The 66275-nt window shown below is 42.4% G+C and overlaps 1 protein-coding gene across 2 annotated transcripts; it reads left to right on the top strand.

Annotated features, from left to right (window-relative positions):
• Nucleotides 1–42050: 42050 nt before the first annotated feature.
• LOC135244473 (leucine-rich repeat transmembrane protein FLRT3-like) lies at nucleotides 42051–57897 on the top strand. 2 transcript variants are annotated; one of them, XM_064316778.1, is made up of 3 exons: nucleotides 42051–42335; nucleotides 50337–51251; nucleotides 54607–57897. In XM_064316778.1, exon 3 carries the CDS (start codon nucleotides 54654–54656, stop codon nucleotides 56601–56603), a length of 1950 nt encoding a protein of 649 aa, XP_064172848.1. In that variant the 5' UTR covers nucleotides 42051–42335; nucleotides 50337–51251; nucleotides 54607–54653; the 3' UTR covers nucleotides 56604–57897. The 2 variants fall into 2 exon arrangements, with proteins under 2 accessions (XP_064172848.1, XP_064172859.1); XM_064316789.1 differs by having other exon boundaries at nucleotides 50337–50933.
• The last annotated feature ends 8378 nt before the right edge of the window (nucleotides 57898–66275 follow it).

Consider the following 66275-nt stretch of genomic DNA (forward strand, 5'->3'; position numbering starts at 1 on the left):
ATTAAAGCAGCTCAGTCTAATTACCTCACATTATGGATATGCACTTTAAATAGCAGTTAATTTATTTCGCATTTCTTCCCGGGGTAATCATGAAAGAAAAGGACTGGGAGGTAATCAATTTGACATCATTAACATATCTTGAGCGACGCAGCGGGTTCAGAATGGATGGGCAGCGATGATCCTGCATAGGGTGTCTCGATAAGGCCACCCCAGCGAGTGAGAAGGGGGAGAAGGACGGGGCAGTGATGGTTCTGCACAGGGTGTCTCTATAACCCCCCCCCAGCGAGAGAGAAGGGGGAGGGACTGGGCAACTGCCTCTCATTGGGGCACAAAACTTCTTAAATTGTTTCTTACTTTCGTTCCCATGTGCAGTCCTTTGTTTTAGTGCATGTCCCAGGTGTATGGGCATAAGGAAACAAATACAGATAAGAAAAAAAAAATATGAATGGCGAATTGTTTGTGCAAATTTTTTTTATGCACAGTTTATGATCAAATATGATTGTATGCATGTAATACTAATAATAAGAAGAAAATATGTAACTGAGCCAGTAAGTAAAAGCTAAGGGTTTGGTACATGTTATCACAGGGGTGAAAGACACTCCAAAACTGAGGTTTGACCCTATGACCCGTGTAGATGAGTGAGTGAACATGAGAACGGGCTGCAGCCGCAGACGAGGGAAGAGCGTAGCTGCTTCGCGGCGGTGAAGAGCGCTACACGAGGCAGGTGCTCCAAATCCATATTCAAGAGGATCGAAAGTGCCAGGGACACTCAAAGAGTCAGGGGGGAGCGCTCGCTCTCGAATTTACCCATCAGCCCTCTCTGCACACAGCGCCCACCGCGCACGTTTTCAGAGCACGGGGTTTTATTGTTTATGCATGCGCAGCGGCGGGAACAAAGGGGGAAACCGCGGCGTGCGGACGCCCGTCTGATTGCGGCGTGTTCGCTACGACGCGTGTTCGTTAAGAGAACCCGCCCGCGTCGTCGGATCTCCCGCTTCGTTCGCGGCCCCTTCGGGCGCGGGGTCCCCGTTCTTCATTAGCGCCGCCCGCTTCCTCGCGCTGAAAACCGGCGCGTTAGCATCTGAATAAATCGACTGTGATTTTTTTTTTTTTTTTTTTTCCCCAGACTGGGGGGAAAACCTCCGTGGGGCGTAGCGTCAGGAAAGCAGCGATCAATTCTGCAACCGGCAGTCTGTGGCACCGGCCCCGCTGTCGGGAAAATCAATGAGTCAGTCTAATCCCATTTGTTTTACATTTATAATGTGCGAAGCGTCTGCAGTTTCACACCGAGTAAAATATATTCCAGAGGCTCTCTACCCTGGGTCCAGGAGGGCTACGGGGGTCTGCTGTTTTTTTAATTTTTACCCAGCATTCGATCGCTCAGTACAGGCGATTACACAGTTAATTCTCCTCGCCTGGTTTTTGCAGGTGCCTGACCAGCTGGCGGTTTTAGGGTGGAAACTGAATCCTGCAGACTCAGTGGTTCTGCAGCACCAGGGATCAGGGGCGTGTGTGTTTCTCCGATGCCCAGTGGACTGCTCTGCACCGCAGGAGAGCCAGGTCAGCTCCGTGCTCCATCTGGCGTATGGGTCTGCACTTCGGCGCTGGGGACTGACTAACGGCAAGTTCAGCACAAACCCCAGTTTTCATAGCGGTGACCCCCCACTCCTGCTTAACCTGGATCTACCTGTTGGCACCTGGCATGTCATTTTTCCATGGAGAGGAACTGATGAAAAGGTAACACAATGATCACAGTTCAACATGCATCCAACTCCACTGGTAGGACATGGTCAGTGGTGTTCTGCCACAGTGGATTCCTCGTCATGCTATTAGTTGGCTACTGGCTTCGACTTGGCACCGAGGCTACATTCCGGTCGTAGGCGTAGGTGTAAACACAGTGACCTTTATGATCTTGACACGTATTCTGGTTAAATCAAATATTCACAAATTGCACAGTTCAGAAGCTCGGCCGACTGGAAATGTTCAGCACGTTAAGCCACCAGGCTTTGGCATTCGCTGAACTTTGCTCTCCACACATGACAGGAATGGCGAGGAAGAAGACGGCTGATAATATGCACGGCATGCGTCTGTGAAAATCAATGGATGCCGTGGTTTGTGCATGTGAAGTATGAAAAGTATGAAAGCCCTGCCAGGTTCAGGAAATGCTCGTCTGTCCAGACTGGTGGTAGGTGTAATAATGTGTTTCAGGAGACGGCACGAGCCTTTTACTCTAAAGTGTTGTGGAGGCCTCATGTTGGTGCATGCCTGATAAAATAAATAATTAAATAAATAAAGTATAAAAGAAAGTACAAAAAATGAATATATAAAAACTGTTTTTTTCTTATCTTCACTGCATTAAATATACATGTGGTCCTTTCTGAATAAGTCACATTAGATTTATTTTTCTTATTTTATTTTTTGTTCTTTAAGGTGAAGCGCGGTCCTTGGTGGGAGCTCTTTTGTGTAGGTGACCAGGGAAACGCAAAACGCGGTGGCAGAATCCGTCGAGCGCCACCCGTGTTCCCCGCTCACTTTGGGCGCTCCTGCTGCACCGCGTTGGCAGCACATTTCCAGGTCAAGAGCTTCACTTACCATACCCCAGCATCATATATTTATATTTCATATGTATGATTGATATGGGTCTCGCCCGAGAGGGCGCTGACTTGTTTTTTTGTATTCTCCTCAGCTACTGAGAGGGAGGGGGGGGCGGGGGGGGGGGATGGGATGCATCCCACTCACAACCCAAATTTAACGTCCCGCTGATACCCTCCCCTCTTCTCAAGGCTGGGCACTGTTCAGCACACACAGGGGGGGGGGGGGTTCCCTGCTGGAAATTCAAGCTGGGATTCTTGAGCTAGTTTAAGCTGTGTTTTCAGCACTTCTAGCAGGTCATAGCTGGTCTGTGGTTGGTTAAAGCTGGCACTACAGGTAGGTCAGCTGGTGAACAGCTGGCCAACCACCTAAAAGCTTCAAACACGCAGCTTAAACCAGCTTGACCAGCTTATCATTTAGAGGTAAAGAAAATAATAAATCATCACTTCCAGGGAATTGCAAAGTAAAGACGTTTTAGTTATTTTTCATGCTATTGTATTTGATATGCAGGACATATGAAAGTATCATAAATGTATTAAAGACAGTCTTATGAATTATATAAATTGGGATCTAATGCTACCCTCAAGAGATTCAAACAAGCACAGCCATGAGCTGCACTTTGGCCATCCATTAAAAGCATCAATAATATAAAACAAAACAATGTTTGTCCCCAATTGTTTTTATTTTATTATTTTATTCTGTATCCTTGTCATAAAATTAGGAGCCGGCCAAGAATTCATGCTCATTGGTTTTAAACTAGCCAGATAACAGACATTCATCTGATTAGTAATCAATACAGATTATTTATATGTCTGTTGATCTTTAACAGTAAATGTTGAATGACCAATAGGGGGCGATTCTTAAATGTACCACATTATATTGATGTAATTATGCTTGCTAAATTGTGTACCTTCAGTAAAATCTATATAAGGATCTTATGAAGGCTTACTGTTTGCATTTATTTATTTATTTTTCATTTCTCAGCCATGCTGAACTGTGTTAGCTGGATACCGATCATTTGCCGTAATTGGCATTCGTGCAAATAAACAGATCAAAAAGTGTTGAATGCCTGGCTCTACCATTATGGATAAGAGGCATAATTTCAAACTTACTTTTCCAGCAACTAAGCTCTCTCAGTCATTTATGTATATATGAATTCTAAATCAGGGTTCTAGAGCTCCATTGCTTTCAGTTACCAGTAGTGATTGTTACATCAGCATTAGAATGCTTGCGACCTCACACATTGGAGAGTTTACAGTTTGCAATCTTATTTATAGGACTCGCCATATTGACTCATCACATGGACTAATTCCTGCCATTTCTCCTTATGCAAGACAGCTTGCATGACAGAGACTTCTCCCATCAGCAAGATCTTTACAGCCCACTGGTCTCCTGGCATGCAAGTGAGGTTTGTAGTGTCTTGGATTATGACATTGCAGCAAGAATATATTTTCAAAAATCATTATTTATTTTATTTTTATTGAATGTCCCTGGTGGTGCAGGCAGCATAATAGAATATGTGGTTGTTGAGATTAAAACGACAGATTTATGGTTCCCTTCCAGCAAACAAAAATGAAATGCTGGACTTTATAGGAGGCTATCAACTCATAACACAGACTAATTCCTGTCATTTCTCTTGATGTGAGCCAGCTCGCATGGCAAAGACTCCTTCCATCAGCAAGATCATTACTGCCCACTGGGCAGGCTAGTCAGCTGGCATGAAAGGAGTCTCAAACCACATTAGAAATAACATGGATGACACTTGGAGATGTGGAAAACTGGCACATCATTAAATCAGGCCCTTCGCACTGTTACGCTCATCGTGCACTGTGCTTACAATTCAAATATATTTAATTTATTTTTATTTATTTTTTGTTAATCAAATGTATTAATTGTCCATGTGAACTTTAACTCGAATGTGTATTCATTTGACAAGCAGTTCAACATCGATTGACTTATTTGCATCTGAACGGTCTTTTTAAAATTCCACTCTGAGCCTAATCTCTTTTCATTTCAGTTTCAGTTAATGTCCAGTTCATTATTCAACACAAAACAATTATGTTCTAATTCCAAATCCTGAGCTGCACCTTGGCAATTCCTCAGAAAATCGTGGGCATAAATTAAGGCAAAATTGGATTCTGTCTTTTCTGAAAACCCCTTTTCTGTTCATTTAAATTAATTTCCATTCATCGGAATAAGGTTCCCAATTCAAATGATCCTAAATGGAGTTTCCCCATTCCAAACAGAAAGTCAATCCCATGAATTGGGCATGTGATAACGTCTACTTCCAGCTTTGTTCTTTGTGCTCAATAAATCAACATAGCAGGCTAGGCTCGAGGATATTGCCTGGGGGTGGTCCTGTTTACAGTGGGATATGTAACTGCCTTACTACTTCCATTCAAGCAACATGCCAAATCTCTAAGACACTGACACAATAGCTTGCAGGCACTGTCTCCATCAATAATACTGTGGCGACTATATGACATCAAGAGTGCAGTGTCGATTCTTTATGACATCAACAGTGAAGTGGTGACTCTCGATGACTCCCATTGGACTGAACTGTCACTTTTCCCTCAACCGCATGCATACTCTGGCTGATGTATAGTGAGTGTGGTGACACAACATGGCTGCTGCAGATCAGCCAGTAGGTACTGCATGTGGGTACTGTTTGGGGTGTGATTTTTCTCCTTTTCACTGAAAGGTCCTTTTGATCTTGGGATGAAAGGCAATGAATGTAAATGCAAAATAAAATGAAGTAGTTCTAATAACCACCACCATTAGCATCATCATAATCATCATCATCAACTTTGCCTATGATTAGTCCTCCCCCACACACCAACCTCAGCCCTTTGTCTGTTTGACTTTTTTGTTTGGTTTGTTTTTTCTGTCCTCCTTTATTTTATGTCATTATTCCTCTCTCGTCTGTCTCTCAGTTTTCTTGCTTGTCCAGTGGTGTAAAAACAGAAAAGCATATTCAGGTCCTTGAAACATGCAGTAAAATTCCAATATATTAGTATAGTCATTATGCGTTACCCAGGCAATGCAAGTTGCACCAATGATTCATTATTTTTTTTTTTTTAAACTAACATTGAAACAAACATAATGATTCTGACTATTTTTACAGTAGTTTGACGAGAGGACTGTGGAGTGGTTGTGTGTAGTCCTGGTGTTACTCACGTATGTAATCCTCCTTTGTAAATCACAGGGACTTCAAATTTAGTCTTATCAGAACATGGCAGTCTCTAGGTTAAACCCTGGCCTAACGCTGATCTGAAGGCCTAGGCAAGCAGGCATTTACCAGATGTTTTGTATCCAGAGCAACTTACAGATCTTTACATGCAGTACCTACCATTCATTACATACAGCTAGATATTTACTGAAGCAACTCAGATCTAGTTTCTTGGTCAAGGGTAAAATAGCAATGCATCACCTGGCATTTGACCCTGCAACCTAAGTTCCAGTACAAAGATCTAACCTAACCATCTGAACCTTATAAATAAATTTGAGAATTTGCAATTACTTTTATTTCTTCATAAACAGTCTGGTGAGTTTAGTAATCACCAAAATTGACTCTGTAAACGTTTTAAAGGTAATACGCTAACACTTGGATGCATTATGTCCATGTTAAGAACAACTATTTATTGAATCCAGGCCAATAACTTTTCTCTGGGATGAGGAACATGATACAGGGCCCCAGCACACCATACATGAGGGTAGTATTCCGAAAGAAAGTGCTTCAGCACAGGTCATACACGCTGACTTTTTTCCTCACCTGGTCTTAAATTCTGAGTCATCCCAAGATTTCACTTTCATCATCTTTAATCAGATGCAGCTAACTGAAACCAGACTACGAACACATTCAGCTTAGATGTAATCAGTTTAGATCCGTCTAGATTATTTTGAGTCTAACGATCCTCTAATGCAAACTAGGCACTAGTAACTGAAAATGCAATACGCTGACACGATGAGTTTTTCTAAAATATCATATTGCAAAATATGATATACTGTATTCTGTAAAGTCTCGGTTATTGGACCACGTGTCTTGGGGGAGGGATATGTTCTTAAAGCAGGTAAGTGTTCCAGTCTCGTAAAGAGATACAGCCCAAATCCTGTGCTTAGTCCTGGAGTTTTGGCACAAAGGCCACAAATCCCCCTGCTAGACAAAGCATTTTCCACGTGGTAGTACAAAAAAAAAAAAAAAAAAAAAACAGAACAGAGAACCTTTAGCTGCTTTCAGGTAAATTCAAATTCAGTGAATTCAAGTCAAATGAGATGGATGTTCAATAATAGGGACTACAGATGAAAATTTGCCTGTATGGCTACATCTCGCACATTTACATGGTGCATCTAAGTTCTCATGTTTATTAATGTGCACTGTCCCTTTCTGAAGGGGAGGCACCACCGTCAAAAACGATGATGTTGGTTCCATATGTCAATTTTGATATTTTGCTCCTATAACTTCTATAGTTATATAAAATAAACCTTAAACCGTAATACCCTTTTGTTAGGCAAACTTTTGTATGTCCTTAAATTGATATTTATTTGACAATATAAATAATACTGCATATAGAATTTGTTCCATACTTTTTGAAGGTGCAGTTTTAGAAGGAAAAGAAGAAAAAAAAAATGGCACATGTATTTCATGTTATGGCCAGAATTGTCCCATTGGGGAGTCTAGTCCCATGAGTCCCTGTACAAACACAGTGATCTCTCATTTACAATCATTTATCTTACTGTCAATACAGTATCTGTCGACCATGTGACAGGGGTTATCCAAATAGGATCTGTTGGCCACATGTAGCTTGTACTGCTCAACACAAACCCGGGCCACGAACAGCCTTTTTTCATGTTAATATAAGGACTCCATGAATATAAAAGAGGAATCCATCTCGAAAGGTTTTGCTTTATGCTCAGTCTATTCAATTATAGCTGTACTGTCAAGGGCCACAGGAGAAGGAAGCCAGAATTAGCAACCGCACGCTTACAAAAGTGCCTCATATCCGGTGCTATTAATACTAATGTAGTACCTCAAGACAAATGTTAAATGTGATCTATGAATCTGGAGAGATGCATATTCACAAGAGTATTGTGTTTGTTGTCAACTTAAAAAAAATAAATAAAAAAGGTGCAGAGTGCTCCTAAAAATAATTAAAGTCCTTCCAGGCACAAAGAATTAATAGTTGTACTTTGAGGATCTCGTGGGATACCAGTTATGATTGTTGATGAAGCAGCAGACACATTTGGATGAAATTATTCTCTTATTCTTTTGTTATTATTATTACCTAGCATGTGTATACAGGTTGAATAATTGACTGGTGAGATCTGACCATCAAATTGTGCTGTATTCACACATTCTTGTCATCAGCACAGCATTGATTTAATTGATTCAATCTGGCGTTTTAGCGCCGTGCGTATTCTTTCATTTTATTCCACCCTAATTTGTTGGTTAACATCTGAATGCACTTCTAATTACAGCTTTGAAAGGCAAATGCGCATTAAGCAGTCCTTTGTTGGAATAAATCACCCAACATGCACGATTCAAAAAGTTCACAATGGGAGTCCAGCCTGCTTTAAAAAAGGGGTGTATTTATACACACCGGTGTGGGCATTAAAATTAAATGTGATTTCTCAGACTCTGAGGCCTGCTTTTTTCCTCCTTCTTTCACTGCAAGACTGAAACAAAGCAATTTAGCATCTCAAAGAAACTGCCCCACTGTGTGTCTCCCATAATGTTGCAGCAGCTGATGGGTTTTCACAGTCTAAGTTTTACAATTTGACTACCAGGCTTCAACATATTGCCTTTTCGCCATTGTCTGATGAATGGGCTAAATGTCAGGTGAATGAGCCACAGTGGTCAGAGTTTGATACAGTTTTGAAAGGTCCCCCACCTTCCCTGCACATTGTGTTTGCACAATATAATAAGTTATCAATATAATAAATCAGAAACCAATGAAGAATTTCCAAACCCAAATGAATCCCACCAGATACTTTGAGCAATATTGTGTACAAAACACATCGAGTCCAGGACTCTTAAACCCTGTCGTGAAAATGATTTTACGGTTCTTTGTGGGAATCCGTCGCTTGTAATGGTTCTCCTGAAGAATGTCTTTTTTTTTTTTTTGTGAAGTTAAAGCCTTGTAAGATGAATGCAAGTCATACCAGTGACAACAGTCGTCAGATGAGAGTTTGGAAGGCTTCTGAGGCAGCCACCCGACAGCCCAACAACAAGGACGTTCGTGTAATGTTCCCATTGCAATTTAAGCCGTATTCAAATGTGGGGGGGGGGGGGGGGGAAAGCTGCACAAAAAAATACGGCAAAGAGAGACAGATCACCATTTAGGCAGGAGTGCACATTTGCATGTTGATGCTAAAGTGATCACTAGAAGTGCTCTTTTTTACCATTTCAGAACGATCTGCGTTTGATCTGTGCAAATGAGGAGAGTTTAATGTGGCGCGGTAAAGAATGATGCGTTTACCGTTTCCTGGTGGCACGCAGATGTATTTAATTTATGCTAACACATTCAGGAGCTCATTTGGCTTTTATACATTATTTATCGTTCGCTATCAGTGTGTTTTATAAGCTGCGAGGTCCGGCTTTGTTTTCACCAACTGTAATTGAGTGTATTTGTTCATTTTATTTATTTTTTCCCCCCTTTGTAAAACTAAGTTTGAGTTTTTCCCAGTTACAACAGAAAGTTGTATACATGTTTATTTATTTTAAAATAGGAGCATGATGTAAAATGAACACAATGTAAAATGTGCCAAATTTAGCCATTAGGGCTCATTTGTAGTCATCTGTAGTCCTTGGGCAGGTTGATGGAACATAGGTCAGGACATAATAGCACAAACAGCAACGAGTAAACAACATTAAGTCCTCAGCAAGCGCATAGCATCGTGCAGTACATAGCAACAGACTGAGCACACATAGCACCACATAAAGCACAAGCAGCGAGCAACACCCATAGCATACACACATCCTTCAACAGAACCCAACCCACTCTCCCACTCAACCACCCCAACCCTCTATCCCCCTTTCCAGAGTGACCCAGAAAGGTCCACAATGCAGCTGGCCTCCTGGTCATCTTCAAACTGCCACACATCACGCCACTTTTGAATGCCCTTCGCTGGCTTCCATTGGCTGTCCACATTCAATTCAAATGACTCACACCAGCAAATCACTCACACCAGCACACTAAACTGCAAACACTGCTGCCTGATCATCTTCAGGCAGGGATTTCACCCCACAGCCAGACCTCTGTGTTCAGCATCGTTCCCGCCAGCTGGCTGCCCCGTCTTGCGGGATGGCTGTTCTCCGCCCCTTTGCCCCCCCATGGTGGAACGATGTTCCCCAATCAGCCAGGAAAGCAGCTTCGCTGGCTGTCTTCTGCAAACAGACAAAAAAACCAAGTTTCGCAGACTACATTCTAAAGACATGCCTTGATGGCTTCAGTTATGGGATTGTCATTTTGCCCCTCTTCGGCACAGTCTCTTTTAATTTTTGAAAATTGTAACTGACCCCTCTCTCCCCCCCCCTGCTCCAACTCCCCTCCCCCCAGCCTCTATCAGCCCAACTCCCCACCCTCCCAAATCTTATAATTGGCCTGAAGGGGAGAAAACGGGGATAAATGAATACATAACAGGTAAAAAATATAAGAAAGGGATATTAAAAAAAATACACAAGAAGAAAAGCTCTCCTAGTTTAGACTTTGGTCCACATGTCAAGATCTTTCTACAGACCCTAAATAAAAGGACAAAGAAAGAGAGAGAAAAAGAAAAACAGTTTGCTGTATGGAACATAGCGAGCACACGGATCGTCTCTAACCGAGTCCTGTGATTAAGTTTTCGTCCGTAACCGAGCCACGGCCCGCCTGCCTCTCAACAGTCTCTCTCGCAGACGCCGCAGACTGTACTTCAGGCGAAACAAGGCCCTGCTGCCGGCGCAGTACCCCACCGGCTCGCACAAAGAAAATCTCCTTTCCCCCGTGACAGGTTAGCGGCAGGTTTCTTTCTCCTCCGCCCGCCCGCCCCCTCCCCCCCCCCCAGCGCGAGTCCCCAAACAGCTCCGCTGGATTTCCCCGACGCGATTCGCCGTAGCGAACTCCGCTACGGGGTGTTTTTTTTTTTGGGACGGTGCGTGCCGAATTCCCCGCGTGCTTCTGAGCAATAAGGAGGAGCACCACCGCACCTCAACCCAGCTGAGAAAACAGGAGGGAACCGAGAAGCACTCTGACATACTCAAATAACTGAATAACTAAAAACAAAAATGAACAAATAAATAATAATACGGAAGACACAGAATAGCTGGAGGGGCGGTGGATGGGGGTGGGGGGTTAATTAATGAAGGGGAAAAGGGTGGTGATACAGAAACGCAAAATTTATCTAACCAGAGACCCCCCCTGCTGAGGTGTGAAATAACTCTGGGTAATTATCTCATGATGCATGTTTCTTTCAGGTTCCTCTGTTCTTCTTCTCCCCCCACCCCTGGAAAGCCAGCCAGAATGCCGCTGCGTTCAGCACTTGACAGCGAAGCCTGGCCCCCGCCTCTGCACAGACTTCCTGTAAATCACCGCTCATTCAGATCAACAGACACTGTGCAAGATGCTACACACACACACGGCCAGGGGTGCCACAAGGGATTTTTGGGCCCCATAAAAAAAAAAAAAAATTTTTTAAGTCTCACAATGGGCCCCACCACCCCAGAAAACCCATGGTCCTGCCCCTGTCTGTCAATCAGGGGCCTTGGAATCATCTTAGTCCCACCCCCACCCCCCCTTACAGCACCCGTGCATATTGCTAAAGCTAGACCTCAACCTTGTTTCCTGTGAAGGTTCTCGACTGCATCATTAGCCCTGTCTGCGTGTTGTACAAATCGCGACCCCCACAAGCGAACAACGCAGCCTCTTTCTTTTTTTTTCGGTGGTATTTGATCAGTTTGGTTCTGTATCAAAGCGGCGGTCGGTGCAGCCGTCATCCGGCCCGGTCCGTCCTGCGTCGGCCGTGACTGGCAGCCCCGCAGGGCAGCGCGTAATTAGCCTTAGCACCGCCGCGGCGCCGAGGAATCAATGGGCTGCCACCCACTGCCTGTCTGCATCAGCCGCGCGCAAAAGTGTCCTCCTTCGAACCCGCGTCTGCGTGGGCTTACCTGGGGGGGGATGGCGAAATGAAGGGAGGCAGGAGGATCTTTTTTCTGCCTTCTCTGGGTTGGACAGAGGAGGGTGGGGCAGGGGAGGAGGGGGGGGTGTATGTGAGCATCTTAAAATATGTTTTTTCCCCCTCTTCATCAGCATATGTTTTCATTACACGACAAACAAGTACCATTTGGACTTAATGCTCGAATGAGAAAAAAACAAAAAAATATATATATATTTTGATTTTCGGCAAGACTGATATAGGGGTCTCTGCACTCAGCCAAAGAAACAGAAATTTTAATTTAAAAAAGAAAGGAATAAAAACACACTTGTGTCGCACAGTAGCACAAGCGAGATGGCACATATCGACTGAGCTCAGGGGTGCAAAGTGAATGGACGCATTAAAGGATTTTTACAGATTGAAAACGTGTAGAGACAGAGCCGGACTGTCAAGTCCTCCGCATTTCCATGATTACACAGCGCCGTTCGCAGAGGGAACGGGCGAATAAAATTCGGCGAGACAAGTGCTCCCTCGCAAATTAACTCTGAGGACAAATAACACGATTTCAAACGGTAAGGTAAGCAAAAAGGCGTACAATGCCAATCCGCGCCTGTGAAATAGTTTTCTGAAACAGATTAACTGTGAATAAGCATAATAACAGGTTAACAAAGAAGAAAAAAACAACTATACCCCCTTCTCGCCTCCCGCAGCACAATGGTGAAGATTAAGGATCGCGGCTGAACATTCGCCTTCATTCCGGCAATCAAAAGGCAGAGCAGCCACGCCGCCAGAGAAGGGTCCTGCTTCCTGACTGAAGCGTGACACGAGATTGGCCAGCTCGTCTGAGCCAGGTGCATTTCAATAAAATGGGCTGCAATCTCAGCCCAATTCTACCCCACAGACCCTTTTTTTTTTGTTTTTACAACATAAGCAGCCCCATCCCTGGAGCCGCTCACCCTGATTTACCTCACCCTCCGCCCCTCTGTCGCCGACACGTTGCCCCCGTGCCGCCGCGGAAGTCGACAGGCCTCGGCGGCATACGGACAGGGCAAGGCCTTCTGGGAGCCTCTTCCTCCTCCTCCGCCTTCTGGTCTTTGACGTTAGAATCGTGGAGACCACAGCCGTAAACGTTTACCAGGGGGACGCAAGATAACTTGCCGCGTCGGTTTCGAACCCGAACCCAGTCCATCGAACGCACTTCTAATCCACGATGGAAGAATAGATTTGACCGACATTTAAACCTGATGGAAAGGTGAGGGCTTTCCGCTGGTAGGAGTGCTAAAAATATCGATGGGGTTATCGATGGGGCGGTTTGGTCAAAAGAAAATGTTTAAAATATTAAATAAAAGTTCTTTGTGAAATCAGGTTGATATAACACAGGTTAAAAAAAAAAATTAAATCAAGTTTTGAAATCGTGTTGCATATGTGTTCTATAAAACCAGAGTTCTTTGTTGACTGCATGGTAGGATGTTGTTGACAACTGTCTTGAAGCATGCATGCAGGGAAATCCAATGCAAAACTAACACAGACAATTTGCACTTCAGTTGTGAGCTGAACAGCATTTTGATTTGGGCCAAGGAATGGTAGTGTCGAGCCTGAGGACTGATATTTTTTCTATGAAATCCATGAAGACTGACCTTAAATCCCCATAGTCCAAAAACAAAGACTTTTGCTGGTTTTACAACTCCCTGTTTCGGGTAAGTTTTTTTTTTTTTTTTTCTCCCGACCTCAATAGAAGGTAGGCTCTACACTATAAGAAAAAAAGAACAAAATAGTCAAACAAAAAAAAGCACTAGGTTGGCACATCTATCCAACTGTTATATATCAAAAGAAAACCTGTCTTTTTGACTGCAGAGGTCCTGTATAAGGCTTAAGAAGCATCAATACTTTGACAGACAAAGCCATATCAAACCTGCGTTTGTGTGTGTGTGTGTGTGTGTGTGTGTGTGTGTGTGCATGCACCTGCATGTGTGCATATGTGGTGCCAGTAATCTGGCTGTACTGTAAATCAGGCTGACACAAATCTGTACTTGATTAGACTAAAAGAATAGCTGAACAATACAAATTGACGTTGGGGGACAAAAAAAAAAAAGAAAAAAAAAAAACTTTGTGGTCGCCAATTACAAGTTGCAAAATGTATTTAGCATTTACAAGTACCTCACGCATGCCACAATAACACACAACTCAGAGAAGAGAGTGCACTGTGCATTGTTAGTAGAACATGAAATAAGCTAAATTTAGCAGTCGGATAGCAGACGATTAAGTTTTGCTACATTTCGTAACTCGGCACATTCTGAGTTTCATTAAAGGCGTATTTGACCGAAGCAAGTAAAAACAGCTGGCAGACGATAGACAGGAAGCCCCAGCATTAGTCTTAGATTAACCCCTCTAAGCCCAAAAGGATTCACAGACAGACCCTCCAGTCATCGGTGACGTTCATGTAATTTGGTCCTCTGTGACGGAATCAGGCTAATGAAAATGAACCGGATTACCACAAAGGAGACAGCCACAGCCCTTTTGAATTTCATACACCATAACCTATTATTTGTTTTTTTTTTTTTGTTGTAATTTTATTATTAAATAAATAAAGCAGCTTGTACCACACCCTAGTTACAAATAGTCTCCGAAACGTCATAGTAAATGGATGTGTCACTCACTCTACTGCTGATGGTAGATGGTGTTGAGATGTGATCTAATTCTACGGCCTTCCTTATGGTTGAAGCATTCCTCTTTCTGACAAATGTGTCCCCGTGCCCATCAACTGCCCCCCCCCCCCCCCAGCACCACCCCCTTATGGCCAAAGAGGAAACCCATTCTTCAATTTTGACCTAATCACGTCTGAATCAGGCAGCCGTCTTGTGTCAATCTGGCCAGGGGTCTCAGGTTGCACACGCCTAATCTCAAAGCCCTCTGGGGAATATTTAAACTCGTATATCAATAAAGGAATTGTCTCCGGGAAATATACGTCTTGTCACTGCCGGCCAGATGTCAGGGAGAAGGTATCCCACAGACAGTCTAGACAGTAAACACACAGGCTTGGAGCAGGGGTTGGATTTCTTCCACTGGTATGTGGAAGCTATTTGTGGTTTTTTTTTTTAATTTTTTTTTTTTTTTTTAAAAAGGTGATCACACTTCATCCAGCAATATTTTTTTTTTCCCCTTCCTTTAAACATCTGCGTTTTCTTTTCTTAACCCTCCTGTTCTGTTCATTTTTTAGGTACAGCAAAAATGTTCTCGGGTCAAATCCTCATAAAGGATTGTTGCAAATACATGAATGAACCATTTTCATGAAATGTTGATTACACTAATTAAGGCCAGTTTGAAGTAGTTTCTACTGATAACTATTTTAGGTATTTTTCTAGATTTTCAAATTTAAAAGGGTCACTTGACCGCAACCTACAAGACGGTTAATTCCTCACTAGATTTCAGGCTATTATACAAATTACAGTATTAACTTTGATTTATTTTTTACAGCATTAACTTTAATAGCTGCAGTGCGTCTATTATGAGTTTTTGAAAAATTCATATAAAAAATTACTGTAGACTAAATGTAATAAAAGGGAAAAATATTACAGACACACAAGCACGCACGCACAGGCCATAACAGAACCACAGAGAACACCAGATAGGGCTCCATCCCTGGCTCTTGGATAGACATGGTCTCTGTGGGGCAGTTAACACTGAGCCTTAAATGTTCACTCAGGTGATCGATGACTTTGAATTGAGTTTGAACTTGTCTCTCGAGACCAAGCATCCCCTCGGTGGGGAAGTACCGTCCTGAACCTTGCACTTGTGTTAGCATTGTAAGTCGCTCCGGATGAAAGCATTGACAAAATGGCTGTAAAGTTAAACTCACTGTGTGTGGGATTTTTTTTTTTTCCCCTTTCCCCCAGTGTTTTTTTTTTCCAAATGGCAGTGCTCAGTGGTAGGTGTGAATCCTACAGCACATACCTGACAAACGTAAAAATACTCAACACCTCAACGCTTTCACCTCAACATACTAATGCCGCTGCAACAATCACTGATAAACTAGTAATTCAAAACAGTTTTGGAAAAAAAAAAGCTCTACTAAATCACTTGAGTCAAGTAGGTACATGCTGAACAGAACGATCCACAGCCAATGACAATGTTTCAGAGAAGCAGAAAATGTAAGTTTTTTTTATTTTTTTTTTATGGAACCACTGACCATCGGAATTAGCAAGACAGCCATTGAAGACCAACACTGAAATGCCAAAAGACTTGATCCTTGAGCCAAAGGCACTCATTTAAAAGACAAGGGACGTACAGAGCCTAAGCGACAGCAGGAGGCTTTTGGACGCTCCCGCTGACGCCTTCCGTGACACGTAACAGATGTCTGCAGCGCCGCTTGCTAATAATATTCCTCAAGCCCTAATGTGAACGCCGGGCCTAAATCGAGCAGAGGGAGCCGGATGCCAGCCGAACACCATTCGTATGAATGCAGTCATACGGAAACGTGCGGAAGCCGATGGTACCTTCGTGAAAGATGTGTTAAGCGAAAGGCTTAGACACTTGCAATTCCGGCAGGGCTGTGAAGCCAAACACACACATGCACACACACACACACACACGCGCGCACACACACACACACACGCACACACGCACCATTTGGCCCCGGGTGTCTAGCGCTTTACTTTACAATCCGTAATCTTTTCCATTTCCAATTTTAAAGAGGGGCGCATGAAAAGGCATCCCAAACTGTCGCGGAGTGCCAGCGTGGAGGAGAGCACGTGAACCCCCCCCCCCTTTTTTTAATGTCAGGAATCTAATTTAGCGGCAGCATCTGTCTGAATCGCGGCAGGGCGGTCTGTGTACAAATGGGGAGCGTGCACCCAAGCCATCTGGAGCAGCCGAGCACAGATACCCCTACACTGGCCAACCTAACCGATCCTTATTTACAGGCCACCCCGTAACATTGCGCTCACTGGGGAGAGAAGAGCCTTCAGCAATAATTTTTAACGCGGCAGCTTTTATGCATCAACCCAAATAATCACACCAAACATTATTACGAAATACATGTTTTGGCATAGTCTAACAGTGGAGACAGCACATACCTGAGAGAATCTGACTACCTTCAAACGACTCATCTCTTCAGGCTGCACCTCTCCCCACCCCTCCCTAGCCTATAGTTTAGCTCAATGTACCTAGTTAGGCTAATAGGATCACGTTAGTTTTTATTTGGCAGGATTGTTTTTGTCTGATTCTGATTAGGCAAATGTGATTTCAGTGCTAGATTGTACTTGGCAGGATTGTTTGTTTGTTTGCTGAACAGGTTACTTTACAGGGTTGGAGTCCTGATCTATGTGGTCACTTCTGGCACTACGATCTTTACTTCACTCTAGTGTGTTTCTTTTGCACCTCTGCACCTTGAACTAATGCACTTGTTGTACGTCGCTCTGGATAAGAGCGTCTGCTAAATGCCTGTAATGTAATGTAATACCTGGGTGCTTAAAAAGGTGCGCTCCACTCCACGGTACGGGGCTGAGACCGGGAGGACATACCCGAGGAAGAGAGAGTCGTTTGTTCACCACAGCACTAAAGGCAAAGTGTAAGACAGCAAAGCTGAAAAGTGGAGGACCTGGCAGCTGAAAAGTTGGCCCAGCTGAGACGAGCGAAGAGCTGAAAAAGCCTCCGCTGGGATCAGTTCTGCTTCCTTTTGCCTTTGTCATTTTAGTGTGTTATTTTTTGCCGGGGACCTGTGCAGGGGGGACGGGCAAAGACTTTTCCTTGTTTGTTTTCAAGTCTGTGTGGGTGCACTCTCTCACTCTCTCTTTCCCTCTCTTTCTCCAAGTGGCAAATTGGCGTGAAAACCCAGAACTGCCCCATCTTGCTCCCAGGGGGGATACATATATATCCTCTCCTAAGACCCAGAAATTCATTTTTGTTCCCTGTAGTTTTAATCTCTAGAGCCACTATGCTTAAACTTATACTCCAAGGGACGTTCAAATGGAAGTAAAATTAATTAGAGATCTGCACGGGCTGTACAAGATGAGTTTTTCGTTTTGTACAGTTTTACATATTGTTGTAAATATATTTTTTGTTGTTATTGTTGGTGTTCTCATTAGTAATCTTCTTAAGTTATTTGATTACGTTCTTTAAATTATTTAGCTGTGGTGTAAATAACGTTAGCATTAGTGTTAGCTAAATAATTATATCGTTTGGAAAGTGGCATCGGAATTCAGTGGATCCAGAGCCTTTTAAGACATAAATGTGTCCAGATGAGCCTGAAGTTGTATGTGAGAGAAAAAAAATAAAAAATGAATAACAAAAAAACAGTCCAAACCCAGCTCAAAACCAGATATTTTGTAAGGTCCCGTCGAGCTTACAAAAATAAAAGTTGATTGGTTGCTATGGATCCACCCAGTGTTGAACCTCTGGATGTTAGTGTTCCGTCTACACGGCTTTTAATGTGTTCAGATTGTGGTGAGTGCACCAGCACGACCATTATCGTCCTTGTTTTCTACTTGCTGTTGCTTGCCACAAGGTTAATTGCAACTTTTAGAACTGACATAAAGCAAAAAAAGAAAAAAAAACAAGTGTTGATAATGAGTAGAAGATAAAAGGTTGGACTGTGGTTAAATAGAGAGCGAATCACAGTAAACCGCATTATTGGTAAGATTGCATGAGTGGTTTGCTTGATAATCGCCATTTCAAAGCTCCCCTTGAAATGAAAGTTTGCCTACTTAATGTATCGCTAATGCCATGCATTGTGTCCAGCACTCTCAGAAACAAAAGGCATGGCGGAGGTTCATTTTTGTTCTTTAAGGAACACATTTCCCAGATGCACACTGAACGTACAACAATTCTCTGTTTGGGTACTTTTTATGAGCAAAAAATGTATTTCTGGCTTGGGGTACAATATGTATGTGCATATAGGGTGCCACCCCAGTGACAAGCATTTATACCAGTTTAAGCACTTTTCTGAAGGATATTAAAGCAGTTGACAGATGATAGTGATGGCAGTTGGAAGACACATGACACTTACATGCCTTTGTCTGTGGAGAAACAAGCCTTCAGCCATTTTTGCAGGCAGATTTCTTGATGGCTACGAAAGAGTGAAATTGGGAAATTTTGACAGTAAACCAGCGTTATCACCCTGGGTCTTTGCATTAAGTGCCGTGAAGTGTGAAATGACTACAGAGAGTCTGGATCCTTTGTGGGAACATCTCTTTGGAAAGATTCCATCTACGGGGGCACAATTAGGAATAGTAAAACAGGCAAAGCAAATGATTTGGATGAAAAATCATACCTCTCTTTTATTTTAATTCTGTGCCCTCGGGCTACCCGGCTTCCGTCTGACTTCGTTCAAATGCTTTGTGGATGTTGAACATTCACGGCGCACGCAGGCAGTCTGTCCCTCAGAGTCATTAAAAGGGTTTGATATGAAGTGAGACGTTTGGCGAATAGCCAGCGATGCTAGCCGCTGACTGTCAGCACGTCGTGGGTCCCCGTGGGGTCGGGGGAGGTGACCTGCTGCTCCGAACCGAGACCCTGTGTGAGCAGTGCTAACAGAGAGGCCTCAGCCCAGAGCTCCTGGGCCCCTGTGGGCCTCATGCGGGGCCCGTGCAGATGACCTGCTGCTCGTAAACGAGACTCAGTGTGAGCCAAGCGAAAACCGAGGCCTGAGGTCTGCCCTGTGTTTGGCCAGTACCGCCCCAAGACCAATATCTTTGTGTTTTCTACATCTCTCTCTCTCTCCCCCCCCCTCTCCTGTGTGTGTGTGTGTGTGTGTGTATGTCTGTGTGTATATATGCCCATTCTGTCAGTTTTTTTTTTCTTCCCTCCTCTGCTGTAAAAAAGAACCCGCAGCACCAGCCAGTTTAAATAAATCTATGAAAGAGAAAATGTGTCCCCCGTTTCCTTTTCTCTCGGTCAAGAGCTTTGTCAGAGCCTTCTTTCACAGGCAGAGTAGTGAGGAGCTCACATTTATAAGAGCAACGCTTGAAGCTACAGCGAGGTTCTCCTGGTAACAATAGCCTAAAAACCGCAAAAAAAAGGTTTGGGTGTGGAACGGAAAATTAGACCAGTGCCTAGCCCACGGTGCCTTATTTAAATAATCCAACCGTCCCAACAGATTTCAGGAGCCCCTGTTAACTTCTGCGCTGTTACCACACACACACACACACACACAGTATGTAAATCACGGCGTAGCGACTACAGTGAATACAGTTTCAATTGCCATGTTACTTGAGTTGTTGACACTAAGTTGCTTACCAGTACAAAGGGGGAGAAAAGCGAAAAGCTCTAAAGAAAAAAGCCTCTTTGAAACAGTCTGAAAAAAAAGAGAAAAGAAATAGCTGAGAATTCACGGAAAGAGACGCAATCTCCCCGGCACCTGAGGCAAGGGCTGCTTAAAGTAATTACACCATGATTCCTACACCATTTGCCCCCTCTTTCTAACAGCCTCAGTCTTCTCACATGTTTTATATATTTATTATTTTTCTGCTTCCAGAGACATGGGCAAATATTCAACAAATTAAAGTACAAAAAGGTGTTTGAAATTATTGCTTTTTTTATATAAATGAAGTGAAGGCATGTTGAGTATTACCAGAGGCACTGTCGGTGAATGAAAGCTACATAACAAATACACGGCCTCAAAGAAATAGCCTTTCCTCATTCCTGCTTTTTGACTGGAATATCGTTTTTTATTTTTATTTTTTTTATTTTATGTGTACAGGTCCGGTTTGTGGGTCCCGACGGGTCAGTATAATGTACGGTTTGTTATTTGCCTAAACCAGGCATCCATGATACATTCAAATAGCCCCACCAAATCTCTATATTTGGAAAATACCTATTCAAATTTTATAATAATAAATGTATAAAAAAAACAGGAAGATAAATTAACATGTACAAGAAGGCAGCTTATATAGGTGACTACCGGAAGCACCGGAAGTACTCAGTCATCATGTGATCTATTTCTCCAACCGTGATCATGTGACCGTGACATCAGTCTGACCTGTTGAACCAAAATGGTGCCCAGTCCTTGCATATGTATATATATATATATATAAATTTGTGATAGACACAGATGGACTTCATTGCCTTTGTATTAAAACATGGTGCTGATTTTTTTAAGTTCCCTCTTTATGTACAGAGAGGTAGAACTGTTGAGAAGAGCCATTTCTTTTAAAATAACAACTGCTGAAACATTTTCTTTTAATCTTCATATGCTCCACTTCCCTTTCTTCTTTGGCTTCAGTTTAAAGGAACTGTGTTTAACACAGTTTCAACTCGCTCATGAAATGTGCAACATAACAATGTAAAAATGAATAAAATAGACCATGCTAAAGCGTTACTGCCAAAGAACTGTACTTAAATCTGCCAATAAGCAATTGTGCAAATGCCTATTGTGAGCTAGCAATGCACTTGCTTCACTTGTAAATATTAATATTGTTACTGCGATTATATGTGATTACACTGAGTGACAGATCTTCACTGGACCTGCAACTCAAAGGAACTCATTGGTGCTGCTAGCTCACAGCGTTGTTCTATGTGACAAACTGAATCAATCCTAGCCTGTCTTTAATCCTTGTATTTTGACAGACAGAGAACATTTTTTCTTTCCGATGGACATCAATATAATGATACGCAGACACAAAGCCTTATAAAATAGAACACTGTTTTCAGGCATACACATATCGGTACTTGACCATGCTATGCATCATTGCATATTTGCTGCATTTCTGATATAATCATAAACAAGCAATAAAAAAGTAAGAAGGATGGAAGATTCTGAGGCCGATGAAACCCAGAAATGTTGGACAAATAAGTCATAAAAGTTTTAGTAACAAAGTAACTTTTTTTTTTTTTCCTCTCTCAATTATGCACAGACAGTATGCTCCGTTTGAAGAAAAAAAAAGTGTGTTAGCTCGATGCTTCCTGGGGTACGTCAACACACATTCAAAAGCAAAAAATGCGCTCACAGAGTGTCATTGAAACCAAGGAGAAACGATTTAAGAGTGTTCTTGTACGGAGGTTAAAAAAGCAGCAATAATGATTATGTTAAGTCAAGAGTGGCTTAGTAACTGCAGAGAGCAGTGCAACAGGGCTGAAGGAATACTTGATCTGTAAATAGCCAACACCCAAAAGGGATCTTTAAAAAACCCACAAATAATTTATTACTTATTTGGCAGGGTCAAGGCAAAAAAATAACATTTCAGTAAACCTTTCCGGAGTTGGCCAGGGAGGCCATTTTTTTTTTTAAATCCGCAGAGCCCTGGACTACAGGGTCTTTGGACTGTGGGAAGAAACCCACGCAAACATGGGGAGAACGCGCTAAACTCCACACAGGGAGAATCCGGGCTGGCCAGGGCTCAAACCCAGAACCTGCTTTCCCGGGAGGCTGCAGTGCTAAGCATTGCACCAACATGCAGATGGTGTCACCAGTTTCATCCTCTGAACTGCAAGTTAAATGCTTACTGATATGCGTCCATCAGACCCATGGTATGCTAAATAAGTTGGCATGTAAAGGCCAACTTCCTGTTTTCCTTATTTTCCTATTTTTATTCCACATCAGTTTTCCGTACGCTGCTCCACCTACAGCTTTTCAGCCAGTCCCACCAAATTTTGCCATTAGCTTCAGCAAGTATGCGATTGTGTTGCTTATGCTTTTTGTGTCAACAGCTCACATATTTGTTTGAGATATTTACAATTTTATATATTTTTAAAAAGCAAAGCTTCAAAGGGATGAAATCTCTGGCCAAGTGAGTAACATTAGCAATATCAATGAGAGACCAACCTGAACTAATATTTATTTTAGCATAAAATAACTCAACTACCAAAACATCTACTACTAGTAATCAAATAACTACAACTACTAAACAATTATGACTAGTACCACAATTAGAACTATAGGAAGGCCAGTGTGCAATAATACTACTACCTTTAGTCCTTTTTTTTTACTCTACTTTTATTTATACTTGTACTTTTACAAGCCAACTAAAAGTTTTTCCTCAAACTTTTCTTTCTAGTTTTAGTTCTTTTAGTTCTTCTGTTGCAGGAACTCTCCTTGTATTTTATCCTGCCTGTCCTGGGGGGGAGGGATGTTTCAACAACTTCTAAAAGGCAGAAAAAAGGCCTACCAGTTGTTTAAATGGACTCCGATAAGGCAAGCGTCAAAGGAAACCTCACTGGTCTAGTGTCAAAATCATTCTGTGTCGTTCTGGAAGCCAATTCATATTTATACGCACTTCTCAAAGCACTGCTGGGTACCTCATCCAGGGCTTCAGTGCATGATCTATTATTGAATACAGACTGTACCAGTCCTGACTGTGGCCAGCCGCCCCACAGGGTGACAGACAGTCGGGCTCTAGTGTCACCCAGGGATGGTGGGGTTTCAATCCACTGAGTGACAGTTCCTCTTTGAACATCAGCGACCCCTACAGGTCGACGGGATGCCTGCAAGATTGCCTGTTCGGCTGCAGATGAAGGGTCTCTCATATATGCATTAATGCCCGTCTGATGTCAGAACTCAAAGATAAAAATGAGATATTTATTTATTTTGCTTAGAAACATTGACACTCAGACATTCAAAGTTGCGTCACATGAATTTGGCATGATGTAGGCTTCACAGAAGGAAAAAAGTAGCAGATGGTACATGAGCTGTGTTGATCGGTCCTTGATTGTCTGTAGAAGTGTCACCGTCAGATATCGTGCATGTGACAGAAGGCCTACGTGTCGACATCTCAACACAAGGTGAAAGAAAAACATCCGATCTCAAAGTTTTGAACCCGACACCAGGTTCTGTCAATTCTGCATGGCAGCAGTGCATTGTCTTCTCTGTGTGTTTCTTCACACTACTGTGTCCAACCAAGCACAGTCTCGAATCACAGGAGGTCCAACAGCCCTCAAACCCCATTCTGGGGTGGCAGACAGAGGAAAATAAAAAAGAAAAGAAGAAAAGGACACCCGGTGAAGGGAGCAGGGAGGGCAGAAGGGAGCAGACAAAAACTTGGATTAAAAGGGGTTTAAGTCTCTAGCTATTGAAGAAGGCACACCTAAGTCACCCCTGCCTTTGTTTCTACCTACGCCTGTCCCTAAAAATGGCAGCCTATATCCAGAAGATTCTTTGTATAATCCTATGCTAAATGCCAGTATTCGGTTACTGAGCCAGAGATTTGTATCTTCCTGTCTCGCCAAAACTAATAGCCGTTTATAAAAATGCTATCACTAAAAGGCTTTTGAACAACAGCCAGCCACGATTTATTGCTGGAAAATGCAGCTCATCAAGGCCGTTGCATAATTTCAGTCCGTGTGATCAGGAAATGAAGCCGAAGGTAAACGGTTCAAATTAGCTAAAGTATTTCATACACCTTTCGCTTTTAACTCTGCAAGTGCACGCAGTGTATTCTGCAAGTGTATTCAATATTACAACTAAACCCCTTGTGTTTTATGTGGGCTGCTCCCCGTAGACCCACAAAAAAAAAATACAATATTTACCACACTAAGCACAGAAGGTTTTCCTTCAAGTCAGTGGTCTAGAACACTATTGCTTTCAGTTACCAGCAGTGGTTATTACATCAGCATTAAAATATTCAGCTGAGAACATTCTAATCACAGATCTACCTCGCGGTGGTTAAGAATAGTGTGGCTGAGGTTTGGAAAAACATGTTTGACCCAAGCAGGATTCAGAAGATAGAGAGCTGGGTCGACTCATACAGTGTGACAGGTGCGCTTGAAGTGTATTCGCCTACGGTTCTCTCTCTCTCAAAAAAAAAAAAAAAAAAAAAAACTGTTTATATGCTTCAAGCTATCAACAGACAAGGGAGGAACTCACAGCGCACATGCATTTGTAGCACGGGTCACGCATGGCCAACAACAGGCAGATAGTAGCATGAGATACGACTGCTTTTACAGCAGACGGATGAATGACTGCCAGTGACATCAGTCAGTTGTCTGATCAAATAAATGCACAAGGATCGTTTTTTTTACTTTGTGAAATAAGTCAATATGAATGAATAAAAATCATAAGCATTGTCTCCTTAAGATGAGATTGACTTCCTTCCGATATGCCAATAACTTACTAATGGGGAAATAAAAAAGTTTGTTATGCAGTGACTTTCTCTAGATCAAGACTTTAATCAAGACTTTCTGTCTTGTCCTGTTTTCCAAATGATTGCAGCATATTCAGAGCAGCACTGAGGTACATGAAGTCCTTAAAGAAATACATGGGAGATAAGCAAAGAAATTGATGGCGTTTGATGAAAACGATTCAAAAATAAACGGAAGCATGTGTGCGGAAAATGAATCATGTCGTTCCCTAACCTGAATGCATTAGTTCAATAATTTATGCGGCGCCTCCTGCATATCTTTCTCCGGGGGTTAACGGCTGTGCCACAAACACACGGCCTCCTGCTCAGCGCCGTCGAAGTTCGCCCGTGTGGCACGCAGTCAGAAGTGGTGCATCTATCGAGCGACGCAACGCAAACAGACAGAAAAATAATAATATTTTGCCATTTCCACCTGAAACTATCTGCAGACCTCGTGTTACTATTTTCATCATTTTCTTTGAAGTTTCAATTTAAAAGATGTGACAGGAAGTTGGACTAGTCAAGATTGTTTGTTTATTTTGTATGTACTTTTTATTACTGGTGGCACTGGTTAAAGCAAAGAAATGAAATTGCCTGCTCAACAGCAGACATGCCTTTGGCCAGCTCCCTGCATTTTAATGGAAACCTGAATGTAAATAGTAACGAGGGCATCTGCCATATTGTAGGTTGCTCACAGATGCCAGTATAGCAGAATTTCATATACACAACATGCTTCAAGCTTATAACAAAGTGATTGCTGATTATATTTTATATGTTTTACAGACCTTCCGTGTCCTCTGAAGGCTACATGATGCCAATCATTGTGTTTAAGAAGAGTATAACACCACAGTACAAAGAACAGTCACAGGGGCTCAACAATCACAAACACTTCTACTAAAAAAAAACGCACTGGAAAAAGTGTAACACGAGAACACATATGGGAAATTATATACTACAGTCTGACAACGTTTCTCAGTAAAACTTAATTAAAATTTAATAAATAATAGGCATCTCCAATCCCAGCCATATTTGAAATGTCCAAATCAAACTATGCACAAGAGTGCTCATGTACGCCCCCTGCTGCCGGTTCAGGAGAGTGAAGACAACTCCCAGTTCTCCTCTGAAACGTGAGGCACCAGCCAGCTGCTTCTTTTCACACCGCAGCCGCAAGCTGCGCACACGCAGAACATGGGCGGAGGAGACCCAATCATACGTGTGCACAGAGAGCAAGCCACTGTCACCCGTACGGCCGACAGGGGCCATCTGAGCAATGAACACAGCTATCCATATATCCCTTGGGTGATGTGAAGACAATTGTGTACCGTCCCTGGCCATAGTTGGCACTGGACGGATTCATATCCAAAAAGCATGATGCTCAGTCATGCGCCACAAGCACTGCTTTTACCAAGTGAGCAACCCAGCAGCAGACGACAGCTGCATAAATAAAGATCAAATGACCCCTATCTTCTTCCAATTCGAACCCCTCCGCTTATTCTGTGTTGCACCCATCAGCATAACCGCCTCTGTCAGTTTGGTAAGCGGCAGGAAGCATTGCGTTCTCCCCCAGAGAGTTACGATGCCAGCCACCGCTTAAATCTCACTCTGCAGTCCGCCAATTAGGCTCGGACAGACACTGAGTGGGAGGAGGACACCTCGCGTTCACCTTGCGCAGGCAAACTGTAAGCAAATGGCTGCCTGTAAGTGCCTGCCTGACTGGAGGTGGCTTGTTGTGCGTGATGGGACATAGACGTCCCCTTCCACTGAACTCTCCTCTCATTGGTGACCCTGCAGCCAATTATTCACTGCCCGTGGACAGGGTGCAAATTGTGTAGAAAACACAATCACTCTGGAGTTTATTTTTCCATTTTTATTATATTATTTAAGCTGTCTGTTTTTGAGAGACCTGGGCATTTTTATTTTTATTTATTTATTTTATTTTTTACATACAATGAAGGAAGTTTTATAAACAGAAGTTTTTGAAACAACTTTAACGGTGACATGCCAGAGTTGGTCTAATGTAAGGAAAAACAATTCAAGTAACTCAAGAGCAGCTGGTATTGGGCTGTTGTACAATGTATACATCTGGAATTCTTAAGTCGGTAGTTTGCCAGCAACTTAAGAATATTAAAAATGCTTAATCACAAACCAAAATCGTCTGGGCTAATCGAACATATAAACTTAAACTAAAATAAATATAATCTCCGGGTAATGACCCACCCCTTTAACAGGAGTGCCACCTTACAACTTGAGTTACTTTCAAACTATTTTAGAAAGTACGACCCTCTGCTCGACTCGACTGCGAAATCCATTTTGCGAAACGAGCCGGGGACATTATTTAATAAAGGGTAACAGACAGGAATTGTGCTTAAACCACCCTTGCGCTTCTAAATTCTCAGAGACAGCCGAGTGTGGAGCTCTCCCTAATGAGCACTCGCTGTCGGAGATCGTCGGGGAATAGAAACGAAGGCCCAGACCAACGCAGCGGAGGAAACAAGTCTCAGAACAGAGACGGGAATGCGCAGAGTAAAAAATTATTAGCATTTGTTTGTCAGATACATATTTTGACCCTGCTTGTCCTTGTCAAAAAGATATGTGAGCCAGAAATGGTTGGGGGTAGGAGGGGGTGAACTCAGCTGGGTGTTTTTTTTATTTATTTTTTAACAGAGGGTTTATTCCATCTCATAGTTGTCCCAGTTTATGGATGCTGAGCAGCAATGTTCTTACCATGGGTGTGGTTTGTATGTTAAGGGAATCATCTTTAGAATTATTATTCAAGCTGTATTGAATTGAAGAAAGTTCTGTTCATATGAACATTGATCGAGTAAAAAAAAAAACAAAAGCTTAAAATAAACAAGCATTCACCCTTCCCCCTCACGGGTTCCAGGGGGAAAAAAAAGACAAAAGAAAATAAACCAGAGCGACAACTACTTCAGTTTGCCGCAGGTTCACTCATCCTACTTTTTACCGAGATTTAATTTACCCCCACCATGTTTACAGAAACAAAACTAAAATGAACCACGACCTCCAATAAAGAACCATACTCTCAGTGTGCATGCTGCTGAACTCAGCCCCAAACTGTGGCAAGGAACACACCTTTAAACACCTGGGCTGATTAATTAACGCAACCCAGGTGTGCGTGTGCTCGCTCCACCAGCTGAGACCAATTCGGTTCACCCTGCCGGACCGAATGCCAATGTGAATTAGAATGGGTGATCTGAGTTTGATCTAAGCCAGTGGTAGTGCTGTGTATGCTGGTCTTTGTTCCAACCCACAATTGCAATCCTAGAATTTTAACAGGCAGCTTTTTTTTTTCTTAATTATGTGCTTTTCATGTTAGAGGGATACCCTTTTACGCCACGCTACGTCAGAAATAGCTAAGCATGCCGTGAAGAATGGAAGTTGCATATTCATGTTGTGCTATATTTCAAACAATTGCATAGAGAGGTTAGAAAACTTTTTAAACCAATCAATTTAAAGACTAAGGTGAATCAGCAGGCTCTTAATTGATGAAAGTGTGGACACCAGGCCACTGAACCTAATCAATTGGTAGATAAAGATTAATTCAAAGGTAAAGAAAATAATGAGCCAAATCTGTGTTGCGTTAATAAGTTTAAGGGAACAATCATGCAATAACTACTTAACATTTGTGTTAAGCAGCCTAATTAGGAGCCTATTAATATAATATATAGCACAAGCACAATAGGAATTGTATTCTTTATGGCATGCATAGCAATTTCGGACATAGTGTGTCTTAAGAGGGTAAATAATGCATCTAAACATGAACAGAAAAATTTACTGATTGCAATTGTGTTGGAACGAAAACCAGCGTATACAATGGGCGCACAACACCAAGGTTGAGAATCACTGATCTAAGTGGCTGATTGAGGTACGATTGTTGGAACTAGACGTGGCGGTTCCAGCATCTCAGAAACCGTTGTCCTCCTCATGAGATTTTCATGCACTATAGTCTCTACAGAGTTTACAGAGAATGGTGTGATTAACAAAAAACAAAATAAAAAAAAACATCCAGCGAGCGGCAGTTTTGTGGGTGAAAACACCGTGTTAATAAGAGAGGTTGAAGGAGAATGGACAAAGAAGAACGCTCGAATTGCATTTGTTTACACCAGTGGTGTTACATCTTTGTCCCTCATAAAGAAGAGAGAGGATGCGATTTCGCACTGAAATTTCATTACCTGCTTTACTTTTACTTAAATTAGCAATTAGATTAGACCCAGAGCTCATTTCACCAAAAGGCCTCATAAACTGAAAGAGACACGAGCTGAAATGTACAGGGACAAATTGATTGTGGAGAGAATCGCCGAAGGAAATTGCATAATTAAAAATACGAGTTTTCTCAGCTTCTGTACGCCACAGAATGAAGGCATTTCATGTATAATGAATGATGTAAACTATTTTTAAATGTCTCACTTATCACAAGTTCAGAACCTACATGTTATCGTATAAACTGGGAATGCAAATGCAAAAGGACTGTAAAAGAAAGTAAGTAAATAAATAAATAATAGCATAGCATTTCCCGTTGAAACAAACAATCCTGTGAATACAAATTATTATAGGATTAAGGATTCCACAACACAATGTCAGTAATTTTATGCTAATTTAATTTAATTCAGTCAGTATTTTGCTAGCTACAGCACTTTTCTCTAAACATTTTTTTTTCTGTTTACATAAGTTTCATATCTTCATTATATTTGACAAAAATATAACTGCACTAATAAATGTTACAACCAATTTAGCATGAACAACAAATGTCTCCAAGTGGATGGTTGTATTAAAAAATAAATTAAAATTTTCACAGGCATGAAAAAAGGGAATTATTTTTCTTCCTGGTACTTACTGTCCATGTACTCCTTCAGGGAGCCATATTTTATTCTCTCTCCCCTCTCTCCCCTCTCTCTCTCTCTCTCTCATTCTCTCACTCTCTGTATAAGCGATTTGAAACAATGTGCATATCCCTGGAACATGCTTACCAGGACAATGTGATATTCATTCTAAAGTGAGCCCTCCAGGTAAAACGAGAGGCTGTTTTGTGCCAGCACTTCAGTTCTTTCTCTCGCCTGGTCTCTCTCTTTCTCTCTCTATCCATCTCTCTCTCTCTCTGTCCTACTCTATCTATTCAGCAATTCCACTTGCCCTGGGAGCGGAGATTGCGGGCTAATTGTAATCTATTTACCGCAGACTCTGCCTCCCCTGAGAGGGACGAGTGTTCAGACCAGCAGCCCGTCTGGCACCAGTACTAAACTCAGGTGAAGGGAGCTCCCCGTCCATTCCAATGGAGGGAGACTCACAGGAAGTGAGCCAGGTAACGGGAGGACACTTTAATCACAGGCCTCGTGTTCTTCTTTTCTTTTTTTTCTTTTTTTAAAATGCTTCACATAATGCCAGGTATTTGTGATGTTGGAACTCATGCCAGTGCCTCCAGGTCTGATTCATTTTAGGCAAACAGAAATGGAGACAAAAAGAGAGGTTGATGTTTATCCCACTGAAGGTTTTTTGGGGGGTTTTTTTATTTTATTTTTTTATTTTAATTTCACGTCAGTGTCCTGTATCTCTATTGCTTTCAAATAGCAGTAGTGACTGTTACACCCGCGCTAGAATGTTCAGTTAAGCACATTCTAATCACTTTTTTTGTGATCTCAGACCTTAAGGGGTTAAAAAGCACAGACTGTTTATGGCCACTTGCAAGCACTTAACATGTACAGCGTCTGAAAAATGCGCCGAATTTCCTTGACAATCAGCCGGCCGCTGAAATAGATCATTAAGACTGAGGCTGAAAGAACCCCGGCCTCTCAGAGCTTGCCCCGGCAAATCATTAATTAGCTCAAACTCTTTTGGGCTTTTGTCATTTTAATTGTGGTCAGCTGCGTTTGCAAAACAGCAAAAACAGGTCCTGGACACATTCCGAAATGTGTCTGACACCGTTAATTCTGGGTGAACTACAACCCTCTGATCTTTGATCGTCGCCATGGCGACCGCGGCCTCAGCCAGCAATGCGGCCGGGCCCCTTCCCTTTCGAGCTTGGGGACGGCGCTATTTTTGGGTCACTCCGGAGGGTCACCACAGAAATGAACAAAGGCCGGCGGCGGGCCGGGATCGGTGGGACGGGGGCGGGGGGCAGAGAGCGAGTCGGGCTACGGCTCGAGGACGTGGCGTGCGGTAAAGCGGGGGCCATTGAAGCGAAACCTCTTCAAAATGCGGCGCCCCAACAAGGGCGGTGTGTGTTCCCACAATCTCGCCAATCCTGACATTTTTGTCCTTGAGTCGAAGTTGCAACAAAGACATTACATTACATTACAGGCATTTAGCAGACCCCCTTATCCAGAGCAACTTACACAACATTTTTTTTTTTTTTACATAGCAGGCTGGATATCTACTGAAGCAATGCAGGTTAAGTCCCTTGCTCTCAAGGGTACAATAGCAGTGTCCTACAGGGGAATTGAACCTGTGACCTTTAGGTTACAGGACCAGCTCCTTACCCATTATACTACACTGCCACCCCTAGACTACATAGACGCTGCAAGGAGCTCGGCCATCGGCTCAAAGCCACGTCACGTCGCTGGGTGAAATTTTTATTTATTTATTTATTTAGTTTATTTAAACAGGGACAGTGTACAAAGAACATTAACCTTATATAAAACAAGGAAAGATGTAATGTACCGGGTTATAGCAATTTGCTAATTTCCACCCGTAGTCCCTGGGTGAAATATCGTTCCTTCTCTCGTTTGTTCTCGTTTTTGTAGTGACCAAACACTGCGAAAGCAAAAAAAGAAAGAAATAAAGCAAGTGAGAAGGAGAAACTTGACTAACAAATGACTTTGGCTTCTGCTTCAGGTCCGGGCTGGTAAATAGTTTCAGCGAGAAGGCACCCAATTGCCTCCCAATTTAGTGAAAAGTCGGGCGCTTTGTCATCGAGGAGCAGCGCCGCATTCCGCGGATTCGGAGCAGCGTCCGCGGGTGAGACGCGAGAGAACAGCGGAGATAAGGTCTCCTCCAGACTTTACGCTGATCGCGAAGACGCGTCGCGCGAGAGGGAAAAGGGGGGAAGAGAGCGCTTCTCTCCAGCTCGCTCGGCAATCGCCGAGCGCTGATGGACCTTCGTCTTCGTCGCATGGCGGCGTTGTGGACTCGGCGTTTCATTCGTTTGTGTTTGTCCCGACAGTCAGTGCAGTTTGGGTTTGTTTGAAAGTGGATTGCGTTCAGGAGGGACTTGTTTTTTTAAATTCTTTTTTATTCATTTATTCATTTTTATTTTTATATATTTTTTGGTTCCGTTTCCTTCTTCTCTCTTGAGAAAGCGAACATTAGCTTCGGCACTCGGTGTACCAATCACCCTGCTGTCCGAGCCTCTCGCCCACAGGAGGCTTTGTGTGTCTCATTTCACTCATCAGTAAGCAAAACAAATAATAAATAAATAAACCTTTAATTAAAAAAGCGTCAGAAATGTCATATTTTTTTCTCTTTCCTAATTCATGCACTGAAGAGAAGATACAGCTGCAGGCCCTGAAAGTCAGGGCTTGATATGATTTCTTTTTTTTTAGCCAGAAAAAGTTTATTCTCCTAATCGAAGCGATGCAGGAAGTGAGGGGAAAACCATTCACATTTTACATTTCTCCTCGCCATTCAGTGGTCTCATCTATCCAGGGAAAATTACCCCACTTGCATTTTTATTTTGTTTATTTTTGCTCTGCGTTTTCTGAAGCAGTTCAAGGCTGTATCTCATTTCCATCTCTGCTGCGGCATCCTGTTCGTGACACCGAGCTGACGGGGGACCGACACGCCAGGAACAGACTCGGGAACCCCAAAGACGAGACGAGGCAAAAGCGGCGGGTCCAAACAAGCAACGATTTATTCACCGACGCGCGCGGAGAGGGCAACTCAAGGGCAGTCCAAGAGAAACTCCGAAGAAACTTCCCGATGCATTCAACTTTATTGTCAACAATCAGAGACCCGATACGTCGGTCACTCCCAATAGAATGTACCCACCAATTACTTCCCACCCACCACGTTGACGACCACCCCGTCATCTGAACACAATGCCTGGCTGATTACCTCATCACGATGCCCCCTCTCTCCCTCCCCTCGTCCCGGCACCTGCTAGCCTGCCCCGAGTTAGTTAACTGTCAAGAATTTGAGGCAGCGACGCCCGTTGCACATTGGATACAAAGATTAACAAGAAAGTGAAAAACAAGAGATAAGGAGAGGAAGAAATACATACAATAGGGGCATGACCCCTATGGTTAACCTGAGGCAGTGGTAACCAACCCTGTTCCTGGAGATCTACCGTCCTGTAGGCTTTCACTCCAACTGAAACAAAGCATACCTCACTCAACAGATAGAGATCTTGTTAAACTCTTAATTAATAGAATCGGGTGTACCGATTTAGGGTTTAAATGAGAACCTACATGATGTCTGTACTTGATCTATGGCTACCAGGTGAAGAAGCAGATATATATATATATATATATATATGTCAATGCAAGCTTATATTTGATTATATACGTATCTGTTTAGAATTCAGAATTCAGATGTTATGAGGGTGTTCCATCGCTATTATGAAGGATTTTTCATAGAAAGCGCTATCATAATATTTACCATGACTATCACAAAGCGTTTACACAGATAACAATATACAAATACTTTGCTGAAGGACCCGATCTGTTGCTGCCTTAGTAGTATTTTATCAGTAACTAGCTCTCATTTGGACCTGGCGAAACGCCAAGGCAAATATAAAAGAATGTTATCAGGAGACAGAACTGAGTTCTTGGACACATCAGTCTTCCCTAGGCATCTCCAAAGTCCAGCTCATGAATACTGATGTGTCCCTACATCGCCTGTCAACCTGTCGCGCATTAGAATGAGGATGAATGAAAAGTTTAATATCAAAATTCGGAAAAAACTAAACCCCATATCATTTTGGTCTTCACTTCTTTAATCAGCTGGTTGTGCATGGAGTGCAAGGGAGCGAGGAGACGAGCTAAAAAAATGCACATCCAAAGGAAAATGTTTTCGCCTTCATGATTTTTATTTTGCGGTAAAACTCGTTTATTTCAGCTGCTTCAGGAATGTAAAATGGATGAATGCCCAGTGCGTGAAGGGCAAAATGTAGGTACAATAAAGAAAAATGGTACATGGATACTGTAAAGCCTTATTGATGTTCAAGTCTGTTTTTCATGGTTCAGAATCAAGGGTGCAATGCGTCACTATCTCAGAATGTGGACTGAAAGTCTGGCTTTTCATTAACTGTCAATGCAAACGTTTCAAAATGCAACGTCTTTCGGGGACCAGAGCTGAGCAGTTTCGCTCTCTCTCTCTTTAAATTCCTGTTCAGACAGTTTCCCTTTCCAACTTTCAGATCCCGAGGTATGTATAAATATAAAATGGGGGAAAAGGTTGACTGGCTTAGACACAGAGACTGTCCATATGACTACAGCTATTTTGTCGAGTGTTCATGTGGAGTGAATTTATTTGTTTATTTTGTTTTTGCAAGGCTTATGAATTCATGGGGTGGGGGGGAAGGATGGGGACAATCAGATGAAACAGTAACCTTTAAAAAAAATGAGGAGATTGAGAGGGAAAGCAGTCACAGAGACTCAAGCTGACACCTTTGGTCTATAGCAGCTGCCGCTCGATCAGTAGGGATTCTGCTCGCCAGCGATGCCGACCCATTGAGGGGTAATTTACATTTTAAATCAGTCATCTTCACACCCAAACTGTGAAGGCACTGACAGATCCACCAGCCTGTGGGAAGCTGAAATCTATTTCTCTTCCTCTTGCCCTCTGGCCCCTTGGCTCCGTCCAAACACGTGGGTCTTGCATCCGCTGTGACTTCATGATTCAGAAACGCATTTTTTAGTCGAGTTATTATTCTCCGCAGTACACAGAATCATTGTCTGTTTACCGGCATCCCTCTCTGCAACATATCCATGAGATGGAGGGAACTGTGTCTATGCGTGTCGTGACCTTTGACCTGGAGGTACATCACTTCTTCTGTCAACAGTTCTGTATCCAGGAGTGCCCGGGCAGATTGGTTTAAGCCGGACTGTGCAGAGAGCCATCCTCCTCTGTCTTGTCCTCTGGGCTCTCGTGGTGGTAGCTGTAGGTAAATGGAATGGTAAATGGACTGCATTTATATAGCGCTTTTATCCAAAGCGCTTTACAATTGATGCCTCTCATTCGCCAGAGCAGTAAGGGGTTAGGTGTCTTGCTCAAGGACACTTCAACATGCCCAGGGCGGGGTTTGAACCGGCAACCCTCCGACTGCCAGACAATCGGTCTTACCTCCTGAGCTATGTCGCCCCTCGCTATGGTGAATACCTTCCCGGGCCATGGAGAGGATGGAACAGAGTGAGGCGAGGGCATACGTTTCGTTTTAATGCTGGGGGGGTTGAAATGAATCAAGCCCTGAGAGCTACATCATTCTGGTGAATTGGGGGAAGGTATTTCTGACTGCTGATCGGTATATCCCATTCAACGTGAAATCCCCATCTTTATCATGTAAAGTTGTTTTTGTCATCATCATGCTATATTATTGGGTGGTTCTGCAGGCAAAATATTTATATTTACACTGTTTCTAAAGAATATTTTGAATCCTTGTATTCAATCCAGTTCAATATCGAGTTTCACCTCGAAACTGTGGTGTGTACTAAAACTGAGTCCTTGGCTCTTAAATCCAGCCGTAAGTGTTACACTCACTACAAATTCCAACCAAGGTGAGTTCGAGATTAGTAATAAAAAGATTTTTGAATTTAAAAAGTGTCAAGTGCACTTATATTAAAGTTAAGAACTATTTTGTATTTAATTCGAAATTGAAGTGTGTATAATTTATTGATTTTGCTCTTTGCTCTTACATTCTTCCTTTCTTTGTATTTTCGTAAGCATAACATAAAACAAGACCATATATTGTCAACTCCAGATTGCCTGTCGGAAAACACTTCATGCTCCAGCAATAGCTCACGCACACAATGAAATACTGAATGCTTAGTTTGCACATTCTGAATCTGAAAACGGCTTTATATTGACCAGAACCTGCACAGAGCCATCAAACCTCAACCTGCCAAAACACCGCCTAACCTGCAGTGTAAATATGGGTCTCTTCGGAGCAACTTAAACCCAAGGTCCAGTGTGACATACATAAAACAGAATACAGTCTTACATCATACAAACCACAGTGCTACAGATGTCATCGCCTATTGTGGGAGTGCTTTAACAATCACCAATGACAACCAGTGTTGCCAATTTAGGGACTTTGTCACTAGATTTAGCGATGTTTTGACCTTCCCTAGTGACTAAAAATCTTATCTAGCAACTAGCGACAAATTTGGCGACTTCTCGCAACTTTGGCAACCCCCATTCTTGTTGTCGAACAACAGCAAAAATCACCTTTCACGACTTGCGAATGATGTCATATCTGCCTTTCCTAGTGCTCTAGCGTTGCCCACGTTTATGAAAAAGTAATGATTGACCTATGTAGAATCAGCCGCTGTAATTACATGGAAGTAGATGTTCTACAGATCTAATAGATACTATGCAGGCCAACGTCATTGGAGGGCAGGCAGACACGAAACCTACGCTATGCCTATCGCCGTGCGTGGTTTAACATACTTTTTTTTTTTTAAATATGCAAATGATTACGTTGTGACATCATACATATGCAAATTAACATATGATATATGATCATCAAGCGACTTTTAGAGGAGGCCTTAGCTACTTTCCATAGAAAATAGTTGGCAACACTGATGACAACTGGTGATCAGAGGAAGCCTGGTCTGGCATTGAAAGTAGAGGAGTTATAACCTGGAACATAAATTTTCACCTGTGGTCTGTCTTTTAACTTAGTCACGTGCAATACAATGTGCCTCAATGACGATTAGCATCCCTGCGAAGACAGGGCTCAGTATTTATCCTTTTTTTTGTAACAAAATGTGAGGACTCCATTAGCGTGACCTCCCACAGCACAAACTCGGCATGAATAAAGACTCCGGCCTTCAGCCCAGCGAGAGCTTTTAGAGAGCGCACACAATGTGAAACTGTGAGGAGACTTTAAACAGCGCATGTGATATCAAACAAATTATTCACTGCCTCGCTTTTATAGGTCTCCACTTATTTGAAGTCCCCAGACTGTCTGGTCAGTTATAAACAGCTCTTCAGTATCAAAAATTAATCCTAACAATACAGACAATAAACGCCACCTGGACCTGCAACGTGACAGAGATGTAAATTTCCACTTGCTAGTTTTCACACATTGGAAAATAGTTCCTTCCTTTTTTGGCAGGAAAATCAACTGGGGGGTAGCATACTGCTTTAGGTATGAATATATTATGACATATCTGGAAATTTGTTTTGATTTATTAATGTTCTGAGTGGGACTGATGTCATTAGCAGTTTTTTTTTTTTTTACTTTTTATGGGCAAAACGAAAGCACCAAGCACACACACACACACACACACACACACGTCCATTTGATATAAAAAATATAGGATTGAACCGCTTTGGGAATTGGTTTATCATCGTAATGAAAGGCACAGGACATCTACAGTATACTGCCCTTCCCTTTGAATAATTACGATGCAATTATCAAACAAAAGCCCTTTCTCCCAATATTAATCTTGGAAGCCCTTCCATGTCACATTAGAAAAATTGTGAATGGTACAAGATGATTAGAGGGTTCCAGAATAATAAAGCAGTCACTTGGTTTATTTAGCTCTAGAAATGAAAAAAAAGAAAAAAACTAATTAAAAATGTATAAGGGTAGATGAGGGTATGAACTAGACTGAATTATAGGAAATAATGGGGAAATTCCACAGTCCTCCTCTATGGTAACTATGGATTTCTGGGATGCACAAATCCAGTCCTGGAGGGCCTACTGTGTACGCTAGTTTTAGTTCCGACCAATTATTCTGACTTACGTTATTAAACGGTTAGATGTGCCCAAGCTGGTTCGATCTTATACGGGACCACAGTCGATTATTTTCGCTGAGGTCGCATATTGCAGCCTGTGGCTCTTTATTAAAGATGGCAGATCAGATAAAAGATTGGGCTAATTAAACAATTGTAAGCAGAAGTTAGCACGAAGTCCCAGGTACAGATCGGCGCTCTTTGTACGCCGGCTAATTTTCAATTCGATAAGGTCCCCCCCTGCACGCATTCCTACATTATCTGACCGGCAGGCTTTGTTTCTGAGGTCCGAAACCACAGAGACCTCTGAAACCACCACCCCGAGGCAAAGAAAAACAAAGGATATTCCAGAAATACGACTGAAAAAAACAGATGGAAAGGGGTGGGGGGGGGGGGTATGGGGGGCCTTGCTGAGAAGGGTACTTGTGTGGTCTTCTCTGAGCCTCTCTACAAACAGACATTGCAAATGGCCGACAGTGAAGAATCCTGGCCTTAGACTGACAAGCAGTACATGAGGTCCCTTTGTTCTTACTGTTGTCGGTTCTGCTGAGGTTTCGTTTTTTTTTTTTCCCCCCGGTACCAGTCCCAGGAGAAAGTGTGATTGCAGCCTAAGTTATTTGCTGTGGAATGGAGGGGGGCAGGGGGGGTGGTGGTGGCGGTGGGGGGGTAACAGAGAACAGCTGTAATCTGCATTAGAAGCAGCGACCGGAGACGGCCACCAGCAAGACCCCCCCTCAGAACAAATAAAGCTTTTCCCTCTCGCCATATCATATTACCACGTCCAATAGGATGTCACCGGGTCCCACACTGATTAGATGCCCCGGCCGTGCCGTATATTTAGCGACTTGTGTTCAGTAAAAAAAAAAATTAGGCCGCTGCCATATCTGGCCTTCGATTAAGACGGCGTTTGAACGCTACAAGAGAACCTACAAATGGCCTGCGGTTCGATGCGCTGGGCCGCGTTCAATGACAAACGCCGACGTTAATGAAAGCGGAGGCCTTCGAGATTCGGCGCGAGACTTACGACGAGTCAAACGGAGCGTTTGTTTGTACTCATTCACCGATTAAATATACAACCACCAGCTTTAATTAGACTTTGGCTGTATCATGACATAATGAAATCATTTGACACTGGCAACGGAGCGTCCTCTATGAATTGCCGATAGCGTTCGGCGGCATCAGTTACACGTGCAAAACAAATTCTTGAAATCCATTTTCAACACTGCTAATGTAGGAAACAAAGCAAGATCAGCCTTATCCCTGAAGGAGATTTTTTTCTCTCAGGCAAATTTATACATTTAATGAAAAGCTAATCCTCACCTCTTCCTTTTCGTATTATGTCTCCTATACAATATTTGAATATACTGCTATAATTAAGTTTTCATATACACCAGGTATGCTATAACTGCATGGCCCTGCCTAGCCATTAATGTTTATGGGAGTACTGCTTCACACCATACATTTGCTGGTGTATTAAGATGGTGTGGATTTACATCAATTACATTTTTTAATTCACTTTAAACCACTAATTTAAGTGTTTTGAATCAATTTAATAACGCATACGTAGCATTTGAGTCATCTTTTTTCTCCCCCATTTGGTTGAAATTTGGTTTGATCAAAATGTAACAATGCACTCTAGCCATTTAAACACATAAAGAGTCTTTGTCTGTCGTCACTCTGTATGGAGATAGGTAGGATGGCTTGAGCCGAACACTTGTGCTGCGTGAGTGCCACTCTCAAACGGTACAGCAAAGCTCTTGAGATAACACACACCGGACACCGCTCGGCGAGCGGGCGAGCGAGGCACTCTGTGAAAGGGGGAGCGAGTGGGTCAGAGGATGACGGACAGGGCCCAGGTTTAGATTTAGCACGGGGAGCTGCCACGGGGGGGGTCAGACGGCGGGGCACCTCCCCATCACCCCACCCAGCACCCCCCCCACAACCCCCCTGAGGAGAAACGGGCTGAGATGGTGTCAAAGGTCAGGCATGTCACACTTCCATCTCTCCCTCCCTACCTCCCTCCTGTTACAGAATTTAAGGGGGGGAAAAAAACCCTACTACTCTTATACCGCTTCAGCAGAACCTGCTTAAAACAGTGGTGCTATAGTGCATGCACACAAACACACACACACAGTCTGTGCTGTGCCTTTTCTTGTGAGCCCTCAGCCCCCCCCCCGCCCCCCCCCCAACCAACCCCCAACCCCAACCAAATTTGCACTTTGGGAACCACTGCTGAGGTATTTCAAAATACCAGGATGTTGTGAGAATGGTCCAAATCTGCACTTTGGTTTTATAAATATATATATGCTTAATTATCATCTCATTATTATTATTGCAAGATATTCTGAATGCCTGGAATAACGCAATTAGTCTCCTGGATTTGTTTGAATTTTCTTTGAAGTGCTGGAAGATTAATTGCATAACAGGAAGAAAAAAAAAGATATATTTAGCAAAACATTCATTTAGCAAACCACCTAAGATTGCTTCAGTGAAAAAATGTAAAAATCTAGGAAGACTAATTGCTGTATTTCAGATATTGGGAACCCAGAGAGCGTTAAATGAGTGATAAATTGGGTTGCAGGATGCCTGAGTGGCAAATTCCAAACAGACGTGAGAACAGAGGCAGAAGAAAGGAAGAGAGCAGGAAAACAGTGGGGGGAACGTGGCAGGAAAGGGGGATAAGCGACGCTAATTGTTTCGGGTTTTTAACCCTCGGAGTCATTTCGATAAGCTAACACCCCCGCAAGAAGACCAGCGCGAAGGTGGTCCACGCTTTTGGAGCGGAGTGTCAGCCAGCCCCCCCCCCCCCCAGTCGATGGGGTGAGGTGGTGGTGGTGGTAGTTTCGGGGGGGGTGGTAGTGTAGGGGAGGGGGGAGGGGCAGGGCCTTGTCCTCCTGTGATATGAGCTAATGCGCAATCAAAGGAGCGGCCTTATCAATGGCGGCCTTATCTGTCGAGGAGACGCAGCCCTCTTTGAGGGAGCCAATCCTGTGAGGTAGGCCAGGCTGTGAAGTGGGCAGCCAGGAAGATTAATGGAATCAGGCTAATAAGCGGGAAATTAAAAAAAAAAAAAAAGACTGGGGTGCTGAGTGGCGGACTAGCCAAAGGTTTTTCTTTTTCTTTTTTTTGAACAAATAGCATAATACCGGGCATAAGAACGTGAGCGAGGTGGAAATTACGGTGAGGACCCTGCCATCCCAGTCTTGTAGTGCAGAGAGACATTGACTCCTGCAACAGCTTTTTTTCCTAGGTTTCCCCTCCTTGGTTTTTGGGAGCAGTTCCAGTTTTTCCCAAATGTGAACAGCAAGAGGCGAATGCAATCCAGTTAGGCTGAGCTTCGTAGTAGTTCCAAAGCTTTTTTTTTTTTTTGGTCAGGTCAACCTTTGGTAAAAAGGCAGCACCAAATTACCACACACACACACACACACAAACACACACATTTTGGAACCACTGGTGAGGTATTCGGAAACACTAGGAAGCAACGAGAATGGGCCAAATTGACACTTCAGCTTTCATGGGAATATTTAATGTGCAAGATCACAAATACGATATGAGAATGTTCTTGAAGGAATGTTGTGTGAGCTATCCAAAAACCCTCCTCTTCAAAGGGTTAACATTGTGTAGGACATGCAGACATTGGATAAACATACATTGGATAAAAAAAGAGAGCAGAGGTAGGCGGGCGTTATGAATATACTACTAGGCAAATCGTTTGTTTATATATGGTATGTGGACTGAACAAAACCTAACCAGACATTTTTAGGAATTTAGAAATCCCGCATGGACAGATATTTTCGTATGGACCACCTAACATTGTGAAACTGAGAAGGACACAATTACTGTTTGAGGCAGGATCACTAAAACCTACAGTGTTCATGCTTCTGTGAGAGACTAAAACAAAAATGTTTTGAGTGATGGGCATAGTGGCTCACGTGTTAAAAACTAGACCATGCTACACAGATATGTCCCCCTCCTTGGCTCACACACAATACAGTACTTATGTCATACAGAGGAGGATCTGTCTCTCTCTCTCTCTCTCTCTCTCTCTTTATCACTCTCTTTATCTAATCTATCTCTCTCTTCCAGTATTTTTTTTTCCAGAAATTTACGAGGTGATATTGTATAACAAGCCTAAAAAGAAGCAGCCTGATTCCGGTCCTCGTTCGCTCTCTAATGCGCCCTCTAGTGCCCACAACCCGTTGTACACCGTCTCAACATCTTTTTGCTTTGAGTGAGTGGGAGGGAACTCAGAGAGAGAGAGAGAGAGAGAGAGAGAGAGAGAGAGAGAGAGAGAGAGCTCCTCCTCTGTATGACATCAGTGGTCTATTGAAGCCGAGCTAAAGGCAGAATCCACTTCACACTCGGAATGGGCTCCGTGGCAGGAACACACACACTGCTGCTACTGTTACACTATTAGTGCCGTGAAGGAAAAAAAAAGAAAGAAAAAAATGCAAGCATCTTTTAGGCTGTCAATTGTGTATTTTTTTTTTCCTTTGGAGTTGAAGGCTAAATAACATTTTTGAACAGCTGTGATTCCTCTTAAATTGGATTTGTTTTGTTTTTTTTTTTCTTTCTTTTTCTTTTTTTTTCCTGGCATTAATTTTAAAAGATAAGGATTATTTTTTTTGTTAGCTGATTTCCCTCTTGATTCTGCAGGTAAGATTTGAGTTTCTGTGTTTCAAAAAGCGGGATGATTTTGCATTCTCCCCTTTCTTTGATTTCAGTGAAACTAATGTTTTGAGCATCTCTTTTTTTCTCTGGTTAAGTAATCTGGCGTTTACCTGGACATTATAGCTGAAGACAGTGGTCACTACTGGCAGTGCATTTATAACGCAACAAATTAGTTCCAGGATATTTTTATTCAGTCAAAACACTGTTTAATCCCATGTGATGAAACTATAGATGCGTGATAACCCAGGAATTGATTATTGTTAAAGAAAATCAGTGCTGTGCTGTAAAGGAGCTGCATGTTTTCAACTTACATTCAACAATCCCTCTAAGGTTTATTCACTGGATTACAGTCCATTTTGTGAGAACGCGTAAGTGGGATTCACTTGTCAGACATCTGTACATGATATTTTCATATGATTTTGGAAAACTGTCCTAGGAATGTGTTAAAATGAGAAAATCTGAACACAACAAAGTAGTATGGTTTTACTGGTTATATCTCCATCCGAAGGTACATCTACAAAGCTTCATCATACAGTCCGCACACTCTCCTGGTATACACATATGCAGTTGAGCACAAGATGTGCTTCGTCTCTGACACACACTGCTAAATTTCTGTCCTCTTCTCTCTTTCTGTCCTTACATATCTTTTTCTGTTTCTCTTTCTTTATATCTGTTGTTCCTCCATCTCTCTCCCCCCTCTCCATCCCCTTCTTTCCCTCTCTTTTTCCCTTTCTCTCTCTGTGTGAAAAGTACTACTCTGCAGAAGTATAGCAACATGTATTCCTTCTTACAAATATTCAATAAGGAAACAAAGTGTAGAATATAGCCTGATCTAGCATAAAGATAAAGAAATGGCAGTGCTACTCTAAAACTACACATCTTCAGTACTTGCAATATGTGTCTCGGAAGGCTATGTAACGCAGGCACACCTCACGTCAGAGGCTGCTTTTGATTTTTGCTACTGGAGTCCTAAAAATTATATCCTTTGCGGTCATGTGCCATAGAACAACCGCGCACATTCGTGCATCTCAGCTGTGAACGATTTTATTATTTTTTCTAAATTATTTATTTATTTTTACCGGTTGTTAGCACTGTGCAAACGTGATTCTGCATCCGTGTGTCCCCTCTCCGCGGAGACTGTGCGCATTTACGGCTACCAGCATTGAAACGAGTGCATGCGTAGTCACAGACGCTTAACGAGAGACGAACAGCTGCAGGACTGGGGTCCTTTCATTATTGCGAACTCCCCCCCGACCGAAACAGCAGCACGATAGCATAAAACTAGCGGTAATGTCAGCCGTAATCACGGCAGCGGCAATGAAAGAGGCGGCCGTAGGAAAGGGAATAATGCTCGCAGTGTTCTCGGAGGCTGGGGAAGTCAAACCGAGCTGTCCAAACGTCGCAGCTCCGAGCTGCTGTAAGCTTGCTGCACTGTTGTTCGCGACCGCGTTTTTGTGTCATCTTCACTAACTGCAGTCTAATGCTGACGATCTCGTAACTTCTTAACAAGCATCTAAACAGAAAGCTCATGTTGTCACATCTTCAATATGATAGAACAGATTGATAGATAACTTCAGTTAGGTAGATCGATTTTCCATCTCTATACTTTGTTGTCATCAAAGCAAATCTATTTATTTATTAATGACATGTTGCTAATTGTTCATCTGTATTTACGTATGTTTGCGATAAACTCCTTTGAAATATGTATATATTTGAACAGATCCCTGTTGAGAAATGAAGTGTTCTGTAGGAAAGGGTTAACTTTTAACTATTAAGGAGGAGAACCACATATTTTATTTGAATGTAATGGGAAGGACGAAAACACAGGTTGATAGTTTCACAAATTAGCAGGCAATAAGGAATATAACCGATGTATTTGTGACAGATCCAGGAATACCCATTTTGACACGTCAAAAGCATATATCCTTATAGGACAATCAAAGTCTATGAGAGTATTTATTTATTTTAAAGAATAATGCATCTTTTACAGCTCCTGAGGAGAAATATGTCTCTCTTTATATCAATAAAGCCACATGTTGAATTCTTTATGGCTATTGAACCATAAACATTGATCTGCATTGGATGAGGGAAATAAATATATAAATAAATAATATGTCAGAAATTATGGCTGCATTGCTCATAACCTGCCACAGTAAATTTATTTGAAACACCACAACCAATAAAAAAAAGCTCATTCCTTCGGTTTCAGTTCAGAAAGTGAATGTTTTTTTTTTCTTTTTTTTTTTTTTGAAGACAGATAAGAAGCTTGTTCTTTCTCTCAAGGTACCCCCCACCCCCCAAAAGTGACACGTAGGTGATTGGATTTAAGCTAAGGTAAAAAAATAATAATAATAATAATAAAATAAATAAAAAGCATAAAGAAAAAAAAAAGACCTTCCGTGAGTACTCTAGTTGGGCAGCGCCAGGGCTTGCTTCACTGCCCTCAGCAGGACGGCGGTGTGGTGATTAAAGGCCGGGGGGGGGGGGGGGGTTGGGGTGAGGTGGGGTGGGGGGTGGGGGGGGGCGTGTGCAGCCATGTGTACCGCCAAAACCCGCTGAAGCCGGGAGTCGGGCATCTCCCGGCTCTTACCACCCCCAAGCGGGGAACAACCGTCGTGGCTGTTGCCTGGCTCTCCAAGCAGCCTGATCCACGGGCTCTTCCCCCGACCTCTCTGTATACACCGTTTAAAAAATAAATAAAAAAATCAAGGTTGGTCTGCTCAAAATAGCGATTAACCTGGCCTGACTTAAAGTCTTGAGTTAGGAAAACATTGGATCTTCAGTTCGTCATACTTTGTCATACAGTTCACAGAGAACGGGTATGGAGAAGTGAAGGTCCATTGCTCGTCTAACTCGAGATTTTAAGACAGCTAGTTTATTTGTTATTTTAAGTAGCGCCACCTTGATTTGTTTTACAGACAGGGTAAACTTGGACTGCCAATCACATTTCATGAATTTGAAAGGACCCACCTTACAGTTTACATCCAAAAATACAGATGGCATTACAATTTGTCAACTGAATTCCAAATAGTTTACTGAAGTGGCAGAACTGAAATGAATTTGGCCCCAAAACCCTGCCACAAGATGGTTCCTGACATCCTTTGGTTCTAGCCAATGACTGAAGGGCCAATTCTGATTATGTGAGGGGAAAAGAAAAAAAAAAGAAAGAAAAGAAAACTTGCATTAGTGCAGGACCTTTGACTTCAATTACGTGTGTTTATTTTTCTCCATTCATTTAAACTCGACATTGAAAGGCCTATGCAGGTGCATGCACCCACATGCATAAATTCACAGAGGCTGCCTGTTCCAATCCCTCATAGTTTAACGACAGAAAAAAAGATTGTGTTCATCCAGGACTTAGAGAAGCTTTATTCATGGTTGGCTTGCTCCTTTTCTGGGCTCTGAATCTCATCATTTCCTTCACATTTCTGTCACAGTCAGGGACTTTTAGCAGTACTTACAAAAAAAAATCCCTGAATAAGAACAACAAACAACTTGAAGCAGGCCTCCCAAATACATCAATGGTTTAGGAGTCCAGTTTTTCTGTAGTTACATAGAACATATTGTATCCACTTTGGCTTTCTTTGTATTAAGTGGGGCTAAATGAGTTTGTTATAAAAGTAGCTGCTCACCGCAACCTGGTATTAACAAGATTTAGCTGCTTTGGCTAAAAGCATCCGCCAAAAGACTAAATTGTAAGTTGCAGCAGTGAGCAGGTTGTTGGCCATCGTACAGTCATACACTCTTAGCAAAAGATGGGGTTATTACAAAAAAGAAAGAAAGACTTTGGAGAGGCACACATTATCACATTCCACACCTCAGAAAAGTGGTTGAACGTTTTGCCAGATAAGAAAAATGCTAATACCAGTTATGAAAGCAGCACTTAGATTTATTTGAAAATTTAAAAAAAAATAAATAAATAAAAAATTCCCCGCTAACCCCCTGGAAGCCCATTCTAAAGGGACTTCTGCCCGTCTGGTGTCGGACAATGGGCCCTGGGGGGCTCGGGCGAAATCCGATGATGGTGGAAAAAAAAAGCGGTGACCCGGCGAGGTAGAAAGACAGACTGCGCTCACCGTGAGGGCCAGCGGGTCTCGCCTGCCCCAAAGAAAGCCCTCCCACGCGGAGAGAAAGACCTCTTCCTCCCCCTGGTCTCCCTCTGCTCTTGGAAAAAGATCGCGGACAATAGCGTGTTACGCTCCGCGTGATGTCTGGGAGTTTTTTTTTGTTGTTTTTTTTTACTTCTCTTTCTCTAATCTCCTCCTTCTTTTTTTTGTTAACCAACCATACAATAACTTGCCAAATAATTCCCTGCGATTCCCAGTTTTTTTCTGGAAACTTGCAATACAATACAATAAATAAATAAGTAATGGCGGTCGATCCACATCTGTTTCTTATAGCAGAAATTAGCTATCTTTTTTTTAATGGATGGATGGATGGATGGATGGATGTGGAAAAAAAAAGTGGAGCCCGGTCCCGTTTGAAAACAGGGAATTAATTAGAAACATTTACTGAGCAGATGGCCTGAGCCTTCAGGCCTTCCTTGTACAATGCCAATGGATTTAAGGGTTTCAGGGGGAGTAACTCTGTGCTTTGGATTTCATGTTTCGCTGGACTTGAAGTATAGGGCACAAGACAATTCGTGAGGGTGACGTGACATCCAGTTGGCCAAGTTCACTGCGAATGAATCCAGCACTCATCCAGTCTTTTGGCCTGTGTAAGGTGTAGATATCCCTCTTGCAGCAGTGAACAGTTTTACAGTTTTCCCTTTGACCATTTTTCTATCTATCGTGCTATAAATACATGAAGACAAGCAAGGCAACAGATGCATTAAGAAAGCATTATTGTGATTCTCAAAGCACAACACTTCACAACAATTGGGAAGATATTATATAATGCATCATATCATACAGTGTAATTCATTGTTGTAAAATATATTTACCACTGTACTTTCTGAAAAGCCCACATTTGCAATAGAATATTTTGTCTCCATAAAGGATACAGCCATGGTTGACCTTACAGACACACACTGACATGCACATTCTAAATCATACAATCATTTATTTTATTTATTTATTTCAAAATGATGCACCAAAAGTATTAAACTCACATTATTTTATTATCTTAACTTCTTTTACATTATTTCCCCACAACTAAATTGTTAACCTGACAGCAACACCAAATGCATATTCGCGTAGTGATGCAATTTGGCACAAAAAAAAAAAAAAACATTCCCACACCATGTAATTTCTGAAATCTTTTAAACTGGCTGTGACTATATTATTAGCAGCAATAAAAGTAACAGCTGCCATTCAATTGGAATTATAGATGGAGGTGAGCACACAGAGAGAGCTATGCCCCTCCCCCTGTAGACCCACATGAATATAACCTTTTCCAAAGAGCAGTGATCCCATTTCTTTCCTTTCTGTCATTCGTTGATTAAATTTCGTATCTCATTTTGCACACTTTCATAGTATTTTCTTTTATAAATGCAGTTGAAAATGACTGGTTTTCAAGTGTGTCTCCCTGTGCCTCCTACGAATCTTCAGATAACATTTGGCTGGTCACATCTGTTGTTTTTCTTCAGACTCTAATCCTCAGATACAATATGAGAGACAGGACTGTATTTAGGTGACACAAACAGAGTGGGAGGGGTCATTAAACTTGCCTGGTAGGTACTCTATTCAAGTTAGGAGGCCAAATTCCGAGTTCTGCCTTTACCAAGAGCGGTAACCATCTAGAGGAAACCTATTCCTCCAATTGCTTTGCTGTTTTTCTGCAGCTGAATTATGAAAAGAAGGCAGCACACTGCAAAATGTCTCAGTGGGCCACGTACTGTGATACCAGGACAATGGCAGAGACTCTTTTTATTCATAGCATGGAGGTATCACGGAACTTGCATGTGGACGATAGGCTGACCGGACATCCTCTTTTCTCTAGCATTTCTGTATTTTTGGAACCAAAAATACCTGTCCTGGCGAGGTTTCTAAATTCCTAAAAATGTTAGGTTTTACTCACTCTATCGACCATATATAAGCAATCAAATAGCTTAGTAATGTGTTCATAATGCCCACCAAACTCTATCCTCTTTTTAAAAAAAATCCAATATACAGTCACTAGTATAGTGGAGGGAAACGAGGGTAGGTTCTGAGGGCAAGGATGGAGATAAAAATTCACAAGGTAAAGGAGGATTCTGGGTAATCTGACTGGCAGCTGCTCAATGTTGATGAGAGTTTGACAATTGCCAGGTTCATATCCCATGTACATTTTTAACCAGAGCCCTTGTTAATAATCCATGAGCTTGTAGACAGCCCCTGGTCTTCCAAGGGCTGCACTGCGCCTCGCCCGGATAGTAGATCTTGAAATGAATCATTGTTCCTACTGGATTTACAGACTGTCAGAAACGGATAGAGGAATGGCTTTTGATGTGTTACCTAAATAAAGGTGAACGTGTAGAGTCTGTGTGAGGGTACACAGGTCTCTTTCAGGACACAAAGCAAGCTTTGGGGTGGGTCCGATAATGGTTTGATGGCAGTATCTGTTGCTACCTGAAATGGCATTCTGAGAATATTAACCCACCCCTGAACTGGTCGCTAAAACAACAGTTTATTATTATCGTTGTTATTAGTGGATTTAGAGCCAGTCAGAAGGAAACCATGAGGGCGTTTACAATACAGAGAATCTCCAAGTTTTTTTTTTTTTTTTTTTTAAATAGGGGTTGTTTTGTCACAGATGCAAGGCTACTGCATGGCAAGACAGAAAATAAAAAAAAATTGTATTTGCACTTTTGAAAATCTTTTTAGTACCAAGCCTTTGAAGATAACCTAAACATCCCTGGGCTCAAACTGAAAGGAATTTATAATTGTCCCTTTCGACCGACATCAATTACTTTGTCCTCGCTCTGAGGCAAACTGGAGTTTCTTAATGGCCCTGTTTAATCCTGATAAAAACCCCTTTTTTTCTGGACACTCTGACCTGCACCAAAGCGTAGCATCGCGCTAAATGGCAGCTCTGCAGACCTCAAGGGGAATAATAAGAGCGAGCATCACATGGGCATGTTCTCGGCTATTGCTGACAATGAGCCCAGCCCCTAAAGGCTAACAGATCCAAGTTGGGTTTTGTTTAATGCAGGATGCTGGGTAATTTATGCAGGGAAAAAACAAGAAGCTATTGTCCCAGGGTTCACCATTCCCATTCTAGATTAAAATCGGTACTGGTGGTGGGGGGTGGGTTATAGGAGGCATAGGCGACACAGGTGGTCAACCCTGGGTGCTGTCTATCCAGAAGGGCCTCAATCGTGGGTCCACACACACTCACACACACACACACACCCTACCGGTTCTGCAATCTCGCCTCGGGTAGCAGAAACTCTAAAACCGTGCCCGGCTGGCGGTGCAACCTTCCTGGTCAAAGCTCCTGTGCTGTGGAGAAGGCGTTCGCACAAGTGCAAGACATAGGGCGTTTTCCCAAGAGGAGTTTGCCTTTCCATCTGAAAACACGAACGTGCAGAGGGCCCTCAAAGTCAACATTCACTGTTTAATTTCACCCTTGAACCCTGCCAGTCATTGTAATTGCATACGTACAGCCATAAAAAAGCGTGCTCAGTTTTTAAATGTAATCAGCGTACCCAAATAATCACCATCGTCGCTTTTCTGGGGAGGTATTTTTGGAATCTGGATCTGTTTGTGTTAGAAGTGTACCCCTGAGTACCAGTGGATTAAAATAAGTCAATTGTTGAGTAATTTATGTAACAATTTTTAGAACTCATAATGATTTGGTTGTGCTGTGTTAGGCTTAAAAGGACACACCTATCTCAATCTCCTATTTACAGTTGGGATAGCATTTACATACTAATAAACTCTTGATTTATCTCCCATCAGCTGTGCTTGGTCATAAATGTTTCACGCATGGCTAATTCTAATTGCATCCGTATGAGATCCAGACTCGTAGCTAACCTCGTGTCACTCTTGTGAATTGTTCTTACAGAGATTAGCAGAAGGTCAGGAATTACAAGAGAACGCAAGAAAGCGAAGGGGGGAGCGACAGACCTTCGCTGGTGACCTTCAAGTCCAGGGGGATATATATATATATACATATATTTTTTATTCCCTCTTTGTTTTTTGGACATCGGCAAACGACATGGCTGGAGGAGTCCAACCGAGCCCCGGGGAGCTGGACCAATGACTCTTGGGACGTCCGTTTGGGAGTTAGCCACTGTTCCTGAGAGAGCGGCACTGGGGAAATGCCCACCGGGGTGGATTTTTTCGGCGCGCAGAGGGCTGGACCGGCCCGGCGGTAGAGCTCTAGCAGGGGAACCCGGCGGGGCGCACGCCCGCCCTCACGGACATCACCGGGGCTTCTGGGAAGGCGAATGATCTCCCCGAGGAGACGCGAGAGCCGCCGTTCTCATCCCCTTCAAAGAGAGGAGCCTCCCAGGCGTACAAAGGGCTCTAATTTGTGTCGCGGCTGCTGGCCTTGACAACAAAGGGATCCTACGCGCGAGGGAGAGGAGGAGGAGGGGGGGTCGGATTCATTATTCCCCCGAAAATCGCATTCCTGAGCAGGAGGAGTAGGAAGCTTAAGGTTTGTCTTCAAGCAGAGGCCCTTTTTTTGGGGGGAGGGTGGGCTTAGCTATCATGAGGAACCCTTTGTAAGGGATGAACGCTCAAGAGTGGGGGGGGGGAGTGGACAACGGCAGGAGGTCAGCAGTACAAACAAGGATCAGTTTGGCAAACACTGATTTGACAGGATATTACCAAAGAGAGCCCCAGCCCACACTGATACATTGATCAGCTCTTCCTGAAAGAAGAAAAGGGGTTGAAGCTCTACCTCATAAGCTCTGAATCAGCTTCCCATAGGTCTTCTGCACCACAGAAGGATTTGCCAGATATTTGTAATCAGGTAAGGCAAATATGGATGCCTTTTTTTCTCGTTTGCTGCTCGAGCGATTAAACGACGGTTTATGAGGAGGGGAGATGGGTCGAGGCAGTCATGTGTAAGTGGGGAAACACGGACTTGGCCCCAACAGCTGAAGAAGAACCTGCTTATAAATATTAATGGCCGGGGGGGAGAGGCGAGTTTGAATAATAAATCTGCAGGGCAAATGCACAGTTTTAAGTTTTTATGGATTATATTCCACTTTGGGAAAATTTCACATCAATGATTTAACCTCAAGGCTTGGGTTACACCTTGTTTTCATTGCAGAAAGCTTCCTTGGTTTGGGCGGCGAACCTGCTATTAGAAGATAACGAGTCAGTCTCAGCATAAGTCCTGCCCTCTCAGTGGGTAGAGCTAGCCAATGGCTCTGAGACTGTTTTAAACCTATAGGGGCAAATTACAGCCGTCGTCGTCAGCATAAGAATGCAAATGATTATTTTTGACTAATTTCTCCATGGAAAATACATTTTGAGTGGGGAATATTGGGGGAAGGGTAGAAGTAATTTCACGGAGGAGGACAGACTCACTGATGCAAACTTGGCAGCTTGCCAGCTGCTGGAAATCATCTGTTGTTAAATTTTGCACAGACAGTTTTTTTTTGTTTTGTTTATTTGTTAATACCCATATGCTCACTGCACCAAACTATGAAACATAAACAACAGTCATCGACATGAGTCACATCTTGTTGAATAATTTCTTATCTCTCTTAAAAGCTGATTGCTGCTCTGAAAGTTCTTAATTTGCTCATTTTCTGTTTATGTGTAAAGCTTCCTCTGTTCATTCTTAAAAATTTTTGTATTTTAGCAATTTCAAAATAGAATTATGAACTAGTTTAATAAAAAAGAACAGGATTTCTTTTGGCATGAATTTGCCCAAATGTATGCATCTAACTGGTGGGCGGGGAGGGGGGGGGATATGTCTCAGACAGTAAATGTACAGATTATTAAAACCTTTCGGCCCTTTGAAGACCTGGGACTTGATGTGATACTAATCACTCTTAGCCTTGCCGTGTGCCTAATGAAAGTTTAAGAGTAGCTCTAGGAATCAGTGTCATCAAAAATAAGCTTCTTAATTATCCAGACATTAAGGAAAATAACAAAGGTTCATTAATTCCATCCCAATAATAATGATTTTATGAATGTTTCATAATGCTTTTAAACTACATATCCAGTCATGAGATGCATTGTGCTCACAGCATCAAATCCAGATTCATAAAACAGTAATCCATCTAGATGCAAATAAATTATTGATTTCATTAGTCACATGTATTACCCTTGTGCTTAGTTCAAAAAAGCATATGCATATTGATAACATTAATTAAAAAAAAAAAACGTGACTATGTTCCCTGTGGACATTTGACTATATATGGCAGAATATGTTCTGCCCTTCCATTCTCTTGATGTATGAAACATAAATGGAACGACATCATACGGTCATGTGACCCGCAGACCCCGAGTTCAGTTAGTCTGGCGCCATATCTGTTGGGTTTATACGCAGAAGCTACTTTATGCACTGTAGTGAAGGGGATGTTTCCGAACATGCTAGCAAGGCCTCACAGTGCAATTCAGTACAAGCAATGTAGCATGGGATGCATATTCGGCTGGCCTTTAATGTGCAGCTATGATGATATGTCAGTATCCCCCCCCCCCCTTCCCCTCACTGTTTGAAACCTATCTGGAGGGGGGTGACTTTTATTCTCTCCTCCTCCAATGTGTGTGGAGGATGTGAAAAGACGATTTAAATAAGACAAGCGATAAACTCCAGTGGCACCAAAACATCTGAGAGGCCTGACTGGAAAAGATGAATGCCGGAACTTAAGGGGGAAATCTTCTCGGTGCTTTGCGGCATCATTTGCGGAGAGAAGCGGCAATATAGCTTCCCTCTCCCCAGGTAGAGGTCATGTTCTCTGCGGTAACGTGAATGATAACAGTTCATAACTTTTCCCTCCCTGAATAATGCATCGGCCGCCGTGATTTTTAGACTCCACGAAAAGGCATTTCATTCCCTTCTCGCATAGATAATGCATTAGGAAAATTTGTTTGCCATGTTTAAAACATATTTTGCAAAAGCAGCAGACCTGTTTCAGTCATTGTTCCCCAGATTAAAATATATGATTTATCAGATGTATAAAGACTAATAAACAAAATAAAGACATCCCATGATAGGCATTTTAAGGATCTAGTTATGACTTTCTGTGTTGTCTCAATAACTTGCGCTGTATACTGCATCAATTTTATTTGATTCAAACTTTATTTTATATTTTCTGTTCCTGAAAGTTGAAAGTGAAACCAGTTTTAAACACAACTGAAACACATTAAATGAGACAGACTCAAACAAATAACCCTCCCAACGAAAATTTGTAAAAAGAGCATCCTGCCACCATCACATTAAATGCAACCAGCCAAAATACATTAAATACCAGTACTGGCATGAAATTAATTAACTGTGCTCAGATTTAAAAAAAAAAAAAAAAGAAAACTAGATGTAATTGCAAAAGTTAATCATTTAATAGTGTATGAGGTATTGCTTCTGCTTCTTCATAAACTTGCTTCTTACATTATAACTATGGTAATATATGTGAACATAATGTTGGGGGGGTGGTGGTTGGGGGTGCAGAGATAAATCATAATAACAACACTAATTATTATTATTATTATTATTAGTAGTAGTATTATTATTCCCCTAGTATTAGTAGCAGCAGCTGTGGCAGCAGTACCAAAAGCAGTTGTAGTGCCAACAGTAGCAGCTGGTCTAATGTTCATATTTTCATAAAAGCAAAACCCCATCAAGTCATTTATGCAAGCCGCATATCTTCCTTTGTCATTAATAAATGGGCTTTGGGGCAGGCACTGATTTGATTGCAGGGTCACTTAAGGAGAGAAAATGAATAATCTCACATTCATCATTGTAGCATACCACTGCATTATTCCAATGCATTACTGTATATACCCTGTTGTGCAAAGTGAATTTATGGGATATGTTTAAATGTGCCAGACAGTGTTTAGTGCGGGAGTGGTCCAGAATAAAAATGCTCTGTAAATTACTCCTCAATCATGCTGTTTTTTTCTTTAAAGTAAACCAGGGTCCCCTGAGAATGCATGATATTTTCTAACAAGAACACTTTACAGAAGGAGAAGGGAGCTACAGAAGCGTATGCTAATGTTTTCCAAGAAGAACAGACTCATCCCCCACCCCTCCTTTTTGAATACTTAAGTTATTTTGAAATATAATGCGTGCCATGCAGAAGGAAAAAAAATGAATCTGGCATGAATGAATCCCATTGTATATTAATCGTTTTCCTTATTTGTCCTTCTTCTAGGGTGCTCACTCTGCTTCCACTCCGTAAGAAGGTATAAAGAATTCGGGATGACCTGGAAGCACAGCTCCTGCGTCCTCTTCCTCAGCAGGGTGGGGGTAATCCTGGGCCTGCTGATCCCAGCGGCGAGGGCAACATCCTGCCCCTCGTCGTGCCGTTGTGACGGGACGTTCATCTACTGCAACGATCGAGGCCTTACCTCCATCCCCCTGGGGATCCCCGAGGACGCTACCATCCTGTACCTGCAGAACAACCGCATCAACAGCGCAGGGATCCCCGCAGAGCTTCGCAGGCTCGTCCAGGTGGAGAAGATTTACCTGTACTGCAACAACCTGGAGGAGTTCCCCACCAACCTGCCCAGGAACGTCAAGGAGCTGCACCTGCAGGAGAACAACGTCCGGACTATCACTCACTCCTCGATGGGCCAGATCCCCTTCATCGAGGAGCTGCACCTGGACGACAACTCAGTCTCGGCCGTCAGCATCGAGGAAGGGGCGTTCCGGGACAGCAACCACCTCCGGCTGCTCTTCCTGTCCCGGAACCACCTGAGTTCCATCCCCCTGGGCCTGCCCACGACCATCGAGGAGCTGCGATTCGACGACAACCGCATCTCCTCCATCTCCGAGGAGGCCCTGCAGGACCTCATAAACCTCAAGCGGCTGGTGCTGGATGGCAACCTGCTCAACAACAAGCGGATCGGGGAGATGGCCTTCATCAACCTGATCAACTTGACGGAGCTCTCGCTGGTGCGCAACTCCCTCACCTCCCCGCCCGCTAACCTGCCCGGTACCAGCCTGGAGAAGCTCCAGCTGCAGGACAACCACATCAACCGGGTCCCGCCGGGGGCCTTCGCCTTCCTGCGCCAGCTCTACCGGCTGGACCTTTCCGGAAACAACCTGAGCAGCCTCCCCCTGGGTGTCTTTGACGACCTGGACAACCTCACCCACCTGCTCCTGCGAAACAACCCCTGGTACTGCGACTGCGGGATGAAGTGGGTGCGGGACTGGCTGCGCTCCCTGCCATCCAAGGTCAACGTGCGGGGCCTAATGTGCCAGGGCCCCGACAAGGTCAAGGGCATGGCCATCAAGGACCTGGCCACCGACCTCTTCAACTGTGCGGCGGCCGACATCCCTCCGACCTATGAGACCGGTACTGTTTCGAATAACCTGCCCCCTTCCAGAGGACAGTGGCCTGTGTTTGTCACCAAAAGACCGGTAGTCAAGGGGCCGGACTTAAGTAAACATTACCGCGGCCCTACGCCGTCGGGGAAGAAGATCACCAACATCGTCGTGAGGTCCGCCGGAGCGGAGACCGTGCACATTTCCTGGGAGGTGGCCCAGCCGATGACTGCACTGAGGCTGAGCTGGCTCAGGATGGGTCACAGCTCCTCGTTTGGGTCCATCACGGAGACCATCGTCCAGGGCGAGAAGACCGATTACCTGCTGACCGCCCTCGAGCCGGACTCCTCTTACCGGATATGCATGGTTCCTATGGAAACCAGCAACGTTTACCTTTCCGACGAAGCGCCCGTCTGCATAGAAACGGAAACCGGATCCCTGAGGGCCTACAAGCCCACCACGACCCTCAACCGGGAGCAGGAGAAGGAGCCTTACAAAAATTCCAACCTGCCGCTGGCGCCGATTATTGGTGGAGCCGTGGCGTTTCTGGCGATCATCGTCCTGGCGCTGGTGTGCTGGTACGTTCACAGGAACGGCTCTCTCTTTTCCAGGAACTGCACCTACAACAAAGGCCGCCGGAGAAAAGACGACTACGCGGAGGCGGGAACCAAGAAGGACAACTCCATCTTGGAAATCCGAGAGACGTCATTTCAAATGATACCGATAAACCATGGGATTGTTTCCAAGGAAGAGTTTATAATACACACAATTTTCCCACCGAACGGCTTGAGCCTGTACAAGAGCCCGCACAGTGACAACAACAGTTGCAACAGAAGTTACAGAGACAGTGGAATACCAGATTCAGATTACTCCCATTCATGATAATGAATACGGATCTGAGACTTCTTACTGCAAAACATGCGACTCGGAAACCGGTGGGTCTTCGGCAAAACACTGGATTCGAAAAAGACTGGAGTCGCAATGTTCTGTACATTTTCCATATTTATATTTATGGACTTTTTACTGAGGAAGAAAGGTTTAGATTGCAGGTAACTACCTTGCGGTCAGTGTATATTGCCACTAACTGCGATTCTATATTTTAGAAATTTGTAGTAATTTGCACTGTATTTTCCTTGCTCGAGATTTCTGACAAATTCAAGGTGTTCTACTGAAAAAAATGACTTGTCAACTGTGAAAGTGGGTTTTTATTATCGTTGTTGAACAATCAGACTTCTTGAAATTAGAAGTGAAGGGGGAAAAAAAAACTCATCTAAGCACAGGTAATTTTTCCCTTGTGGATAGCAGAAAAAATTTCAAATGTAACAAAATCAGGTTAAATCTTCAAAAGCATGAAAATAAAATTTAAAAAAAAAACATGGCCACAGTAATTTCATGTTCTTAATGACAAGCAGACGGCAAATATTTGGCTCTCCCTAAAAGTTTGGGGTTTCTAAGGAATTCTGAGTTACAAGTACATTTCTGAGATTGTTTCAGCTTCGTTTCCGCATTTCATCGGCAGACACAGAGCCGCCGTTGAGTGGTCATCGCTTTTGAGGAGCAAAGATGCTGCACAGTAGGAAGCAAAAAAGATTAAGGAGCAGACCACGTTCATGCGCCACAGTGAACTTCATACTACAGCACAGGGCCAATAAGCACACAGACCATTGTAAGGCAATGCTATTCTTAAAGGGGAATGGGCGAGCTGACACCGAAGATTAACTAATTGTAACGTAGATTTAAAGTGAAACTGCAATGCAGCGCCATTCAGACCAGTGTATCATATGTAACTGTAAACACTGCCCTTTAAGAGTACGCACACAACTGTGTATTGAGGCAGAAAAAAAAAAAGAAAAAAAATAAATAATGGTAGAAAATTGTAATTAGTACTTTTCTGGATACAGTGTCAGCTGTTTCATTTCTTTTTGAATTTACTCTTTTTTTCTTTTCTTTTCTTTCTTTTTAAGCCACATTTTGTTGCCGGAATTCAAAGGTATTTGTTCTTTATAACTGAAAACCAAAGTGCATTGTTTGCCCTTTGGCTAGTCTTGTATGTGCCTTGATCCGATGCTTATTGTATTTAGCTTTTGAAAATCTGTGATTTTTTTTTTTTTCATACACACTTGAATATGATAAAATATTGGTCATATTGCTGAATAAAAGTGGACAAAAAACATAATGCGGTGTTTCTTTTCTCATCCCTCTGAAAAAAGGAAAAACAACCCAAAAAAACATGAACATCACTAATTATATGTTACACGTTTCGATAGCTGGCTTACAGGCACACAGACAGCTTTGAGAAGTTTTTATTTCTTAATTTTTTTTTAAATACAGGCTGCAGGCCTGAAGTGGTATTTTCTCGTGGGGATACGTCCTATAATGCGGGCATGACTACCCCGATTGGCCGAAAGCGGCAGTTAAAACTGTGCTAATAACACGGATGCTCATTTCCGAAGCTCCTCCAAGGCATAGCTAGCCAACATACAGGACGCGGTATCAGGCCTTGTGGAGGCGGCCATGTTTGCGCAGGAATATTAACTTGAGCCTCGAAGTCGTCCGCGTCCCTTTTTTTAGCACTCCTTGTACTGTCAGAGGAACAAACGCCTGCCCACACTTTAATTACCTCAGACGAGTAAGTGCTTTCTGAGCAGAATAGACAGAATAGCTGATTTTTAATTAATTTCATTTTTTCTTTTTTTTTTTAATCATTCTTCATACTTGCAATAGCCTGTCAGCATATTACATTTGTTCGATGGCCTTTAAGACATAATTAACTGCCTCCATCCCTTTGACCGTTCATATCACTCAGACTCTCAGCAAATGCTTTTACAATGCCGCCAACGGTGTACTCTGAGTGTATGCTTTCTTAGGGTATGTTCAATCTCTTTGCTTGGAAAATGTTTCTTTTTTTTCATCATGAAAAAAGTAATACTGAATGTCATCTGAAAGGTGCAGTTTTATGGAAGCAATTAGGTTTAGCTACTTAGATGAGGGCTCTTTCAATGTGGGGTCTGGCACTACGACCTTTAGGGGTCAACGATCCAGGGCCAAAAAACCTCAAAGCCAATTGATTTTGTGTTGCAGATGCTTTTTTTTTTCTTCCTTAGTTTTTTTCTGAGCTCCATGTTGCTTTATTCACTTTGATAGATTGACTGATAGATTGACTACCTTTGAAGGAGGATAAGATATACATGTAAAACAAGAGTCCCTGTTGAATTTTGTTGCTGACATTGTACTACTGCAATACACTCGGGACAGAAAGATCGAAGCTTTGCATGCTGTCTACAATAAATTACCAGGGCCTGTGCAGAATGGATACTTCCTATACAATAAAGCCTCAGCTTTGTGCTATGTGTTGGTCTCCATACCTTCCCCAACATGAGGGGTTTTATGTATACCTCATGTCTTGTCTTCTTCTTTATCTTTATCTTTATTATTTTTATTATTATTATTATTGTTATTATTATTAGTAGTAGTAGTAGTATTAGTAGTAGTAGGAGGAGTGCTAGCAGTAGTAGCACCAATAATAGCAATAGTAATACAACTAGTAGTAACAATAGTAGAGAACGACAGTGCATGTAAAATTTGTTTCGGTAATGGTTGGGAGGAGGACCAGTATTATGACATCACATATATGTAAGCATGGAGACCTCAGATATTTAAGATTGCTACACAAATATTATGTTCAAACAGCTTAATCTGTATTACAGACCAGAATGTGAATATTCCTTCTGTCCCTATATAACATAAACTCTTAACGCAACATAATGATGAGAACAGGCCATTCAGTCCAACAAGGCTTGCCGAATTTATTACTCCAAGTTAATTACTTGACCATGGAATGTAATTGAATACTCTCGCCAAACTCACACTAAACTTGAAATAGAAAGCATGATAAGTGATGTTTTCAGTGCACATTGATTTAGACTTTAATTGCAGCCCGCACATAAAGATCATGAGGTGTGTAGGGAGAAGATTCTTTCTTCCTCTCCAAAGCCAAAACATGGAATTGCATCGGCTGCACGCATACAAAACGAAATTTCTGAGACCATCTCTGTGTTGAATAAAGACATAAACAATCCATTTTCCATCGGCTTTAAAAAGAGCGAAAATTGGTTTAATTCGTGTTTTAGCAGAAGCGTAGGCATTTAGGGAAACGCTGGTGTATAATTTATGCTGCCCCTACATTACAGCGCGATGCACAGCTGTTCCCAGACTAGAACACCTGCAGCTAGAAAGCTGAGAAGCAGCTGGAAGTCGGCCATGAATGCGGAAATTGCGGCCATTTTGTGCAGATTGTCGAGGCCTTTCCGATTAGCATCAGTCTCACGCGACAACTTCTGAGTGGCCCTGAGCTATTTTGCTATACTTACTATTTTGTTATATTTACCTTGGTACAAGCCATCCCAAAGTAACTTCTCAGCATTATCGTGAACTGTTTTACTGCCCGTTTTATCCTTTTTCATCATATTGGGAAACACTCCATAGTCACTATACCCAATTATGATGATTTGTGGTATAATAAAACATAAAGAACTGTTGTATGAAATTGTGAAACTTACAAAATAAAACTGCATTCCTTTAAATAAAATGGCCCATTTTAAACAGAATATATTGTACAGCATTTTATATGCTATAATGTTTGATGTATACATCAATCTACTGCTTGACTGTACATTAACCAGCAGTTTAAAGTATGCTATTACGTAGATAGTGTGAAAAAAAATAGTTGGGTGGATTGTTGACTAAATTTAAGATAGATGCCATAAAGTTAGATAACTGTCAATGCCTGGAGAACTTTGGTGATGTCATTAGAAATCTGGTCCTGTAAGAATTGGGGTATTGACAGTTGCTAAAGAAATGTAAGTCCCAAATTTCAAATAAGTCCAAAACAAGACAAAAACAAGTTCATCAGAGTGAGTGAAAAAAATATATACATTACTCCAGAAGAAAATTGTGAGCAGAAGAAACTTTTCTGTACTATTTCCGAACTTTTTTGTTTTCATTAGTCTTCTACTTTTGTAAAAAAAAAAAATCAAACTTCTTCTTTGTTAGCTAGCACTGTCTGAGTTGAAAAATAAAAGAGGGGAGAAAGAAATAAATCTGTGATGGCAGTCGGAAGATAAGAACGTTCAAGCTGTTCTCTGACAGTTACTGGCCTTGTTTACAGCAAGTCGGGGTTTGGCTCCATCAATCAGCTTTCCAGGAGAAGTGAGAAAATTCAAGTAGTGTTTGGGGAGTTCAGCGTTGCCAGGATGTGCCCACTTTTAAAAGACTCGCTTTTCCCCGTGGGTGCTTGAGTCAGGAGACAGCCATTATGAGTGAGGAAGTAAAAGTTTTTCGAAAACTTCGTTCTTTACTCCTGGTTGTGATTATTCTGCTTTTTGGCACTTTTATTCTTCTTATACATTTTTATTTATTTTTTTATCTTCAGGCAGTTTAAAAAAAAAAAAAATAGATTGCTAAGCAGTGTCACAACCAAATGAACGAATTCAATCAAGATTTTACTCATTAGTATTTCCTTCTTTTTCTACACAGTCACAGTAGTGGTTCCTGTGTGCCAGTCACGGGTGTACTGTGAGGGTAAGGGTTAACTGTAAGTCAGTTTGAATTTAACTGTAAGTCAAAGTTAATTGGATTTAATCGTAAGTGAATGTTAAGGGTGAATGTTCGTTCGATAGATCTTATTCAATGTTTCATTGCGCTTATTTTATGATGCTTTGTTTTACTGTGCTGCTTATCTAATTTACCTTCTTTGAGTAAGAAAAAAACTAGAACACTTTATTTAATTTATGTACCATAAAGTTGGCATAGTGCTGAGATAAGCATGTCATAGCCCTGTCCTCACCAGCCATGACACCACGTCTCAGTTGATAATGCTGTCATCATTTATACAGTTTTATATATTATAGATTTCAAAATAACTGTTACAAAATGACCGCTTCATATGTTATGGCAGTGTTATGCATCTGTCACACAAACTGTTATATTTTGTACTGTCTGGTTATGACAAGAGTCCAGCCGTGCTTATGACTGTTTAATGTAGATTTATCACACTTTACTGGGAGAATGCAATAGCTACAATAGTTAACTACATATGGTTCCTGCAACAACAAAAAAATGCATGTTCTCAGATAAGCAATTCATTGGTGACTAATACATGGCCATCCAAAATAGTGCTTTTGTTATTTCTTTCATTCTTTCTTTCCCCTTGCAGTTTTTGTTTTTCATGGTTTCATGTTAAATAATATTTTGTGGACTCATTTTACCCATATGCACCTTTTAAAAAAGTTCAACAAATTATTCAGATTCATAATTTTACACAAATTTATTCACAGCCAAACTTCAAAATGCCTGCATAATTCCATGTTTTTAAATGGCAAAAACATTAGCTTCGCAATGCCTCAAGTTAACAGTATGATTATGGTATTCAACAGTAAATGAATTTTTAGTTCAGCGCCTGTTCATTAAAACAAAAGGGGTTACCTAATTATCATGAATTCTAGTATAGTCAAGGTCAGCTACGACTGTCCATTCCATTTTCTCCAATGAAAACAAAATAAATTAATCCTGAGTGGGAAAGGTCATTGAGGTGCCTTAGTTAAAATGACAATGAAGAGACACATTTAGTTTCAATTATATAAACCTCACACTAAAACAATAGCAATAATAATAATAATAATAATAAAAATATGTATAAATTACTTTTTTTTTTTTAAAAACCTTCAGCCTCAAAAATGACATCAGTGAAGGCTGTACTGCAATCTCTGCCCTAAATTGCAAAAAAAGAAACAAAACCCCCAACATTCCACGCTCTCTTCCCCATTCATTCCTGTGCAACGCACCAACCCCGGCAATGAGACGTTTGCCTCTTCCTGTTCTGCTCAGCCATTTCCCTGCAAATACTCCATGTGTCAATCACGTGGTGCTCACGTCTTTGAAACACTGACCAGAAGTCAAGGTCAAACGCTTAGGCTGTGGTGGGAGCTCCCTCCCAGAGCTCTTGAGCTGTTCACAGAGCTACTGGCGCATAGAGCACTCCTGTGACACCAGGGGTGCAGCCAGAGGTAGAGAAACAAAAGATTTTACACAGAAAGTAATTGGAAGTGAAGTCCAGGCACAAGTTGCTTAAAACCGTATAATTGGTCTAAACCCTCAGCACTAGTGCTGGGGAGCAGCAGGGTTTTGCTGCTTTCTGTTGGTACTCAGCATGTAATTGAGGGCCTAATCGATTACGATGGCTGCTTGCGGAGTTGACTCGCCCCTCCTGGTTATTTGGGTCAGAAAACAAAATGGTCGAGCGGTTAAAAAACGGTCGAATGCCGGAAATATTTCTTCATTCAAAAGCATGTTTGGTTGCGCATGTGATTTGGCGGTTGTGTGCATAAAGTTTTCCACTCCACCCATTTTCAGCTCACCAACCGCCACTGCTAATCACATATTAGTGATCTCACACATTAAAGCGGTAATGTAATGTAATGTAACTAGGCTGGCCAAAAAACCCTCCCTGAGGGAGGCAGGTTTGTGAATTTAGTTTGCTGCGTGACACACTGCCGATGGTGTCTGAAACGTTTTTTTTCATGGTTCTGCTTCTTGTCACAATTTATTAGAGTGGCCAGAAACATCTCTATTCCAAGGACTTCCTCTGTGGCCCTGTCTGCGGATTGAGAGATCCTGTTTCCCAGAAGGTGATTTGCTACCATTCAAAACACAGAGGTTTTATTTTCTCCAGTGAATTCGGGCGGTTCATTTATAGGGAAGAAAATGAGGTAGAGATGTGTTACTCTGGCTGAGAGCCATTCGAGCAGGACTGCCCGACACCAATCTACCATCCTGTACGTTTTCATTTCAATCCTAATTTGGCATACCTGATTGTACTAATCAGGAGTCAAAGAACTCTCTATTGGCTGTTGAATGAGATGTGCTTTGTTAGGGTTGGAGCGAAAGTCTACAGGACAGCGGATCTCCAGGAACGGGGCTGGGCGGCCCTCCGTTTGGGGAGAGAGGTAAGCATCCAGTAATGCGATTTACAGTGCCGGCTCGTCGATTCAGCAGCGCGTGGTTATTGTATCATCTTGTTCACGGCAGGCCTAAACGCACACAAGAGGAAGGAGAAATCACATTTCAAACTTCACAAAACTCCAGGAAAGAGAGAGTATTTTTTATTTTAAAGAAAAAGAAAGGAAAAGTCTTGCAAAATAGTGAATAAAAAATAAATAAAGAAAGAAATAAATAAAATCCACCACAGCAATTTCACTCCTATGACCCGCTGCAGAGTCAAAAGACATAAGCCAGTCTAATCCTGTGCTCTCTGCAGCTTAAGTCCTGCTCCTGACTGGAGACTCTGAGATGACAGACCCTTCAGAGACTCAGCCAGGGACTTCCTGTTCCTGGTGACGTCGCCGATCCAGGCAGGTTCTGACTGACAGATGATTGTTTATGTCTTGATTCTGTGTGTTTGCGTGTGTTTGTGTGTGCTTGTGTGTGTGTGTGCTTTATTCTCCTCTACCCCCTCCCCCTTTCTATTTTCTAATCTTCTCAGAGTGGAAATTGAAATGAAAAAATGTGGACTCCCACACACACCACACACACATGCACGCATGCAAACACACGCACGCACACATATACACACGCACATGCACACACACACATACACACACACACACGCACACGCAACACTTCTCGGAGAAATGATTGAATTTCACCCTAAGCATAACATAATCATTTAGACCAGATGCTTGGTACATATCTAGGATCTGCTATGGGTAAGGCGCTGCAAATATACTTTCATATTTATTTTATTTCAGATTTAAGAAGAGAGAACATGAGAAAAAGATATTTACATCAAACAAATTAAACAAATCATACTTTATTCCTGCTCCTCTTTTGTTGAAATGCCATTAGCATGAACACTGAAGGGAAAATATGTTTAGAATTTTACCACTTTGTTTTCTGCCCCAAAGAACTAGAAGAGGTGAGTCATCTTTCTAGTCAGCCACCACAATTTACTCCCATGCCAAGCAGTACTTTGGTATCAATAATTAGCACTGTCTACTGTCATAAATGAATACATTTGTGATATTCATAGAATCCCACGTATTAAGATTTCTTTCTTTTGTTCTGCCAGCTAGCCTTTTTTTAATCACCGTAAACAAGTACATTTGATTTTGCACATTTCAGCGCTTGCAGTAAACAGAAGGCATTTCTTAACAAGTCAAACCCACGTTTATTGTATATTTGCTGCCATTCAGGCAGCCATAATTGGATTTCTGAGGCCCCCGTTCTGTTCTCAAAAGCGCTCTCAAAAAACACAGCGAGCAGCACTCTGTCCCTGGAGAAATTAAACCAGGCAGCCAATATTCCATAAACAAAATAAATAAAAAAAAAACATCAGCCGCATACCGAAAAAGTCTGATATTGCCTGTTAACAAAACAATCACACGGACATAAAGACGGAGCAAACTTATGGTTTCGGCGCTTCGAATGCTAAACAGCTGTGACTCGCGTGCAGCTGCTGGTTCGCGAGCCCTGGCGATATCACGAGCGCGATTAGATGCGAAAACTCATTTCAGAAGAGGACAGACGATAAAGCACTGAGCAAACAGGAGAGGTCTAGAATTAAAACTTTGACTCGTCCCTATCTACAATTTCCATGTGTTCTCTGGGGTGCCTTCGGTGAAATGGTCAGGATCGGGTAAAACGTGCGGGAAAATTCATTCCAAACGAATCCGATTATCTCTAAATATCTATGGGTATTTTTTATTTGGAGTTTTCAGGGACTTAAAGCCACATAAAGTGGGTGTAAATGCGTTTCTTGTATTCAAAGTTCAGCTTTTGACGTTAAGGTAAAGGGGTCAGTTAAATATTAGGACGAAAAAAAAAGTCGTCCATTAGCATTGAAGGAAAATGCTATGGAGCCATCACTGAACTCACTACAAATGGACATTCCTCAGCAACTGATGAGCACTCCACAAGCTTTAATATAAAACTCTGGCATTGATGACAAAACCTCTGAAGGTTTATTGAAATCCTAAATTGCTGCTGAAAAGCCAACAGATAATTAAGGCAACTGGCCTTTAATAGAGATGTAAAAAGCAAACTGTCTTTAATAGAGCATATTTTGCAGGCAGAAAAAGAAATGCTTTTATACCAAAAAAAATTGTTTTAATGCGTTCCAAAGAAGCTATAAATTCACTCATTTAGCTGACACGGTTTTGCTGTGAAAAGACACAGCCCGGCTGATGCTAACGTTCCTTGCTTTGCATATCGAAGCGGCATATAAAACTTAGCATTGTCATATTGAATTCCAGCCTTAAGGGTGCAATCACAGCTGCCTTGAAGCAGGGCACTGCATTAATCCAGTCTCGAGGAGACAAATCCATGCAGGTTTTTTTTTCTTTCTTTTTTTTCCTGCATTCTCTCTTTTTCCATTTCATCTTGTCACGGCACCGACGCAAACTTGTTTATGCACAGCCGCGTTCACGCGAAGAAAACGAATCGGGCTGGCGGACGACCGCAGATTAGATATGAGGGTGCGTGACGAGGAGACGGTTTTTT

The sequence above is a fragment of the Anguilla rostrata genome, chromosome 2 (assembly GCF_018555375.3).
Source record: "Anguilla rostrata isolate EN2019 chromosome 2, ASM1855537v3, whole genome shotgun sequence".
Classification (NCBI taxonomy): Eukaryota; Metazoa; Chordata; class Actinopteri; order Anguilliformes; family Anguillidae; genus Anguilla; species Anguilla rostrata.

Coding starts and splice junctions, on each gene's coding strand:
- LOC135244473 (XM_064316778.1), top strand. CDS start 54,654: ATGACCTGGAAGCACAGCTCCTGCGTCCTCTTCCTCAGCAGGGTGGGG.